Genomic DNA, 72,089 nt, shown 5'->3' with positions numbered 1-72,089 from the left:
CCTCTATCTGTCCTTCTCTCTGTGTCTGTCACTCTCAAATAAATAAATAAAATTTAAAAAAAAAAAAATTCTACATCCTAAAAGGCAGACCAAATGGTTGAACCTTCACCAGGCCCTTAGAGGGAATCCCTGAGTCACAAGGCCCTGAAGAGTGTAAAATGAAGATTGATCTCAATCTTCTTCCTCTCTCTTTCTCTCTCTCTCTCTCCTCTCTAACTTTTTTATGTTACTTATCTTTCTTTTCTATCTCTTCTTGGGTGCAGATCTGTAATTCCCAGTACCAGCAGGTGGCCATCATCCACAATGAGCTTTTGATCAGAGAGATCTACAGTGTTTCTGTCAGAGTACTTGATGACCTACCAAAGGTTACTGGTAAGACCCTACTGCTGAAGATACCATATGTGGTTGATACATAATATAGAGGGACATGGCTGGAAGCTGGAAGAGAATCAGTCTCCAGACAGTCAGCATGTCTAGTGCCAGAAGGTGCTATATGGGCGACTGGGAGAAAATGACCAAAATCTGTCCAAGCAATTCATGGTCTAATCTACTTAACAGCAAATAACCTGTTGTGATGCTCATACAAGTGTGATAGCGATGCACAGCCATGTTGGGAAACTAACTGCTCTTTATTTAGCTATCTTATCCCCTCGGTGTATTGGCACCCATAGCTGGAGCTAGGAAACAAGTCTGAACCATATCCAAACATGAGACCACTCTCCATTATCAAGCTACCACCAATCGTGGGCTACACCTATTAAGTTCTCTATAAAAAAATAGGGGTTATCCTGTTTGTCTGGTGCTAACTTTACCATTTTTTTCAGATAGACACACATCCTAAGGAGAGAACCACCCCATCATACCTCAAAAGGGCCCTAGCTGAAACTAAGAATAATTGGTGAAACAACAAAGTGTGCTGTTTGCCTCGTGGACCTGGTATCAGCACAAGGGTAAAGGAGATCAACACAGAGAACGATCAACTCCTACCAAATCAGATATCCAGAGACACAGAAGCTCCCAAAACCTCATCACTGAAGCAAACCTAAAATGAGCTCAACATGCCTCAGGGAAATTGGTGGAAGTGGGGGCAGATAAAATGTCAGAGCCACACGTTAGGTCATGATACACAGAGATATTTCCTCCTACCCATAACTGATGGCTAACCCCACAATGCATGATCCATATACCCCAACAAGGAGGAGACAGGTGGAGGAGGAGGTCAGAGAGGAGGCTAAGAATGGTCCCAACTTGACTGTATTCATTGAGTACAATTTTTTTTTCTACAAAATGAAAACAAATTCTGCTTGATATTATCTCTACTGAGGGAAAATATAAAATGTAATTACATTCAAAATGTTGTTTTTTCAATGATTTAATAAAACAATTTCAAGTATATAAAATCTATAGCATATATTGTATGCCTTTTTAGAGAATAGATTCATTTGAAAAAGTGAACTTTACTAAATTAAAAAAGTAAAACAAAGAGTAACACTTCTAATACCTAACTCTAACATCTAAAAGAAGAAAAATTGTGATCCTATTTCTCCCCAACTTTTAGAAACATTCTCCTGAAAATCCTTATAGTGAGAAAATTTAGATGAGGTGGCTTTTGGGGGGAAATATCTCCTATATTTCCTATGCTTAAACAATTTTATTAAGGAATTTCAAATTTTAACTTGGATTATTAAAATCTCATTAGGTTCTCTTTCTTCTGTCATTTCAGTGAATTGTGAAGAGCTGATTTTGATTTGTGCTATATAATAAATAGATAAGTCAGCAAAAAAAAGATAATTTAAAATGATGGAAGATTTTCTGACCAAAATTTGCCCAACATATAAAACAGTAAAATATTGATTAATATAGTTTTATTAATTTATGGATTATTTAATATACAAAATTCTGTACATGTAGATCATTTGTGCTTGTGTAGTTTTATTACTGTTTTAATACTGTTGTTTGTCTCAGCAGCAACAATAACAAAAATTTGTTTTGAGATAATTTATTTTATTTAAATTGTTTAATTATTTGCTTAAATAAAACAGTATTTAAGTTGTTTCAGTTTAAATATAAAAATTTGTATGTATGGTAGACATTGTGTGCTAACTGAATTGTTACCGCAACTATAACTGTTCATTCTAATTTATTTATGATTAGAGGATTTAAAATCTATTCTAAGAAATTTAATTTTTTTAATTAAAATGGATTTGGGTGTATGTAGGTTGCATGGTTTGTGTGTGTACGATATATGTGTGTGCTCATCTATGTACAGATGAGCACACTGTGGACACATGCACAGGTGCCCAAGGAATACATTGGATACCTTCACCTGAGCCCTTTCACCTATTTCCCTAAGAAAGAGTCTCTTTCTTTTTCTATCAGTCTCTCTCCTTTTCTCTCTCTCCCTAGAACTTTAGAACTTTCCATTTTGTTCAGTTATACTGGCTGATGAGTGAGCTCCAGAGATACTCTCCTCTCTGCTCCCCTGAGCTATTCAGCTATTGGCTTGATAAACCAACTAAGATTCTCATGTTTGCTCAGCCATCACTCTAAAACACTAAGAAACTGTCCAAGCTAACTCTCAGCAATTTTTTTAAGGACTCCAGATACCAGTATATATACTTGATATAGTCACCAGGCTATACTTGTATTACTGGCATCATTCTCTGACATAAACTATAGGCATCACTTTATAAGTAGATTATCATTCTATTTATTTGCCTATTTATTATTATGTTATAGATTCTTAGAGATACTGAAAATATTAACATCAAATTTGAATATTTATTTTTGCTTTTATTTATATTAAATTTAAATTTTCTGGTGTAAGGCTTAAAATATTTCAGCTATCCTAACATGAGCAGATACAACTCCTTCTGTTGTAACACAACACAGTAGGAAAATATAAAAATATGTAAAAAGCCTGTGTCCTGATTATCTCTCAGCAAAGATTTTGACTAGTATTGGAGAGGCCACTCTTCTATGAACAGATGGCTGCCTGTGAACTCATCCAACATAGGCAAACAGATGTCTGTCTTGAGGCCATCCTACCACAGATTAGAAGATGTGCAAACACTAATCCAGATCTGAGCTTCATAGCATATTTTATCAGAAAAATTGGATTGATTAAATAACCTAATTTTTGAAAGTCTGTTTTCAGGAAGGCACAGCTGTTTAACAATTAAAGTCTGGTCTGTCCAGTGCAACATGGCACTTCTAAAATCACTTTACAAGAAATGGGAGGAGTTTCCCTTTACATTACTAAATTCTAAATATTTATAGGAAATATGATTTGAAATAATATTTTCTTTGAATGTAACTACACAACTGCTAACATATCTGGAAATTATATTGTGCTGTGTGTGTGAGTGTTTGTGTGTGGGGATACATAAGTGTTTGTGTGTTCATGCAAAGGCCAGAAGACAACCATGAGCGTTTTCCTCATACAAGACATTCACTTCTTTGGAGACATACTCACCAATTAGACTAGATTAGCTGGCAAGCAAGCTCCAGAGAGTCACCTGTCTTTGCCTCGCAGCACTGTGAATACAGGTTTTTGTCACCATACTCATGAGAAAAGTAATTTACTGATAGCGCTCCTTAGACTCACGCAAAATTATTTTTGAGAGAATTGTTTTTTACTTGCTATATCATATTTACTTTAAACAATGTTTAAAATGAAGAACACATTCATATATTTTCTTATAATTTTGTCCCTTATTTTTCCTTATGTAGGAGCTGCAAAGATTCCATTGATTGGTTATCTCTGTATTTGAACTTTTGTAATTCTCAATAGAAAATATACTTCGACTTCCTCTAGCTATTTTAGTTTCAAAATGAATGCTCCACCATGGTAAAGTGTGGTGCATGGTAATTTTATCACAGCAGACTAATCATCTAGCCTAGCAGACATCCAATTATTCCCATATTCCCATGCTTTAAATTTTACATGGAATTATTAGTATTACACTTACACAGAAACAATGACAAAGATTTTGTAGAATTTTAGGTACAGAATGAATCTCTCAAAATGCTTTAATTTCCTTTCTTCTCTGCTAAAATTGTCTTGTTTTAGAGGTAAGATTTGAATTAAATGGTATTTTTTTCCAGTTTCTTGAACAAATGGGGCAGTCAATTGAATAAAATGTGCAAATTTTAGTAAATTATTTCTGCCATCTTCTATAAGAATTTTTCTATGTTATAAATGCTGATAGACACAATTTTGTCTAATGACTTATGAAACTGAATAATCTTGACAATAGGAGAAAATTCAAGGAAATATACCACTTTATTTCCATGCATATTTTGCAAGTTACACAGTATTATAATATTAATTATTCATATTGTTAGTTTAAAAACATTAAGATATATCTAACCTGCCTGCCTTATCCTCATTTTTTTACATGAATAGTTTTAGTAAAGTGCAGAATAATATTTGAAAAATAGTCTGTGCTGAACATATACAAAATCATTTTTCTATACATTATTTCTTCAACAAAACATCATACCCATTATTTCCATTGAATTTGCATCCTAGAAATATTATAAGTAATCTATAAATGGTTCAAAGTACATGACAAAAATCATATTGGTCATTTTGCTCCTGTCTGTTTTTCCAAACAGACTTGAGAATCCTCTGATTATTGACAAAGATTCTTGTCACAAGCTTCTGTATGGTAGAGAATAACTACTACATAATAATGCTCTCAAGAGTTGATAAAGCAGACTCAATGCAGCTTGTTAAATCACTAGCTTGAAACCTTAACTTAGAAAAGGATTGTTTTTACAGCAATTTCAGAACTATTTCAACAGTTATCACTGCTATCATAAAACAAAACATCTTTGCAAACGGCTTTTCAACATATTTCACATAGATTTGTTTTCTAAGAGAATAAAATTTATGGGAGATAGCTGAGATATATAATTTTGAGAGAACATGAAATTAGCCATTTACATACTGTTGTCTCGTTGCCTATATTTTTTACCATTCTACAATTTTTATTTATTTATTTATTTGAGAATGACAGACAGACAGAGAAAGAGGCAGATAGATTGATAGAGAATGGGCACTCCAGGGCTTCCAGCCACTGCAAATGAACTCCAGTTGTGTGCGCCCCTTTATGCATCTGGCTAATGTGGGTCCTGGGGAGTCTAGCCTCAAACTAGGGTCCTTAGGCTTCACAGGCAAGGGCTTAACCGCTAAGCCATCTCTCTAGCCCACCCATTCTACAATTTTAATTTATTTATAATACATTTCTAATACATATTTATTTATTTGCACATGTGTATATGATCATGCTATATAAATGTTAATGCCAGAGCCTTTTGCTTCTTCAAATTAACGCCACAATTGAGTCACTTTTCTCCATCCAACTTGTATATATGAATTTGTAATTAAACCTGGGCTGGCAGGCTGTGCAAACAAACACCTTTAACCACTGAAGTATCTTTCTGACTTCATTAATTTTTAAAACATTTTAATGGGTTAATTAAACATTAGTGAGTGAGTTATGTTAAAATGTGTCTACTGTATATTCTCAGCAATGCATCCTATTGTCGATAACAATAATGTTTTATGAAACTGTCAATTTGAAAGAGCTGAAATAAGGTATTACATAAAAAATAGTCCATTAAAAGAAATTTTGGTTTAAATATTTATAAAAGTGAATACTAAGGAAATTATCATAGGGGGAGGCCCCAGTTCTCCAAAATTGGTAAGAATTATGTCAGTGTCAAGAATACAATACAAATATTTAACTTGATAATTCGTGTGATTCCTTAGACTCTGTAAATGTAATATAATTTTCCTATTGTAGACATCTATCAAGTATGGCAAGGATTATATACTGGCAGATAGTGAGAGAGTATTCTCAATGTAGCCGCAGGCATCTTTGTTTCTAATGTAGCATTGGGAACACTAAATAAATTTGCAGACACACTGTTAATCTTTGACTATTAACTCATTTTTAATATATTTTTATTAAGTAGAAACTTTGTACAAATCCTGTGTAGATTAAAATATCAGGGTCTCAGAAAAGGGAATTGAGGGGCTGGAGAGATGGCTTAGCAGTTAAGCACTTGCTTGTGAAGCCTAAGGACCCTGGTTCAAGGCTTGATTCCCCAGAACCCATGTTAGCCAGATGCACAAGGGGGCACATACATCTGGAGTTCATTTGCAGTGGCTGGAGGCCCTGGCCCGCCCATTCTCTCTCTATATATATATATCTGCCTCTTTCTCTCTTTGTCACTCTCAAACAAATAAATAAAAGATAAGCAAAAAATAAATAAATAAATAAATAAAAGAAAGAGGAATTGAAACAGGTTAAAATAGAGAGGGAAATTAAAGAAGAAATGAAAAGGGAAAGGACCCTCATCTCTGCTGGCTAGAACAAAGGCAATCTCTCAATGAGATTATGAAAAATGATTATAGTTTAATAAATACCAATACTTTGTATGGATTAGGTACAGTGAGGAGCCCTTTGACTTTTGACCAGTGTTGTTTTTTTAATCTTATACTTCTATAAACTTATATAAGTCACCTCAGAAACTACCATATGATCTTAAAGATGAAACAGATATTCTTTGGATAAAACATGAGTGTATTAAACCATTTAACTTCATTATTGAACCCCTTGAGCACTGTAGCTTCGCAAGCCACAATAATCATTCATTGTTAGGACAATTCCTTGTGACACTCCCTGTAGAAGCTGGTGTCCATGCTAGGGCATATGCTAATGACTTCATTCACAGGGCTCTCTCCTATCTCTTAATGCCCATATTTATAAACATGCCTAAACATTTCCTTAATAAACTACCCTTTTTAAGGAAGTATCTGTATAACTATTTATATTTAAGCAATACTAATTTAATGATATTTCCAGTAAATATAATGGATTAAAAGATTAAAATGCCAGGCATCAACAATGATATGGAGGGAAATAAGGAGGAAAGGAGGAAGGGAGGAAGAGATGGAAAGAGAGTATGCCAAAATAATGAAAATGAAGGCAACAACTATAAACTGTTGGGTCTACACTTGTATGTTTTAGAAGGTAACCAGACTGACAAAGAGAAAAATACTTTACAAAACAGCTAAGAAATAGTGATTAATAAAACCAAGTAATATGTAATATTCTTATCATATTACTTTTGTTGAATAAAAGTATAAGAAAAAAATGAGACAGGCATGGTGGTGCATGCCTTTAATTCCAGCACTAGGGAGACAGAGGTAGGAGGACTACCATGAGTTCAAGTCCACCATGAGACTACATAGTGAATTCCAGGTCAGCCTGGACCAGATTGAGAACCTAAGTGAAAAAAAGAAAAAAAAGAAAAAAAAATTATGTCCTAGAACATAGGAAATAGTTACATTATGCAGGTGTGTATTAAATGGGTAAAATTTATTTTGTGTCTACTCATCTATTAACATCACAAAAATGAGGACTGCCTTGTAAAAATGAATATTCAAAAATACATACTTTTGTGCTATATTGGCTTATTGAAATCACCTAAATTAAGGTCAAAATGCACTTAGTAATTGTTCATGACATAATTCTAAAGCAGTACATAAGATAATAAACAATATGTTAATGTACCACAGTATTGACAGTATTGAATATGCTTACTTTTAAGCCCTAGTACATGTGTCATCAAAACAAAATATATCACAATGTTAAATATAAAAGAACAGTAAATATAGAGGAGGCTAATTTTTATTGCAAAGACTAAAAGTGATGAACTTATTATCTTCTTGAATCATGATATACATTTTTGTTGGAATAATTACTGCCAAAGTGATATTTGACACTTTTTGAAAATATATTTTCTATTAATTTAATTTCATGTTTCACTTTGAAACATTATCCTTGACATATTTTGTCTCCTTATTCTGTCATAGGTATGAAACATAATAGTCAATAAATCTTTTTTTTCTCTTTTTTTTATTTTTAAAAACTTTTTTTTAAATTTATTTATTGGAGAGCAACAGACACAGAGAGAAAGACAGATAGAGGGAGAGAGAGAGAATGGGCGCGCCAGGGCTTCCAGCCTCTGCAAACGAACTCCAGACACGTGCGCCCCCTTGTGCATCTGGCTAACGTGGGACCTGGGGAACTGAGCCTCGAACCGGGGTCCTTAGGCTTCACAGGCAAGCGCTTAACCGCTAAGCCATCTCTCCAGCCCAATAAATCTTAATTTAATAGAAGATTGCTTTAATTTGAAGGGGAAGACCATCAATGTGAATGGACACACAATTGTGCTGGATCATTTTACTGAATCACAAACTATAGAACTTGACTTTAGAGATTATCATGGTAGAAAATGTTAAATATGTTCATTTTAGAAACGAGAAACTTAAGCTCAAAATGTTAAAATTACTTACTTAAGATCACACACATACCTTCTATATATGAAAGCCTATAAAAGATTCAAATCAACTTTTTAATGTCTTTATTGTCAAAACATACTTGTTAAGGCATATTTCAAATGTGGCAATATTTGATGTACTTACAATGTGCTAGATCTACATGGGAAAAGATCTCAATGAACTCCAATACTTTGGATGATAGTAATAACATTTCATATGCCAAAACAAGTGTCCTAATTTCTGTTTTGTGTTCTTACTAGACCTGCTTAATTAAGTATAATTGTCAACATATAGATAGTATCTTAACCTACTTAGAAATATAATCCTCATCAATTGCATAAAAATATGCAAAATATGTATGTCTATACATGCATAGATTTATTTAAATATACAATCTTCCAGTTTAAATCAAATGTATTTCATAGGAATGCCAAACATTTTGCAAATTTCCTTTCCGTTACAATGCATTGAATTGTAGTTTATAGTTATAGATAAGAATGAGGTACATTCTCCACTACTGTCGAACTTTACTTTTAGGTAGTGGCTTTGACCCTGGAGGGAATCTGGCTTATTATTTCTACATGTCAGCGAGGAGCAGAAAAACAACACTCCTCTGGCAAACACACCGTGTTCTCAAGTAGAAAATGAACTGATTTAGTTCTCTCACCAGGGCTATTTGTGCCAGATATGGATAATGGTCACAGGTGGTCTGCTCTGATCTTTTCCTATTTTAGTTGAGAAATAGCTTTTCACACTTAGGACAATTCACTTCTATTTAGCTCTGAAAATTAGATGTCCTTGTATTTGTGACTGAATTGAAGTCACCTTCCTTTCATCTTGTTCAAACCTCCTCACAAATAGAACTTGCACAGATAGTTCATACTTAAAGAACCAACAATAAACTTTGTTACATAATGAGGAGAAAGTGAGGTGTTGTTGTATCACTTATCAAATTATTTTAACTCTACTTTCCAAATTCTATTTCCAACATGTAAAAAAATGCTTTAAAAGGTTTGTGCTAAATTTCATTGAAGTAAACTTCAATTAGCTTCATACACATAAAGAATGATTTTCATTTTACAATATTCAAGTAAATTATTAACTCAAATGTATTCCTGTTCTATGATCTGTAATGTTCCTGTAAAATAACATAATATTTCTAGCCAAAGTAATAAATAAAGTAAAATAAAGTAATAAATAAAGAAACAAGATTGTTTATCTGGAAACAATCATTACCTCAATCACTATATACATATTGTGGTGGTTTGATTCAGGTGTCCCCCATAAACCTAGGTGTTGTGAATGCTAGCACCCCAGCTGATGGATATTTGGGAATTAATGCCTCCTGGAGGGAGTATATTGTTGGGGGCGGGCTTAAGGGCTTTATAGCCAGTTTGCTCATGCCAGTGTTTGGCACACCCTCCTGTTGCTGTGGTCCACCTTCTGTTGGCCAGGGGGTAATGTCCACCCTCTGCTCATGCCATCATTTTTCCCTGCCATCGTGGAGCTTCCCCTCGAGCCTGTAAGCCAAAATAAATCTCTTTTTCCCAGAAGCTGCTTTTGGTTGGGTGATCTCTACCAGCAATGCGAACCGGACTGCAGCACATATAAAACATCATATATATATATATATATATATATATATATATAAATTTTTGTATATTAAAAAAATAAAGTTTGGAATTTAATCACATGCTATCATCTTTTGATTTCTGTGTATGAGTGCAGAGGGGGTGGGGTCCATCATTTCTTAATATTTTAAGAAGGATTACAACCCCATTAGAATTAGCAGTATATTTCTCTTTGACTTCAAAATCCATACAAATCACTCTTTTAAGCACTAAAAAATTATGTTTGTTTTCAACTAGACAATAGATAAAAGAATAATCTCTACTTATTTTATGATATTTTAATAAAATATTTAACTCAATTATTGAAATATATATTAATGTTGTTTCTATAAAGAATTTGCTCAGAGAAATTAGCAATTTTTCCAGACTGTGTATGCACATCATTTCCCAGGGTTCTATACTATATTATATTTTTAATATGTAACATTAATTTCATTAATAGAACTTGAAAAGAAATATAAATACCTTCTATAATGGCAGACAAACAGAACATTTATACACACACATATATTAATGTTTCCTGCTGCCACAGTGCAACACTCACTCATCTGATATACTGTTCAATGGCATATTATGTAGACTTCAACTAGCAGTATGTTCCAAACATTCCAATATATTGGTAACATGCTTTAATTGTCTTTTCTAAAGAATCTGTACTTTGTAATTCTATATATTCAACTTCAACTGATTGTAGCTAATCATGAAGTATAACTGATTTTATGATTTTGAAAAAATTTCATAAATTTTATGATATTTTATTAAACTCTATTAAGATCCTTATAGGATCATAAAATGAGAAATGAATTTTGCTTTTAAATAGGGATTTATTGCTCATTAATTTTCCCTCAGAAAGCATAAAGTAAACATTGATTTGTAAGTTCAAATACTTCTTGCTTCCTTTGTTCAATAATTGCAACAAAGCACTCTGTTTTCTTTGCTCTTCACTCTTCACATAAATTAAGTTTATTTTTAATTTATTACAATAATTATTCCAAAATGTGATTTTAAATATTAGATACTTATGCTAGGTGTGGTGGCAAATGCCTTTAATCCCAGGACTTGGTAGGCACAGGTAGGAGGATCACTGAGAATTCAAGGCAAATCCGAGACTACATAGTGAATTCAAGGATACCCTAAGCTAGAGTGAGACCCTACCTAGAAAAACCAAAATAATAATAATAATAATAATTAAATAATTGATATTTAACATGTGGTTGACTTTATGACCTGTTCTTTCAAAAATTGACTTGAAGAAGCTGATGAATTATGACTTATAATGCATTCAATAGGTTGAGATGGATGCACATTTTGCTATGTTTAATTGCAAATGGCCAAATATGCACATGGCCTCTCTTTAAAGTATTTGTATTTTTTAAAAGATAATTATAATCAGAATATTTTTGTATCAAAAAATTTAAACAAAGCTATGTGTTGAGGGTTTCACTTAAAAGTTCTATTCAGCAGTAAAGAAAAATGAAATTATGAAAGTTGAAGGGTAATTGATGGATCTGGAAAGGACTATACTAAGTAAGGTAACCCAGGTCCAGAAAGCCAAATGTAGCATGTTCTTTGTCATATGGGAATCCTAACTACAAATGTGTAGACTTCTGTGTGAGCTGGAACCAAAACTCAGTAACAGAGGCCAGTGAACCAGAAAAAGGCTGTAAGGGAGGGAGGAAATGGAAGGACTTAAGTGGTCAGTATTGTATATGTTTAAGTAAAGAACAGACTACAGGGAGGGGAAATGCTTAAGTGAGGCCAGGGAAAGAGACTGAGGAAAAGAAGGGTGGGGGGGGGTCAATCAAAATTCAAGATATTCTAAACAAGACATGGGAAAACCTATTTTTTGAATAATGGCACATCCAAAATCCATAGATTGTTACTAGAAATTTTTTATTGCTAGGGATGGATACCTTCCAATGAGTTGTTGGCCAGGGAGATCCCTGTTTCCTCCACAACATTACAGGCTATTGCCATGGCTGTTGGTTCCCTTGAGAAACAGATGGTAAGATCCTCTTGCTGAAGACTTCACATGCCTGAGTGGCAAGGTCACTGAAAAATCAGGCTGGTGCTGAGCAGAAAATCTTCTCCCTATAGACCAGCCAACTGAAAGCTGGAAAAAGCTCACTGCATACAGCCCCATGGGAGGCAGAAGTCATCAGTGGTGAAGACAGTGGACACTGGAAGCCTCAAGTTTGGCCAGACAGTCCAAATGACGGAAAGAGTGCAATAGGGGCATGTCTGCTCTGGGGGAAACAAACAGCTATCCAGTTGAACTGAAGGCCCCCTCTGTGGGAGGGAATACATGCCTGGTACTGCAAGCTTAATCAAAATCCTATGGCAGGGGTGGTCATGAGCCTTAGGGTTATAAAACCTGATCTTGTCTGGATAAATGCATATATTATTCTCACCAAACTGCCCTGAAAGCACTATACTTAATGTTCATATTCATATATTAATGCTACTCTCACTTCTGGCTAGAGAAGCTTCTCTTTTCAAATGGCAGTGACCACTGGGATGACCCAAAAGGGAACATAGTGCTGGGAAGAAGGGACAGAGGAGTGTCCACCAGGGAAATATCTGTCTCACACCCTCCAAGGCTCAGGGTCCATTGCGGAAGAGGTGGAGGAAAGAATGAAAGAGAAAAAGGAAGGATATCACTTCTTAAAATGCCTCTGTCCAGACAGAAATTGGCCTTGATATCCATGACCCTGCAGTTCCTAGCAAAAACTTCACAAGACCCTCATAATAGAAGGAAAAAGATGATGACATCAAAATAAAAGAGAGACCAATGGAGAGAGGATGGGGATTTGATGAAGAATGGAGTTGTGAAGGGGAAAGTGGGGAGGGGAAGGGAAATATTGTTTATTGTCTGTAAGTATAGAAGTTGTCAATAAAATAAAAATAGAGGAAAATAATAATAATACTATAGGATGGTGTAATAAACCATGGTGCAGACCAATCTCACTTCCTAGTGTGGAATACATGAATCATGATAACTCATTATCTAGATTTCACTTGATTATATAATGTACAACTGAGAATCAGTGTTTCAAATTGTCATTTAATTTTCCTCTTCATGTTTTTGACAAGAACTACATAGTAACTAATATTATCTCTTTTTCCCTCTTGAGAGAGAGAGGGTAATTAGTCCAGAACTCCTATATGCCACATAAGCATTCTACAACTTAAATATCTGCAGCTTCCCATTTTGTCAGTTTTTGATTTTGAGATACGTTATTGCTAAGTTGCCTAGGGTGTCCTTGAATTCAGTTTATAGCTGATTTAGACATTATGCCTGCTATCCCCTTGCTTCAGCCAAGAGTACTGGGATTATAATTGTGCTTGACCACTCCACATTCATTTTTCATGTCTTGATTAGGTTTACTTTTATTTTGGTTTCCAGTAACCACTGCCATAACTCAGGAGAGAATGAAGACAACAGAAGATAAACAAAAGCACTAAATTTTTATTTTTCATAAAATGGGAGCTAAGGAGCTTGCTCAGCAGGTAAAGGCTCTAGCTTACAAAGCCGGTAAGTCTGGGGTTCAATTACACTGTCACCCACATAAAGTCAAGTGGGCATTCATTTTCAAAACAAGATGTCTGAATTTAAACTATAGTCTTCAAAAATACATATATACTATGAAAATATATCTAATCTGTGGGCTACATGCTGCAAGAATGGCTATAAATGTGGCTCAAGACAAAAGTATAATCTTAACTAAAATTATGATATTAATTAACATTTTAAAAAGCTTGTTCACATAGCTATCAGGTATAAATTTTTTTCAATGAAAAAGTTATATTACAATATTTAAAGTCAAATACACAAAACAGAACTAAGTAGTTGTCAATTATGTGACTAATACCTTTATAGTATAATTTTTTAGGGTCAAAATTAAATGGTCATGTGTTAAGAAATATCTCTTAACTGTTTTATACATTGTTATGTTGAAAATGATTTTATTTGACCAACTTTTTATTTATATTTGAATGAATTTTAATAATGAGAAATGTAATAAAATATCCTTCCATAAATAATGGAGAACTAATGTAGGCCTCCTTCCAACTCACTCTAAGAGAGATTTGAAACTTTTCCATGTCTGGTTACTTATTACTGTTTCTCAGAGAAACATGCAAATATTACATCTGTAGTAATATGTTGAAAATGTTACACCCAATTCTGGAAATGTAAAATCCATACTCAAAAATATGAACATTCAATCCAGAGTAGTGTTCCCAACTCTGAAATTACACTAAATCTACCAATGCAAATGCTGAAGCCATAGTACATGAGATACAGAAACAGTGTGGGACAAAGCAGAAATGCTTACCACAAACTCTTGGACAATATTTTACATATACACTTTTCTAGGATCCTTTGTAAACCTTCAGGTCAGTTATTTAAAGTTTCTTGTATTATTGCAAATGCTTGATCTACCGTCATGAATGTGATGGCAATTTTAAGGCAAATTCCCTGAATGCTTTGTCACTATATATCCCACTGATATTTTAACAGACATTTTAATATTTCTTTGTAGTTCAGGAAGATGATGCATGTTATAACTCAATACCCCTTGCTGGGTCAAGCTAACCAGACACAGCTTATGGGAGGAAGGGGTTTATTTAATGCTTATAGCATCCAGAAGAACTCCATCAATAGCAGAAGAAGCTGTCTACTTCTAGATCCAAACAGAGAGACTTACTAGAGGAAGCAAACACCAACAGCAGCAAGCATGAACTGCCAGGGCTCCAACTTCTCTGAACACAGCTGGTAGGGCTGCACTCAGATGCACCCCAAAGACACCTCAAGGATGGATTCCAGTTTTCACCTTCAGTGACAAGCTCCCTCTAGCAAGGATCTGCCTGCTAGGGAATGAAGCTGCAAGGTTACTTTTTTCTCTAATTTTTATCTTATTTATTTACTTGAGAGAGAGAGAGAGAGAGAGAGAGAGAGAGAGAGAGAGAGAGAGAGCAAGCATTCCAGGGCCTCCAGCCACCGAAAACAAATTCCAGACAACTCCAAAAGCATGCCCCATGATGTGCATCTGGCTTATATGTGTTCTGAGGAATCAATCCTGAGTCCTTGGGCTTTGCAGGCAAGCACCTTAACCAGTAAACCATCTCTGAAGCCTGCACTGTCAATTTTAATAAAAAAATCCTGAGTCTCTGGGGCCACAATATTTATATCACACTCAAAGTTAACTTGCTCTTCATTTTAGCATGAAAATAGGTTTGAGATTGTAGGAGAAATGAAATCTATACTGTTTGCCATTTAATCAAATGGAAACAGGAATTACAAACTTCTTATGGAGCATACCTTTTAAAATGCCCATTGACTAGGTAAAGTTTATATTTGTTTTCATCATTACTTAGGGATCACTCTTGTTTATGGTCTCTTAAAATACCTTTTACTCCATTTCATTTCTTTTTCATATTGTACTGAATGCAAGGATATTGTCCCCTTGGATGGCAAGTCAGCTTCAGCTCCACTGGGTATAGCAAACTTACAAGGAACGTTGGCATCTAAATGATCTGCAGCTTCTGCAGTCACTCATTTTTTTTGTTACCATTTTCCATCCTTTAAACATGAAGACATTCTCAAGTGATTTCTTAAGAAATGCCCAGGCAAGCACTACTTGTGTGCAATAGGAAATGCAGTATCATGCCGAGTTCATTAGAGCTCCCTCTGACTAGAAACAAGCTGACTCAGTTGACCCTTCCCTTCTCTAAGAAGAAACATGTCAGTCTATGCTCATACACTACATTGTGATTTAGTGAGTAGCCATTTTAATTAGCCTAAAGTACTCTCTTCCTCTTTTTACTGGTTACATATCCTGTCTGACATTTCTCAGTGAGTGTATCTTCAAAAGAATGCAATGCACAGAACACTATAGAAACTGAGTTTACACACTGATCCTCTAAGCTGGCTCAAGATCATTGCCTATTTATAGCCTATGAAGTAAGGATGCTCTCTTAGAGTCTCAAAAAATTTTAAAAATAAGCAAAAGAAATCTGCAATGAAGAGTATGCATACAATTCAATGAAGAATACACTTTAACTGGAAAATCCTAAAATAACTACTCTTTGGTCTCGGCTCTAGAGAAACAGAGGAAAAAAATGCTGATATCTGATGTAGGAACTAAGAAGTCAAGCACAGATACAAAATGTTAGGCATGATCAATAAATTCAAAGAATAACTATAAGGTAGGGGAGCATAGTACAATGAAACAAGTAGGAAATGTCCAGAGCAGTGTCCCTATATGAAAAAGAGATGACCTAGATTAAGCCCATGAAATTTAATTTGTCAACTGTCATTCATTTGATATATTGACATTATAATGTTGAAAGTATAAATAAATTTTAGACTTTTTCATTAATAATATTTGAAAATTATTTTAATTATAATTGAGTAATATTATCCATTAAAAATATTTAAAATGTTTTTAGGAGTCATAAGTACTAAATGACTTCTTATACCCATTCTCCATTGTTTTATAACTCAAACAAGCTCTTGAGTATACAGCTCCTTTTTGTCAGCTATTTCCTAAAATCCTAAAGCCAATTGTGCATTTAAGCTGTAGAACAAACCTCAGGGCATGCCCATCTGTTTAAACAAATAAGCACATTTCCAACTGAGTTGTGAGGATAGATTTTTTTCTTAAGCTGATATGATGGATGTGGATGCTTAAGAAATTATGAATTATTGAAAAGTATACACTTTTCCTGCATTGTTTCTCATTCCTGAAATTATATTTTGGAGTGATATTATTGACTTTGGAACATTTGACTATTATTAACAAAATAACCTAACATTAAACTATTTTCAGATTAAAATAAATACAATCATGAAAGTCCCTAAAAAGCAATTAAACTTTGCAGAAATAAAAAAAAAAATCCACATAAATGGCTGAAGTAAAAGATAAGATTATTTTTAGTAAGAAAAAAATAAAGTTAAATATTTAAAGTGTGTTATTTTTTTTTTTTTCAAGGTAGGGTCTCACTGCAGCCTAGAATTATCTGGAATTAACTATGTAGTCTCAGGGTGGCCTTGAACTAATGGTGATCCTCCTACCTCTGCCTCCCAAGTGCTGGAATTAAAGATGTGTTCCATCACAACCAGCTTGTGAATTTTTTGATAACTAAAATTTATCAAAAACAGTATAACAAGATAGCTGTGCTATAACTGCAGATGACAATAAGTTGTGTTTGTTATGTTATGATTGTCTTGCTTTTTCTTTTGTTTTGTTTGCAACAGTGCTAGAAACCCAACTAAGAAATTCATGCATTCTAGGTCAGCACTCCACCCCAGAGCTGTACCTCCAGCCCCAAGCCGTTGATGTTCTCAGTGAAATATTAACCTCACTAGCAGCCCATGGTTCCAAAATACTTAGAATAAATGTGTCTATTTTTTTTAAATTTCATATAGTAGTGCAAAGTAACATAAATTATCATCTTTACAACTGAATTAATCAGAGTTTTCATAGTCTGACTAGCCCAACATTATTTCAGGGAAGGGGTAAAGAATATAGGAGACTTGAGTAGAGTTAAAAAGAAGTTAGGAAAATGTTTCCTTTTTTTTTTTTTTTATTTATTAGTTTTGTACTCACTGAATACAGTCATGTTGGTACCATTGTTAGCCTCCTCCATGTCCTATCCCCTCCCCCTGGTCCCTCATAGTTGAGGTACATGGGTCATACATTGTGGGGTTAGCCCACAGTTATGGGTAGGAGAAAATGTCCTTGAGTATCATGACCCAATGTGTGGCTCTGGCATTCTTTCCGTCCCCTCTTCAGCAAAATTTTCCTGAGCCATGTTGGGTTTGGGATCTGCTTCAGTGATGTGGTGTTGGGAGCCTCTGTGTCTCTGGATATTTGACTTGGTAGGAATTGATTTTTCTCTGTGTCGATCTCAATCATCTTTGTGCTGGTACCAGGTTCACCAAGAAAATGGCACCCTTGCTTGTTTTGCCAATTATTCTTAGTTTCAGCTGGGGCCCTTTTGAGGTATGATGGGGTGATTCTCTCCTTAGGATCTGTGTCTATCTGAAAAAGAGAAGCAGATTCTCCAATGGAGAGTAAAGTTAGCACCAGACAAATTGGATAACTTTTTTTTTTTTAATAGAGAATTTAATAGGTGTAGGCCCTTTTGTAGTCCACGATTGATGTTAGCTTGATAATGGAGAATGGGCTCATATTTGGATATGGTTCTGACTTGTTTCCCAGCTCCAGCTATTGGTCCCATTCCACTGGAAAGATCAGTTAGCCAAATCAAGACCAGTTGGTTTTCGATCATGGCTGTGCACCACTATTATACTTGTATGAGCATCACAACAGGTTATTTGCTGCTAAGTAGGTTAGACCATGAGTGGCTTGGACAGATATTGGTCATTTTTCCCCAGTCGCCCATATAGCACCTTCTGGCACTAGACACGCTGACTGTCTGGGTACTGACTCTCTTCCAGCTTCCAGCCATGTCACTCCATGTTACATGTCAACTGCATATGGTGTCTTCAGCAGTAGGGTCTTATCTCTAACCTTTCGTGGGTCATCAAGTACTCTGACAGAAATCTGTCACTCTTTTAGGAAACCTTGTAGGTCTCTCTGATCAAAATCTCTTTGTGGATGATAGCCACCTGCTGGTACTGGGAGTTACAGGTCAGTGACCAATAAGAGAAGGAAGAAAAATATAACTAATTTAAAAGAGTTAGAGAGAAGAGGGAGAGAGAGAGAGAAGCTGTAGAAGATTAAGGTCAGTCTTCATTGAACACTCTCCAGTGCCTTGTGACTCAGGGTATCCTTCTAATGGCCTGGTGAAGACTCAACCATTTGGTCTGTCTTGTAGGATGTAGAGTTTTATGATACTATTACCATTTGGGTCTAGCTTTGTGTTCCCCCACCCCTTCTCTCCCCCTCCCCTCCCACCCCACCCACCCTGTTGTCCAATTTACTTAAATCACCACTCACCCTGTTCTCTGGAGTAAAATTATAAGATTTCTGTATTCTTAATTTTCTTTTGAAATTCAAAGGTTAGAGTCTGAATATAAAAGAAAATGAAATTGCTAAAACAAACAACAACAGAAATACTTGTTTGCAAATTTCAAATCACTGGTCAAATTGAAAGGGGCCTTAATGTTGAGTTAGAACAGGGCCAAGACAAAAGTTCAGGGGGTATGGAAGTGAACATAAAGTGGCACATTTCTTTTATCCCAACACTCAGGAGGCAGAGGTAGGAGGATCACCGAGTTTGAGGCGACCCTGAGACTACATAGTTAATTCCAGGTCAGTTAAAGTGAGACCCAACCTCAAAAAACCAAAAAGAAACAAAAGAAAAAAGAAAAAGAAAACTAATAGCAGAGGAAGATGGGAAGCATCCATCTCTTCTCCCTAACCACAATCTTCATTGACCAAAACAAAGCATGCATAAGTAAACCACCAGTCTTCACACTTCAGAACAGGGGTACATAAATGACACATTAAGGCTTGTCCTGTTCCTAGCTGGATGGCATTAGAACATCCACTCTTTACCAGATCCTGGACCTGGGGAGGTGCTTTTGTCTTTCTTAATAAACTGGCTCTGTTTTCAACACCATATGTGTGACCCTGGTGCAATTCATTTCTGCACTTTGATCCACACATATAATGCTGCTAATGGGAAAGCAGAAATTGCTCCAAAACCTATAATATAACATATTCTTTCTTAGCCCTATCTGTTTACCAAATTAGTGGTAAATAATTTTGGATGTATATGGTGATATATGAAATTTTCAATGAGTTCCTATAGCATCAGGAAACTTAGCTATACTTCTAAGAATATTTCTGTCTTACAAGTGTAATTTTATGTACCAAAATCTCAATTATGATCTAAATTGTTCTCCAGAAAAATAAAGATATTTACATGTAACATATAACTTATATATCATATATATGAATTCTGTGTCCTAAATTATGAATATAAATATCTGCTCTTCGCTGTTTATTTTTTTAGCCTATTTTGCATATTTGGATTTCAGGTTGTCTACAGAATAAAGAATACAATGTCAAGTTGTTGACTTCTTAATTTTTAAAATATTGTATTTATATACTTATTTGCAAGAAGAGAGACTAAGAGAAAGTATGGGCACACCAAGACCTAGCTGCTGCAAATGGACTGCAGACACATGTAACATGTTATACATCTGGCTTTCTGTGGGTCCTGGGAATCAAACTTGGGTCATTAGGTTTTGCAGGCAAAAGTGCTTTAATTGCTGAGCCATATCTGCATTTCTACTACCTTCTTACTTTTATATACAACCAAATAACAGTAGTTATAGATCTGGTTTGTGAATTCAGTTTTTTACTTGAGGGATCTCTCCATAGCATGGATAGTGTTTTAAAGTACTTATAGTCATCTATTGTGCAAATAATTGCCAAAGAAATTTTAGGTATTATTAGGTATAGTTCCATTTTCTTTTCTGCTGTGGCCTCATTCACACAGAAGCACATACCCTTTCTTCTGGTGCACTTGTTTTCAGTAAAACTTTCCACCTGTTGATGCATAAAAATGGATTTGTATGGGCTGGAGAGATGGCTTGGTGATTAAGGTGCTTGCCTGTGAAGCCTGAGGACCCATGTTTGACTCTCCAGATCCCACATAATCCAGATGCACAAAGGTAAGGCAAGCACAATGTTGTGCATTCCTGCTAAGTGGTGCAAGAATCCGGAGTTTGGTTGCAGTGGTTGAGTCCTTGGCATGTCAATTCTTTCTCTCTCTCTCTCTCTCTCTCTTTTTCTCTTCCTCTTGCTCTCTCCAAAATATTTTTTTAATTAAAAAATTGGATCTGTGGGAAGTGTCTGTTGAAAATTTGTCCTCCATTACAAAATGACCTCATCGTCTTTTTACTTATTTGATGAGAGTGGACATTTCCACAATAAATTGCTTTCACTAAGAATCAAGAAGGTATATCTTCAACTTTGCATATTCAAACAAATTGAGATGTTTTGTTACTGTCAGTGCTTGCTATGCAATCTTTCACTTGCTCTGGAATAACATGGAACATCTACAGCTTTCTTAGTGTTTTGACAATTCATATTGAATATGTCATATATATATATACATTCTTTTCAGGTAGATCATTTCTTCATTTTCTCAGGCAAATTCCTAAAACTTTCATCCTTGGAAATTTTGCCAACCACCAAAAAGTATTTTCTTGGGCTGGAGAAATGACTTAGTGGTTAAGGTACTTGCCTGTAAAGCATAATGATCAAGGTTTAATTCCTCAGTACTCGTGTAAAGCCAGATTCACAAGGTGGTACATACATCTAGATTTCCTTTGTAGTGGCTAGAGGCCCTGGTATGGCCATGCTCACTTTCGCTCTGTCTCTTTCTCTGTATTCATCTACTTGCAAATAATTACATAATTTAAAAAACATTTTCTTGTGTCTTTTGACAATTTCTTCATTTTCTTAGTAGTCTCTATTTCAAAATACTGTTAGGTATATATAAAATCTCTTACATTCATCTACTTTTTTCAAGACTCACATTTTGTTTTTCCCTTCCAATGGTTTACTAATTCAATTTTCTAATACATTAAGTATTTATTTTGACACAGTTTTCATTTTCTCATATTCAAACTTTGTTTATATATATGTATATATAATATGTTCACACACATATTTTATATATATATATGTATATATTTCTGAATCCATTAATTACAGTTTAATGCTCTCTGTAATGTTAAGCTCTCTTATGGACTAAGTTTATTTTGGTTGAGATTTCAGCACTCATAATGAAATCTTTCCACAAATTTCACTGATATTTTATTCTCATTTAATTCAGAGTTCAGTTCTTAAAAGATGGCAACTTTGAGAAGGACAGATTTGCTTGTACAGTGAAGTAAAATATAGGATGATCAGAGCATGAGCAATATTTTATGCTATCCTCTCAAATGCAGATAGCCCTGGGTGTTCTCTTTGAGACTAGCATGTCCAGAGAGAAATCTTCTACTCAACAGGGAAATACTGCTGTAAGGATTTTTCTCTTCACTGAGCTGATTTTTATTTCCATTGCTTGCATTGTTTCTCAGAGTTAAATTTTGATGTTTACTTTGTGTCTACCTCCAACTTCCCAGGTTTGTGCGCCAGTACTCCAGTTTATGCAGTTGAGGCTGCTTATGGTAAATTGAGTACAAAATACAAATGGGTCTTAGATATAGTTTCCTGAGTGTCTCACTCTGCTTTGTCTGTGCTTTGGTCTAGATTAACCTCTTGTTTTTATAAACATGATCTCAAATATAGATCCCACACTATCTCTTGTCACTAGTCTGTATATATCAGGAGTCACTCATGGAGAACCTGCTGATTCTAATTCACTTTCCTTCACATGTAAATTACCCTTGGCTGGACTCACTTAGTTACCTACTAATGTTTGCTTATTAGGTTTGTACCTTAACATTATTATTTCAGGTCTTACTGATCATAGATTTTTTTTCTGTATTTTTCCTCTTTGTTTTAACATATCAAATCAAAGACATATTATTAATATTGCCACTATAAAATTATATAATTTTTGTAAACAGTGGTACATGATTGATAATTGCTGATATTTACAGTATTTAAATTTATTATTTTTTCAAATAGAGGATAGCATAAAAAATAATTTTTTTTCATATATATACATGAGTGAGAGTGAAAGAGAGTGAATGTAGGCATGCCAAGCCATCTCAGTACAAATGGACTCCAGACATATAAGCCACTGGCTTTACATGGGCACTGAGGGATCAAACTTATGCTGGCAGGCTGTCTGAGCAAATGGCTTTAATTGCTGAACTATTTCTCTAGTTCAAAATATTAGTTTTTATTTTATTTGAGCATGTATTAACTGTAAAAATTAATGGAGATGAACCCATTTCCTTAACCCTCTTCAAAACCTCTATTAATTACTATCCTTTGTGGACTTTGAAAATTTTAGTTTAAAGAATTTATATAACTTAATCTCTTTCATATATTTTTATTTATTTTAATATTTTTATTTTCCCTTTATGTATATATTGAGAGAGAAACAGACAATGGGTATGCCTGGTCCTCTAGCCACTCCAGACACATGCACTACCATGTGCATCTGGCTTATGTAGTTACTGGGGAATTATACCTGGGTACTTAGGCTAACAGGCAAATTTTTTGAACACTAAGCCATCTCTCTAGGCCTATTCATTTATTTTATGGTCAGACAGAGAAAGCAACAGATAGAAATAGTGGGTATGGACATGTCAGGGCATCCTGCTGTTGAAAATGAATTCCAGACACATGCACCACTTTGTGCATATCTGACCCATCCTACCTAGAGGCTGCATACACACGGATACTATGCAGTTTCAAATGTGTGCATCCCAGACATGCACATAGACTAACTTCCCACATGCACCTTGATCAAGGTTAACCACGCCACTCAACACAAGCTCCACAAAAGCTGCTATTGCTGCATTTGTCACAAGAAAAGATGATTATCTCAAGATGGGCAAACCCTCATACAAACAAGTAATGCAAGATGCTAAGGCAAGATATCCCCATAGTGGAAGCCTCAACTTGTGTTGTTTATATACTACATATGTCGATACCTAATAAAAAAAAAAAATTCGAGGAAGTTCCAAACATACAATCCTGATATGAAATTGTGATAAGCATAGTCAAGAAAATTACTAAGGCTATAAACAAATAGCTAAATGAAATGGAAGAGATTCATAAAAAAAAAAATCCCTCAGTATAAGGCTAAAAAAAATGGAAGAAAATTAAAAAAAGCACTCAATAGATAACTGAATCAAATAGTTGAGAATCAAAAAAAAAAATGAACTCAATGATAGAACTCATAGAAATAAACTCAATGATATGATGCAGGAATAAAGTGCAAGAAACAATAAGAAAGTCAAGCCAATAAATGAAAACGGAATTCAATAAAGATGGAGACACTGAAGAAAAACAGAATGGCTAACAAAAATGAATTAGTTTGATTAAAAGGCTACCAAGAAAGCATCACCAATGGAATATATCATGTGGAGGGCAGACTATCAGAGCTTGAAGAAAACACAGAGGAATAGACCAGGAGTCCAAAATCAATGACAAGTTCAAAAAAACAGGTGAACAGAGCATGAGGGATGTGTGGGACACCTTTAAAAGACTAGAAAACCTGCTGGATGGATGCCTTAACTCATACGACCTAACAAAACTAAACCTAAAAGACATAAAATACTTGAATAAGGATATGACATTTAATGAGAATAAAAAAAAGTAATTAAAAGACTCACCTCAAAAAAGTGCAGGTCCAGATGATTTCACTGTTAAATTCTACCGAACACTAAGTGAAAAAACTAAAATGGGATTAGGCTTTCGTGGTAGAGATATATTGCCTTGGCCTCTTGCACTATTTGTTTTGTGTTGGGGTTTGCCCATCTCAAGATAGTTCTCTTCTCTTGCTAATGATGCTGCAATATCATCTCTTTTGGAACCTGTGTTGAGTGGTATAGTCAGTCTTGATAGAGATGTGTGTGGGATGTCAGTTCACTTGCAGGTATGGGCTGGGTACACTGGGATCTGATCAGGCTCTTTTAATGTGCATCCTCCAGTGGGTTTGGGCTAGACACTGAAGTCTGCCATACTCAGTTTCTAAGCTACAGAGTGTAATCAGCTAGGGAGTCCCTACTCAGGGTGATGCAGAAAGGCAGGTCAGGCAAGGGAGTGGAGTGGTGGCGGGGGTAGCGGGTGGACTTGTGAGAGGGTAGGGGGAAATTCTCCTGGGTCCTGGCCAGGACTTTGGGGTGACATCAGTTCCAGGGTACTCTACTGCTGGTGGCAGTGGCAGAAGCTGCGGGAGGGTCGGGTTTACTGGGAGTAAAATGGCTAATACATGGTCCGTGGGTATCTACATGGGGTGAGGGAGATGACCACCTGATACCCAGTCACCCAGTGTTGATTGCTGCTTCCGGCTTGGGAGTAAGATCAGCTCTGAAGACCCTACTGATTCTGGCACACCCTCCAGGGGGAAAGGTTCAGGCCATAGTGACCCGAAGTCTAGCTCCTGTGAGGGGGAGACAGCACACCCTCGTGGAGGTAGGGAGAAGGTCATCTGGGCCCTGATCACCAAGGGCTTTTTACTGTCCCTGGGCTTCTTTACTGTTTCTTTTCAAAATCCTTCAGTGCAATCAGGTAGATAACATTTCATTAGGAATGGTATTATTTAAAAAGTCAAAATTCCTTCTCACACAGAAGCCAAGTCATCTGTAGCTAGGATCCACATATGAGAGAGAACATGCGGACAAACTAAAATTAAATAAGCATAAAAACTTATATCAGAAATTTAAATATATTTCACATAATTCTACATCAGTACATAATAAATTTCAGAGACGATTTTTATGCAGTTAGTGATTCAGGGCACTCAGTAGTTCTTAGATATTTCTTTTATTTCAAGGTTTTAACTGAAAAAAAAAATATTGCTATCAGGGCATTTTCTATGTGAGACATTTAAGATGATCATATAGTTATAGAAGTAAATTTTTTGTTGTAAAATATTTTCATATCAAAATACAAGTAATTTATAAACCTACATTTAGGCAATATTTAAAATATCAGTCTTCCGTAAGAACAGATTTTCAATACAGACGTAATAATTTAGTTTAAAGAATTAAGAAAATCTGTCAGCATGATGAAAGAAAGTAATATACAGACAGACACTGCATATTTGATGATGTGTAAATTCCATTTAGTTAAAGTATGAGAGCTACAACTAAAATATATTATTTTTATATATTAGCAGTAGTATCTTATTACAGGTGCAAACATTTTAAAATTTGTATCAAATGCAAGTTTTTGTAGTACAATTATTGGGAGAATTAAAAAAAAATAGTTAACAACAAAAATGCTGACACATCTGTAGCTAGACTTTCACAACCAGGATTTGCTATAATAAAGTAGTTTTATTAAGTACTTAATTAATTACAACATTAAAATGATAGGGGCCCAACTCATAAAAATGACTGATGAGAATGCAGGCAACTTTTGCTGTGTTAACTGAAAATGCAAGCTGTACATACCATTTAATTAAGAAAAATACAACCAAACACTAGATTATGTGGGTGTGTGGTTTGGAAGCAAAGTCACAGGTGTGAAAGGAGATAAAATGGAGACTCTGTGACAATGCTAGTTGAGAGTACAGTACAATAAGAAAGACGAATATACTATAGGTTCACATAAATAGCAAACTAAAATCATTCAAAGTACTCAGATACTTGGTGGTACAAATTTTACTGATTTTAAGTCTTCAATTTAGAGTTTTCTATGATAAATGCACATAATAATCCTAAATACAGAGTTATTTGAGACAATTTGCTCAGATAAATTAACAGCAAGAAATATTTAATTTCATTTCATATTATAGATATTGTTTTGGATTTTTTTCATTGGCTGATTGTTATTTCTTTAAACAAGACTTTTTTTTCCATCTTTATTCCAATTTTATAAACAAAGGTTTAGAAACATTCGAATATCTTCTCTGAAGCTATGGAACATATAAAAGTTCCTGTGTTTATTTAAAATATTTTTAAAATTTATTTGCAAGCAGAAAGCGACAGAGAGAGAAACAGAGAGTTTGGTTGGGGGAAGAGCACACACGACAGAGCCTCTAGCTACTGCAAAAGCACTCCAGGTGCATGTGCCACTTTTCTCATGTGGTTTTATGTGGGAACTGGAGAATTGAACCAGGGTAGTTAGGCATTTCAGGCAAGCACCTTAACTACTGAGCAATCTCCCAAGCCTGTCTTTTCTTTTTCTTAATATTATGCTTCCCATCCCTGTTTCTGTTAAAGTTGATTTGTATGATAGTGTCTTACAATGTGTCTTGGTTAGCCACATTTAACTATTCCCTTTATTCTTCAAAGTGCTAGAATTGCAGACAAGTAACACCATGCTCAAATTTATCACTGCTTTTACTTAAATGAAATGTTTAAAAGAATACTCATTTCAAGATCTATGTTAAAAGCCTATGTCCAAAATCTTGTGTAGAAATCATACACACTACTATAAATTGTCTTCCAGAAAATATCAAACAAAGAAAAACAACAGACAAAAAGAATGCATTGAGGGCTGGAGAGATGGTTAGCGGTTAAGCGCTTGCCTGTGAAGCCTAAGGACCCCGGTTCGAGGCTCGGTTCCCCAGGACCCACGTTAGCCAGATGCACAAGGGGGCGCACGCGTCTGGAGTTCGTTTGCAGAGGCTAGAAGCCCTGGCGCGCCCATTCTCTCTCTCTCCCTCTATCTGTCTTTCTCTCTGTGTCTGTCGCTCTCAAATAAATAAATAAAAAAAAAAATTAAAAAAAAAAAAAAAGAATGCATTGAGTCAGAGGTTCCAGGCTGTACTCAAGAGTTAATAGGAAGTGCATTTTCCTACAGTGGTAAATATAAACACAAATAACATTATTCTTCTCCAGAATTTGCTGCTAATCCTCAAAACTTATTATTCTTCTTGTAAAAATTCTAGATATTGTTGTTCGTCTCTACCATGCCATTGTGACTCAGGTACAGACACCATGCTTGGATCTGCTTGAGTCATCTTTCTTATCGCTCTCCACCTGTGCTCACCATCTGCCACTGTGTCATGTGGGAATTCACAGGCTACAGATAGGCTCAAATTCTCGCACCTTCTCTCCACCCATAGGCACTATATGACTAACACTTGTAATACTTAGGGAGAGGTTTTATGTCAGTGTCACCTCCCTCCTGTTTATGCCCTTACCCTACTCTGTTCCAATACTACTCACCATTGAGATCTCCAAGGAATTAGGACTGGTCTAAATCATCGTGCCTCTATCCTGATGGTATGCAAACCACTGTCTGTTGCCATCCAGACCAGAACAAATTTTCTTACTTTCATACTAGTAGGACACACACATCATAACATTGAGATTACATCAAGCATTCAAATTCTCACACTCAAACTTTCATGGGAATCCTCTTAACTCCATCACATGGGTGCCGGTGACTAGTCATTGGAGCTATGCATTGTGCTAAGCTTCAGCACTGAAATTTCCTTTCCATACAACCCACGCCACTATCTCCTACTTGGGTTGGGACCCAAGTATAAGATCAAGCATAGTTGGGCTGGAGAGATGGCTTAGCGGTTAAACGCTTGCCTGTGAAGCCTAAGGACCCCGGTTCGAGGCTCAATTCCCCAGGTCCCACGTTAGCCAGATGCACAAGGGGGCGCACGCATCTGGAGTTCGTTTGCAGAGGCTGGAAGCCCTGGCGTGCCCATTCTCTCTCTCTCCCTCTATCTGTCTTTCTCTCTGTGTCTGTCGCTCTTAAATAAATAAATAAAAAATTAAACAAAAAAAAAAGATCAAGCATAGCAACAACTAGGTTGAGTCCACCACAACCTCCAACAAAGCAGTACCAAGTACTTTCAAGACTGAACTCCATGTAGCACAAAGCAAATCAAAGACCAGAGAACACAAAAAGACAACAAACACTGCCCCAAGTACTCATCATAGTTTTGCCATAAAGATCTTGCCAACACACTGTCCTCAGATAGGTATCAATGCACCATGAAAAGCCAAATCACTAACAATCCCATAGAAGATGACCACCACGAGAGTCATGTAGATGAAATGCCAGACAAAGATCCCAAAAGAATTCTATACAACTATGTACAGAGAACTTGAAGACACAGATAACATGAATGAAATCACAAATAATTTTAAAGAGGACATAAATAAACCAGAAGATGAAGCGAGAAAATGAAAAATATATCAAACTAAATGAAAAGCTCTACAAAAAGCTTCGCCATTAGAATATCAGGCCTTTAACACACAGAAAAAGTATGGGAACAAGTTTTCAAAACCACTGAGAATTCAACATATAGTAATGTAACAGGAGAGAATTGTGAAACCTTGAAAAGAACAAATGTCTGAGTTATGGGCATACAAGGAGAACAACTTGAGGCAAATGACATAGAAACCATTTTTAAGAAAAGAAGAAAATTTCCCCAATCAGGGGAAATTGATGTCCATTCTGGTTTAAGAACATGAACAACAATAACTAGATAGGACCAGAAAAAAGAAAAACCTTATGTTAAATTAAAGCCAAAACATTAAATACACAGAATAAAGAAAGCACTATAAGCTATAAGAGAGTACTTTCTCATCTCACATAATGACATGCCCATTAGAATAACAGCTTTACAATGAAAACACAGAAAGCCTCAAGTGTTGGGATGATGTATTCAACATACAAAAAGACCACAGCTGCCAACCCAAACCTCTATACTTAATCAAAATTATCACTATTAATTAAAGAAAGAAATGTTTTATGGCAAAATCAAGCTAATCATGAGCAGAAAGCCAGCCCTAAAAAATGATACTGGATGTTATTTTTCATACTGAAGAGAATAAACATATTAAAGAAACTAAGGCAGGAAACAATAATTAAAGTCAGAAAAGTTACTAAGTAAATGAAGACCATGAAACCAATAGACTTCACAAAATCAAAACAAAGCAAGAATTAACACACACTGCTCAATAAGAAGCATCAATATTAGTATTCTCAACTTCCTGATCCAAATACTAAACACCAACAGCTTGGTTGAGAAAACTGGAGCCTTCCTTTAGATGTCTTCAAGATACACATCTTAATCTGAAAGACAAATACCACCTCAACATGAAAGGATGAAAAAAGTTATGCCAAACAAATGAAATTAGGAAAGAAGAGCCTATGTGTATTCTAATGTCTGACAAAATAGACTTCAAACAATATTACTCAGAAAATATAATGAAGGTTACTTTAAAAAAAATATTTTTTTATATGATCGAGATTGAGAGTGAAGGAGACAGAGAGAGAGAAAGAGAGGGACAGAGAGAGAGAGATAGAGAGAATAGGCACGCCAGAGCTTCTAACCACTGCAAATGAACTCCAGATGCATGTGCCCCCTTGTGCATCTGGCTAATGTGAGTCCTGGGGAATTGAGCCTCGAACCGGGGTCCTTAGGCTTTACAGGCAAGTCTTAACTGCTAAGCCATCTCTGCAGCCCAGAAGGTTACTTTTTACTGATCAAAGCAGCTAATACACTAACCGTATGAAGGACAGTACAATTCTATACTTACACAAAACAAATGCAAATGTGCATAAGTTTATAAAACAAATAAAGTCAAATACAATAATACCAGAGGGACACTTTAGGAACCTACTATCACCAATAGGTCACCTGGACAGAAAATATACAGAGCAACAATGGAGTTAAATGGCACCATATATCAAATGGACCTAACAGACATTTACAAAACATACCATCCAAAAATTACACAGTACACATTCTTAGCATTCTATGGAAATTTTTCTAAAAAAAAGGTAACATATTTGCATACAAAGGAAGTCTCAATAAATTTAGAAAAAAATGTATATATTTCTAGTGATTAAATAAGGATAACTTATTAAAGAAATTAAGAAAGGAAATTAAAAAATCATAGAATGAAAGAAATTGAAAATACAACATACCAAAAACTATCAGACACCAAATAAAGCAGTTTCAACAAAGAAGTTTATAATTCTAAATTCTTTCATTACAAAAACAGAGAGATAGCAAATAAATAACTAAATGATATATCTGACGGACTTGGAAAAAAAGACTAACTTTTAAATTATTTTATTTCATTTATTTGAGACAGACAGAGAGAGAGGGAGAGAGAGAGAGGATGGAAATGCCAGGACCATCAGCCACCAAAAACGAACTCCAGATGCTTGTGCTACCTTGTGCAACTGGCTTACTTGGGTACTTTGGCTTTGCAGGCAAGCTCCTTAACCACTTAGCCATCTCTCCAGCCCAAGACTAACTTTAAAACTACCAGATGTAAAATAATAGATCAGTCCAGAAGTCAATGGAATAAGGAATTACAGCTAAAAGAATTGATTGAAAAATAAAGAGCCGATTTCTTTTTGAAAACATGAAAATGATTGGCAAACCATTGGCCGAAATAATCAAAAGAAAGAGAATGGACCTTAGTCAGTAGAGATTAACAAAATGAGATATCACATATTGCATCCATGAAATTAAGAAAATCATAAGGATATGCCTCAAAAATCTATATACCAAAAAATTGGAAAATTTTAAAGACAGGGATGACTTTTTCAATGTGCATGACTGACAAAAGTTTAGCCAAGATGACATAAATAAGTTTAAGATATATAACAATGAGATTAATATTGTAACAAGAGTTTTAAAAAGCCAGATGCATGTAGTTTCACTGCAGAATTCTATGTGATCTTTATAGAAAAAAAAAAAATGAAACCACTTTTTTTTTTAACTTTCATAAAAGAAGAAAGAAGAGGAATGCTCCCTCTTTGAGGCATTTGGAGTTGAATTTTGTGCACTGTGCAAAGTATACTCTAAATTAATTGTTCTCCAAGCAGATATCAAGTTTTCTGTGCACTATTCAGTATTAGTCTTGAAACCATGAAATGATTAGAGGGAAAAGTATGGAGACTACTTCAAAAATATGCCTAGTAAGGAGCTTTCTGAATAAGACCCCCAAAGCCCATTATGTAAGGCAAACTATAAATATATAGGAACCTGTGAAACTAAAATGTTATGATTGTACTGTAAATATAGTCAAGGAAAACCTACCAAAATGGAGAAAATGTTTACCAAGTATATATCTTACAGAACACTAATATCTAAAATATATAAAGAACTCAAAAACTTTCAGAAAGCCCAACAAACTCAATAAAAATAAACAAATAAATGGGAGATGTGGGCTGGCAAGATGGCCTAGCAGTTAAGGAGTCTGCCTGCAAAACCAAAGGACCCAGGTTTGATTTCCAGGAGCCACTTAAGCCACACCACATGGATTTGTTGGCATTTGCAGTGGCTAATGGCCCTGGCACACCCATTTTCTCTCTCTCTCTCTCTCTCTTACAAATAAATAAATATATATTTTCTTAAATGGGCAGTGGAACTTGTGGTGGTTTGATCCAGGTGTCCCCATAAACTTAGGTGTTCTGACTGCTAGGTTCTCAGCTGATGGAGATTTGGGAATTAATACCTCTATGAGGCAGTGTATTGTTGGGGGTGGGCTTATGGGTGTTATAGCCAGCTCCCCCTTGCCAATATTTGGCACACTCTGCTGTTGCTATTGTCCATATTATGTTGGCCAGTGGTGATGTCCACCCTCTGCTCATACCATCATTTCCCCCCTGCCATTCTGGAGCTTCCCCTAGAGTCTGTAACCAATATAAAACCACTCTTCTCAAAAGCTGCTTTTGGTCAGGTGATTTCTGCCAGCAATGCAAACCTGACTGCAACAGTGATGTTGGCATCAGGAGTGGGATCATTTGCTGCTACAAGCCTGACTGTGTGGCTTTGGCCTTTTGGAGCTAATTTTCAAGAGGAATATGGAAGATTTTAAATTCTGGCCTAAGAGAAACCTTGCAGTGCTGTAAATACAACTTGATGGACTATTCTGGTCAGAGAGGAAAGATCTGAATAACAATAAGAACTATGGACTGTGAGGTTTGACTTGTGAGGGTGGGAAAGAGCTTTGCCTGGACTGAGTTAGAAACAGTTTGTGTGAAAGGCTTGCTGTTATGCCCGTGTCCTAAGAATTTGTGCATTATGCATTTCAGAATGCATTTCATGGATTGGTGTGAACAGGTTATGACACAGAAAGATATTTTTAGGCTGAAACTATTGCCTGTTCAGCTGAAATTATATGAGATTACAACCACTGAGATTAGGCCAGCTGACCAGCACTGGGGCAACAGGAAGAATGCAGACTCTTTTGAAGGGGCCTTGGTGCTCAAAGAGTGTCCTATTCTTCAAAGTCTTCTTATCCCCCCCCACCACCACCTGGATTAAGAAATTGGTACTATAACTGGTATTATGGAGGACAAGACATGCAGAAAAGAGAGGGTCATTGAGATTACAACATTATCTTGTGTTTTGGAAATGGCCATGGGCAGTATATAGCAGGTTTGCTGGATGCCTGTGTGGAAACCGGATGGAGCCATGAGGATGAATTGTGGCTTGCAGTGGAGACCAGTGGAGATGCTGGGGCCACAAGATGGCTGCCAAGGAGAAATTTTCCAGGACTGTGTAGCCTAGCTAGAGGGGCAGAATTGGAAATCCAGAGCCTCGCTGGTTAGAATTATTGGACATGGAGACTTGTTATTGACTAGAGTTGTTGGACTTTGAGATAGAATTTGATGTTTTCCCTGTTTAAATTTTATATTTTTTTTGCTATGCCCAATGCCATCATTTGCAGTTTGAATGTTTATTCTGTACCATTATGGAGTTTTGTTTTGTTTTTTTTTGCGGGGGGGGGGTGGCATTATGGCTCAGTTAAAACACCTTGGATTATAAAAATGTTTGAACATCATTAGGATTGATAAAAAACTATGGGGATATTTAAAGTTGGACTGAATAAATTATATTTTATATCATGTATGATTATCAGTTTATGGGGCCCAAGGGTGGAATGCTGTGGTTTGATTCAGTTGACCCCTATACACTTAGATGTTCTGAATGCTAGGTTCCCAACTGATAGAGATTTGAGGATTAATACCTCCTGGAGGCTGTGTATTGTTGGGAGTGGGCTTATGGGTATGATAGTCAGTTTCCCCATGCCAGTGTTTGGCACACTCTCCTGTTGCTATTGTCCACCTTATGTTAGCCAGGGGCTGATGTCCACCCTCTGCTCATGCCATTGTTTCCCCTGCTATTATGGAGCTTCCCCTCTAGTCTGTAAACCAAAATAAACCTTTTTTTTTTTTTTTTTTTTCCCCAAAGCTGCTCTTGGTCAGATGATTGCTCCCAGCAATGCAAACTTGACTGCTACAGACCTGAACAGATTGCAAAAGAAGAAACACAAAATGCCAATTAATAATTTAAAAAATTTTTATTCTCTTTAGTCACTACTGAATTGCTAATTAAAACTATATCAGCAATCCCACTGAGGAGGGCCCTCAGCAGAATGGGAGTAGGGAGGAGGGAAAAGATGGTACCAGCACATGATCTGTCCATACAAAGTTTCTACTTATGGGCTGGAGAGATGGCTTAGCTGTTAAGCTCTTGCCTGTGAAGCCTAAGGACCCCGGTTCGAGGCTCGGTTCCCCAGGTCCCACGTTAGCCAGATACACAAGGGGGCGCACGCATCTGGAGTTCGTTTACAGAGGCTGGAAGCCCTGGCACACCCATTCTCTCTCTCTCCCTCTATCTGTCTTTCTCTCTGTGTCTGTCGCTCTTAAATAAATAAATAAATAAATAAATAAATAAATAAATAAATAAATAAAAATAAAACAGTTTCTACTTATTTAAGATAAAAAATAAAATTTAATAAATTTTCTTAATAAGACTTAAAAGAAAAAAACTATTTTGAGAATCCATCTCACACTGACAATATGACTATCATCAAAAAATCAAATGAAAACAAATTCTTGTGAAAGTGGAATATTCAGTGTTTGTGGCAGTTTACACTGGTATGGAAATCAGTGTATATTTAGAGGGCAATTTGGTTGGTGTAATACATCCAACTAGACAAACAACATTCAAAATTCCGCCGACCCAGCGCTTATGACCTTACCAGCCACAGAAGTTTTTGACTAGGTTCTCAATATCAGACATGAGTTCCCTCCCACAGAGTGGGCCTTAAATCCAGAACGCTGAGTGCATCACAGACATGCCACCATTGTATTAGTCGTCACCTTTCTCTCACACATATTTATGATAAAAGTTTCATATACAGATCAAATAAAATGTGAAAAGTTGTAACTGTCATTTTTTTTTCTTCAAATATCATGATCACTGGAAAGTTAATATTCCAATGCTTAACATATGCCTGTTCCATTCAAATAAATAATGTTTGGTATCTTAAATATCATCATTTAAAATAACTGAACAATAAAATATTTTATATAGCAATATTATAGGATTTTTGTAAAATTCTGATGTTACACGTTTGAAACATAGTGAAAAACAACTTAAATATCACAGAATATGAGCACAAAAAATTTAAAAAAACAAAAAATATTTTAATAAGATTTAAAATTTATACTTTAATATCATAGAATAAAAGTCTAACAAGTTCATTTTACTGATTTCCAATGAAATTTGAATAACATAACTGGATCACTGGAAAATTGATGTTTGGTTTTGAGTTTGTTATAAATGATAACAAGTGAAAAATTTGTATTTTTTCAGTGTTTTTCTCTAAATATTCAATTCATTTGCATTTCATTTGCATCCAAAATCTTTAAAAAAAATACAGACACTTTCTTCTTTAATGATTCATTCCATTTTTTAAAAGTGTTTCTTAACCTATCACTGCATAATTCTGACTTATGATTAGCAGATGTTTTCTGCCAGATAATAAGCATTGGATGCAGATATGACCTGTGTAGATGGTAAATAGTGAGGATTTCTGAGTCATATAAGATTTCTCTTACACTTATTTATTTATTTATTTTTTGCTTTCCCCTTCCATACTGTCTTTATTCCTTCTTTTTAGCTTGACAGAATTCTTTACTTTTGCCAGTGTATCTAATTCTTTTCTTTTATTTGTACAAGATTAAAAAAAAAAAAAATCTCCCTAGCTCAAAACACCAAGTAGACAAAATTACACTTGTCATGTTTCACCCAGAACATGTGTTTTATCACTGCTGGTCTATAAAAATGCCATCTTTACTTTTTTGTTGTTGTTTATTTTTATTTATTTATTTGAAAGTGACAGACAGAGAAAGAGTGAGAGAGCGAGAGAGAGAGAGAATGGTTGCACCAGGGCCTCCAGCCACTGCAAAGGAACTCCAGATGCATGTGCCACCTTGTGCATCTGGCTTATGTGGGTTCTGGGGAATTGGCCCTCGAACCAGGGCCCTTAGGCTTCACAGGCAAATGTTTAGCCACTAAGCCATATCTCATGACCCAGAAACACCATCTTTTAAAAGGGAAGGATAGGCTTTATGAATTATAGAATTGTGCTTTCTTATTTAAATTCTTTTATCAGAGTTTAACACAGCATTTAAAGTAATGAATAAAAATATTTTAAGTTTGTAGGCCATATTTTATCTATAATAATTACTTAATTTGACTATGTCTCCCCAATTTCCTCTTTTTATACTACCACAGAAAAGTGTTTCACCAAACTAGGGACAAAAAGTGTTTTGAAAAACAGAATGTTACCTTTATTACAAACCTACAATATTGAATAAAATAACACTCTGTACTGCATTTGATTAGACAGATCTATAACATAAAATAAACCATAGGAAATTAGTAGATCAATTCTTGGTTATTTCTCAATAAAACTTTATTTATGAAAAGGTGACTGATGTTTAGATAAAAATCACAGTATATATGTTTATAGGAGCTTGATAAAAACAGGACAACATCTCTACATTTTTATGACTTTATTCATAGGTAAATGAACAAGCTCCTTCACATAAAAGAACCAATATTAAATATATCTCATTGCATCTCAAGGCAATTGGGTTTAAGAGAGATTAATTTGAAATAATACATATTGTGTGATTAAATTTCTATAAGATTATTCCATAACACAAGTATGGAGATTACATATAACTGTGTAAAGAGCAGTTGAAGCTCTGGCTGGTTGAGTTTTCTGGGTGGTGGTGTCCATGTCTGCTAGGATATATGCAGTGAGCCAGCTTCTTCCACTGTGATGGAAATTCCCCTGGATTCTCTAAGCCTCACATAAACCCTTGACTCCCATAAGGTGCTTCTGCTCAGGTATTTGCTAGCTACAAAATGTAACTGCAGCAGTCTGTAACTTTTTTAATTTTGCAAATTTGTATATAGTTTTAATGAACATTTTTACATATAAGACATATTAACTAACATCATGAAATATGTAATGTCTGTGTTATGATAAAATATGGAAGGAGCATAAGATTCTTTACCTTCAATAATAAGATCTGAGAAGCCCCAGGTATGATTGATTGACTAGATATCTATATCCAAATTAGATTCATAAATTTAAGGCAGAGCTTTTTGAAGTATCTGTCATATCTACTTCCTCCTAGTGTTATCCTAATTACAAGTATTTGAAAAGAAGATATTGTATGATGTGATTCATTTCCCCATTGGAAATGTTAATTTCCTCCTTCATGATTGTGACATATGTGCTATATAGTTTAGAAAAATTCTGATGAAATGTCAAAAAATGTGTAAGTTGTAAGTCACATTAACCCTCTTTAAAGTAATACAACTGAAACATAGCAATGCCTCAATGCCTCATAGCAAATGAGAGTCCATGGAGCCTTTTGCAGTACTCTGCATCTTACAAGCAGCAGCACTCAGCACGTCATCAAAGTGGCCTGGTTAACCGTGATGCTTAAACGATATAGACAGGTGCAGCTTAACATTTTTGGTAAGTGCAGCCAGGCTTGATGGCACAGCACTCTAATCACAGCTATCCAGGAAGCTAAAGCCTCACCTAGAGTTTAAGTATAAGTCTAGCAGAGACAGCGTACTGATGTGCTATGTTCAAGTGAAAGGGAAAATAAATTTGTTGGGTACTGGTGTTTTTTGAGAGATGTTTCAACAAGTGAAATGCTCTCCAGGAGTGAGGATAAGAGTTATATTTTACCCCCCTATAAATGCTGAGAAGGCTTGGGAGCCTGCCTATAATCCCACCACTCTGTTGAAGTGAAAGCTTCTACCTTAGTGAAATGTTGTAGAGAAATATCCAGGTGAGAAATCTGCCCTCAAACTATGAACTCCACATATATGCATACACAGGTGAACACACAAAAATACATCCAAACATTTGTGCACACACATACACAGCATACAAATGGCCACTCTCAAAATGAGAACCTGAATATATAGCTCCATGACAGATCTCTTGTCCAGCATGCTCAAGAAGCCCTAGTGGAAAGTATGGTATTATATTTGCTAAAGATATCAGGAAACTTTTTTTTGTTTGTTTGTTTTTTGAGGTAGGGTCTCACTCTAGCTCAGGTTGATGTGGAATTCACTGTGTAGTCTCACGGCAGTCTTGAACTCATGGTAATCCTCCTACTTCTGCCTCCCAATCTCTGGGATTAAAGACATGTGCCATCACACCTGGCTAGGAAACAATTTTGAAAGCAGAATTTCTTTTTTATTAGCCATTCTGATGATTTTCATGTGTTCTAAGGTATTTCTTTCATTATAATCCGTCACCTACTATCCCAATCAATGTACCTGAAACACTGTATAATCATAGACCTAATAGAAGAAATTAAAAGTAACATTTCTCTATGTTGTAAAATAAAAGTGGCAGGGATGTGATCAGTGGGTGAAACATTGGCTGTACAAATGTGGGTGTCTGATGTACAGTAAATTCTTCCTAATTGAAATACTCCTTGGAAAGAGGAGATATTCAAGAGATCAAGAAGTCTGGGAGAACTAAAACTGAAAAGATTCTTCCTTATGATTATAAAAAGTTAAACAACTAATTTTAGAGAGATTCTCCAAGCTGCCCCACTAAGCAGCCTGCAGGATGTCCCTGTACTTAGAAGATACAACTTCTATGACTCTTCACCTCCACTGGAATGGGCTGTTCAGTGGTGTAATTGCCTTTGAGTCACAATGCTCCTGCAAGCAACTGCTTTTTAAGTAACCCCAATAAAACCATTGGTTCACTAAGATTGTTTTTGGTTCAATCACACTTTGGTCTGTTTTCTGAGCCATAACTGGGGTGAAGACATGAGTTCACATCTTTCCAGGGAATTTCTTTCCCTTGATGGTACGTGAATTTGGATACCTTCACCATGCATCAAAACCAGTCCAGATGCTGCGGCAGGTGACTATATTCCTAGTACACCCGTGGCAAGAATGGCAGTAAAGTCAGGAGTCTTTTACAAAAGACCTAGGGGCAGCTATCCTGGTGAGTTCAGTGGAAAATAAAATAAAAGAGTTTTTCTCAAACAGTGTGAAAGGAGAGACTCTTGAAGGTCTTCCCTAACTTTGAAAGATAAAGCATAGCACACATGCCTACAGTCACAAACAGCAACATGTATATGTAAACACTTCACACCATACACACACACATCTCACACACATTGCACATGCATGCACACATACATACACACATACATACATACATACACATATCACTCACACAAATCACACATACATCACATTCACAAAGACCAAGGGGAAAAAACACTTTGGAAAAAATAATATTAATATCCAATGAAAATTTGAGTTAAAATAGTTATATTATAATTTAGGCCAAAGTTTGCTTGACTGAAATATTTAGTCAAAATATTCATATACAGAAAACCAATTATAGCATGATCCAGTACCATAGAAATTTTCCTCCTGAATAGCAATCAAAAGATATAACCATTAATTAGGAGGTGGCGGGGAGATCACCTGGGAAAAAGGATTCTACAGTGGATAAAGAGCTTAATTGTAAAACCATGAGCACTGACAGGCAAATCCCAGTACAAAAACTGTGTTATCCCCACCCCATGCCCACAGTGAGTTGTTATTTGGGGAGATACATAAGTCCTCAAAGCAATGCAAATAATTGAAAAACCACTTGTTCAAACACCAGAGACACCACAAGCCATCAACAAAGAATATTGACAAGACCACCTGGAACCTAGAAGCAAAACAACTCCCTGATGGTCAGTCCTCATAGTGCTGGAAAGTGCTAGGCAAGTTGCTGGGAGATAATGGCCACCAAAAACGTGAATAAGCATGGACAAAATCAACCAGGTGGACATGATGTACACACCTACACAACACTGACACACAGCCTTTGAGAATAAGCAATGGCTCTCTGATTGGTTAAGAGGCCTGTTTAGTGGAAGAGACTCATACCTGGTACTAAGAACCAAGTCAGATTCCCATGTATAGGACAGGCATAGACTCCAGAGAGAAGCTCCCAATGGTCTTTGGTGAAGAACAGGGATACACCCATCAAAAATTTCATAAACAACCAGGATTATCCCGACTAATTCATGCTTCTCTTACTTTTGTCTGGTAAATCTATCTATCATCTATCCATCTTTATCTATCTACTTATATGCAATGAAAACCTAGGAGAACCAAGATCCATCAATAGGACAAGAAAGCTGACTGCCTACCAACGGATGACTTACCTCCACACATCTGCCAGGAGCCCACTAGACATTACAGAGAAAGTGGATGTTAAAACATGGGAATGAGTGGGCTAGAGAGATTCCTCAGTGGTTAACACACTTGTCTGCAAAGCCCAAGGGCCCAGGTTTGATTCCACAGTATCCACATAAAACCAAGTGCACAAGGTGACCCATGTGTCTGGAGTTTCTCTACAGAGGCTGGAGGCCCTAACATACCCATTTTCTCTATTTCTATGTGCATCTTGCTCTCTCACATTCTTTGAAATAAATAATAAATAAATAATCTTTAAACATGATATATCACTGCTAGCATCACAACTATCTTGAGGGAGATATCCTTAGACACTGAGGATATTCTAAACACTTCAAAGCAATAATTTAGAGATTGCAGAGAATTTTCCACCAAAATAGTCTTATAAAAGACCGTTCAAGGCTCAGGAGACATTGTGAAAGAGGGGGCAAAAGATTTTAAGAGCCACAGGGTAGGAAGGAGTATCCTGAAGCATTATTTCCCCAAAGACTATGCATTCATCACCTCACAATGAACATCAATAACACCCCATTGAAGACAGCCCTCACTTGAATAGGGGTGGTGGGCAGAGGATATAAGGCTGTAACCTGATGGGAATATGACCAATGCCCCATAAATTCATATAATCAAATTAATAATCAATAAAAATTAGTACAGGGACTAGTTGGAAGGAGTAAGGGTGACGTGGAAGGACTATGAGTGGATTGGGAAAAGACAAAGGGAGTCAAATGAGATCATGATTAAAATACTCTTTTTTTTTCTTTTCAAGGTAGAGTCTCTAACCCAGGCTGACCTGGAATTCACTATGAACTCTCAGGGTGGCCTCAAACTCATGGTGAACCCCCCACCTCTGCCTCTTGAGTTCTGGATTTAAAGACGTGTGCCACCTCACTTGGATCAAAATGCATTTTATATATAAATAAAATCGTCATTAAACAGTTTTAAAATGTTATATTTTAAAGTTCACTTTAAAATATAGATAGATAGATAGACAGACAGACAGATAGATAAATAGATACGAGAGAGTGAGAGAGTGAGAGAGAGAATGGGCACACCAGGGCCTCGAACCTCTGCAAACGAATTCCAGATGCATATGCCACCTTGTGCATCTGGCTTAAATGGGTCCTGGGGAATCAACTGTGGCCCTTTGGCTTTGCAGTCAAGTGCCTTAACTGCTAAGCTATCTCTACAGCCCTTTAAAGTTCACTTTTATATGATAGGCAATGCATACATAACATAACAAGGTCTTTTATTCATCTTATTTTATTTTTTTCTGAATTTAATTTTTTTAAGAGGTTAGAGACTTTTTTTTTAATTTAATTTATTAGTTTTCTTTTCAGTAAATACAGGCAGTTTGGTACCATTATTTAGGCTCATCTGTGATCTACCCCTTCCCATTAGACCCTCCTTGTTAATGAAAATGGGTCGTGCATTGTGGAGTGGAAAGAAAAACAACATCATTATGTCAGAAATCTCTTCTTATTTAAGCTTGAGCTCCTATTTTCCTATTCTTGTGCTAGCCACAAACTAGCAGCTAGCTGTTTAATTCATGAATTCATTTGTTTATTTATTCACAGCACAGAAGAAACATCTGTTCTATTGCAGACACTGAGTTTTAGTAGTTAAGCCACCTTTTATCAATCAAAGGAAAAGGAAGGTACAGGCACTTACTGGCTTCCTTGGTTTTCTCCAGCTTCCTCTCCTGTGAACCCTTCTGATACCATGTCAATCATAAATAAAGGGAAAAGCTATGGAATTATAAGGCTTATAGGACATAAAGACCCAATCAGAATATTGCTTATGGTATATTTCAAATCTTCAAAACAAAAGTTTACATATCCTCATTACAAAATTAATAATGTTATGTGGTGAAGTGTATGTTAATTAGACTTATTTAATCTTGATAAAATTATTATTATATGCAAATGTTTAATGTTATTTCATAATTGTATAATTACATAATTATTTATAAATTAAACATGTACTAAAATGGAGTCAAAACCAGTAAAGCCAGATAATGACTAGCAATCATCTCCTAAACTAAATATAGCGTAGATCTCGCCAAGATAATAAATTCTGATTTCTACTTATAGTCTGTTCCATTGAATATGAAAAAATTGACAAGATAAACTACAAAATTCCTTATCTTAGAAAGATGTTTAACAGGAGCAGAGAACACTAAGAGAAACATATTGAGGTCCCAACCAAAAAAAAAAAAAAAAAAAAAAAAAAAAAAAAAAAAACCTTAACGTATTAGATCACAAGTCATTTTTACTTCTTTAGAAACAAATTTGAGCTGGGCATGGTGGTGCACACCTTTAATCCCAGCACTTGGGAGACAGAGGTAGGAGGACTGCTGTGAGTTTGAGGCCACCCTGAAACTCCGTAGTGAATTCCAGGACAGTCTGGGCTAGAGTGAGACCCTACCTCGAAAAACCAAAATAAATAAATAAATAAATAAAAGCAGAAACAAATTGATTTGAAGAAAAGGTAATTGTTTCTAATATCGAAAAGGATGAAGATGATCTTTGCAGACAAACTAAGACAAAACTGAAGGACAGGATGATGTGGATGCTTCATTAACATTTTGACCCATATTGATACAATATCATTTTTATAATTATGTCTTCATTATGAAACATTTTATCCCCAGAAATAATAAACAGCCATACCTTTAAAAGCTGTGTATTTAAGAGCTGTCTGAGAAAATAATTACCTTTCAGAAATACAGATTTTAAAAAACTAACTCTGAGGAAAACAAAATCCACTGGAATATGAACTCTAACAGGGGTAGAGTTACTATCAGAACTTCATATTAATCTTCCCACCTCAGCATATGTTTTGAATGCAGGAAATAATATTTATGGCCACAATCAGATTAGTTCTGTTTAAGTTAATTTCCTAAAGAAGTTGTGAGTAAAATTGAAGGTTTGCATATTTCATTTAAGTAAAAATTGATTGATACCTAATAGGTTTATTCATAGATTTCTAAGAATACTGTTATACTAAAGTCCTTTAAAAGTCTGTTCTTCTAAACTGTTTATTTATACTGCAGGTGACAAAATTGTAGTTTTGTAATTTTTATATTAATGTCTTAAAATTAATAAATGTTTTCCATAACAGATTTTGAATAAAAAGTTAGTATTGGTTTCTCCCTGAGTTAAGCTTTTATTCAGGTTGTGAGTTGTAGCTATGAAATTAGTAGAAATGTGGTAAGAGATTCAAAAGAAAGTAGAGCAAAGGACTCTCTATGGAAGCATTATATGGTCAGCAGCTAAGACAGCATGAAAGTGGTACCCTGTGTCCCACCATTAAAAGTAATTTGAACACATTAAAATTAGTGAACCCATGTGATTTCCCATAAGGAAGTAACCTTTATGAACAAATAAAGGTATTTAAGTAATAATAATTATTAAAAGTAAACATATTATTATTATTAGAAATAACTTTATTATTATCATATACTAAACATATGATTTGAATAGGGACCTGGAGAGATGGTTCAGTTGTTAAAAGTGCATATTTACAAAGCCTGCTCTGCTGGGTTCACATCTCTCATGTAAGTGTCTGGTGTTCATTTGCAGTGAAAAGTGATGTGGAAGTACATGTGTGAGTGCATCCATGCATGAGGGCACCGGCAGGTGTCCACACAGGCACCCGTGTATATAAATTAAAATATTTTAAAATTATTTGAAGTAATACCCCAAACCTAAACATTGAATTGAAACTGTAAAGACCCTAAGAGAATATGAAGACTATATTTTTCATGAGTTGGAAGGAATAATTATTTTTAGGACTGAAAAAACATATAGTGTAGTAGTTACCTTTGGGCTGCTGGGACAAAACACTCAAACAAAAGCAGCTGGTAGGATGAAGGATTAATTTTGGTTTACAATCTGAAGAGGAAGCCTCATCATGAGAGGGAGAGAAATATGGTAGAAACTGAGTATCACATCTTGCCACAGCATCTGGCAGGAAGCAGCAAGAGTTATATAGCTAAGCACTGTCAAGGTGGATAGTAAAACTCAAGGTCCACCCCCAGCTACATATCTCCTCTAGCAAGGGTGGACCTCCCAAATTACTACCAACCGAGGACCAAGTATTGGAAACATATGAGGCTAGTGAAGAAAGCTTATTAAAACTACAACATATAGACTAGTTTGGTTTGACCAAAGTTAAAAAAAAAAAAAATAACATTAAAAAATCATTAGTGAATTGGCTGTGGCTCAGTGGATAAGCACACTTTGTGCATAAGCATGAGGGCATGAAAGTGCCTGACTTGCCCTGAGTTTCATGTCCCACTATGTATGTAAACATTTGAGATGGCCACACATATCTTTTATCCCTAATTCAGTGGGAAACAGAGATGAGAGAATCTCTGGGCTTCACTTGTTAGCCAGTCTGACATCAGAAAGACAGTTCCAGTTTCAGTGAGAGATTTCATCTCAAGGAAGCATAAAGATCGGCGGAAAGAGAACATGAGCATTGTCCTCTGAGTGTGCATGCACACATCATCATATTCATGTATATAAAACATGCATATACATATCACACATATCACTCCCACTATAAATAAAACTTCAAGTTATATTAAGGAAATAATGACATTAATAGAAACAATGGAAAGAACTACTAGCTGTACGTATTTTGTTAAAGAACTGAAACCTAAGTTAAAAATGAGGGCTTGAGAGAAAGAGGGAGTCACTCAAAAAAACACAAAGTAGAAATAGTTCATGGAGTGTATTAGTCAGGGTTCACTAGAGGAATAGAACTGATAGCATGAATTGTATAAAAAGGAAATTTACTGGATTAGGTTATGGCAGTCCATCAATACCAATTTTCAGGCCTGAGAGTCAAGGAAACCAGTAGCTGCTCAGTCCATGAGGCTGGAGGCCTCAGCTGTCCCAACTGGGCACAGAAGGCGTAGAGGTGTCCTGGAGAGCTGCTGCTCTTCAGTCCACACTGGTCCTCAGTCCACACTGGCAAACAGCACCAGAACCTGCAGCCAGGTAGGAGGAGGGGTTGCTTTCCTTCCCAGAGCTTCCTTAGATAAATCCTCCCCTCCAAGAGGGGCTGCCCACTCTGGGGGAAGAGGAGCATCCTGGGAGAAGGGCTTCTTCATTAGTTAACCTTTCCTGGAAGCAACCTCAGAGACCCACTTATGAGGAGTGTTTGTGGATTCCTAAACAGATCAAATTGACACAAAACTTAACCATCACATGGAGCAAATACATGGATGATCAAGAAAAAAAACAAAACAGAAAAATGTACTTGCTAATGATTAGAAAAAATGTATATAAAAACTACAAGATGATATCCACATCCAGACGACTATGGTTTTCAGTAAATGTAGTAATACCAAAAACTGGTAAAGACAGAAGTTTGTGAATCAACTAACATTATATATTGATGTGAGACTGCTAAACAGTAGAGCATTAGGGAGAGGATTGTTAGTTCTAAATTAAATCAATATATACCTTTAATGGATAATCATTACTCTCTCTGTGCATTTACCTGCAGAGGAGCCATCTGTCTACAAAATAGATTTATATGTGATGTACTTATATTATGCAAAACTCAATTCAGTCTAAGTGTGTATCAAAGAAAGATTAACAGACTGTAGCATATGCATAAATGAGTTCATCATTCAGAGGTAAAAAGAAATAAATTTTTATAAACATAATAGTAGAAGAACATCATAAACAACATGCTGATTGAAAGAGGTCTTGTACAACAAAAAGCATACTTTGTAGTTTATATGTCTACCAAGATCTAGAACAAGCTAATAAAATCTATTGTAGAATAATAGAGAGCAATATTTTCTTCCAGTATATGAACATGATTTTTACTATAAATGTAAGAGGTAGCATTCCAGTGAGTTAGAAATTTTCTATTAGCTAAATTATTGCAGTTGATAAAATCAAGGATTTTACCTTTAATGATTAATTAGATGCATGTGAATTCACTTTAAAAGCAAATGAAACAAAATGTAATTTGATTAAAAACAGATGAAACTGGGCATGGTAGTGTACACCTTTAATTCCAGCACTCAGGAGGCAGAGGCAGGAGGATCATCATGAGTTCAAGGCCAGCCTAAGACTACATAGTGACTTCCTGGTCAGCGTGGGCTAGAGTAAAACTCTACCTCAAAAAAAAAAAAAAAAAAAAGAAATAAAGAAAACAAAAAAGTAATTATAACAAATGATTATTTGTATCCAAAATGCTATGTTTAGTAGAAACTGTACCATATAGACTGTACAATAAATTAGTAGTAATATATATATATATGTAAAGTTAATGGTAAAATCTTGTTTCTAGTCAATAAAATATTTTCAAATTTTCCTTATATTTTAAATAGTGCAATAAATATAAAAATATTGTAATATAATTTGAACTTAATTCAAAATGGATAGTTTTTCAGAAATTGGAATTGATACAAAGCAAGCATATTTAGAAAAAAAGTATTTTATTCTTCAGATAAAACTTTAAAACTTTAATAGAAACTTTCTGCTGTATATCACTTTATTTACATCAAAAGTCTTTTTCACCCACATTGTGGTCAATAATGAGATGTCAGAAAATGCATCGGCTTAGTTTTGAATGTTCTCTCTGCCATAATTAGTTCACATTCTTGGTTTCGTGCAGGTACTGTGTGACTTCTATCACTATCGTTTTATAGTAGCATTTTAAATAAGGCATGATGACACCTCAAACATTCTTCTTTTTGCTTAGGAGTGCTTTTACTATTTGAGTCTTTTGTGCTTCTATGTGGCTCTTAGGATTAATTTTCTTTTTTGAAAACATTGTTATTGATAGCTATTGGTAATTTGGCCATTTTGAAAATACTAAGGCTGCTGATCTAAGAACAGGGGAGGAATTTCTTCAGTTATTTATCAAGCATTTGATAATTTTCTTTTTTCATTAATTACTTTTACTATTTATTATTAAATATTTTGAAGGATTGTGTTTGTTTTCTAGATATATTTTCAATGAGTTCATTATAGACTTCATATGTTTATTTGGAATGTAGCTCCTTAGCAGAATAAAAATAAAAGAATTTGTGTAATAGAAACTTAGGATTTTTTTTGTTTGTTTATTTGTTTTTGTTTTTTGAGGTAGGGTCTCACTCTAGCCCAGGCTGACCTGGAATTATAGTCTCAGGGTGGCCTCGAACTCACAGTGATCCACCTACCTCTGCCTTCCGAGTGCTGGGATTAAAGGCATGCATCACCATGTCCAGCTGAAATTTAGGATGTTTTTAAGTGTAGGATTATGTCAGCTGCAAATAGGATTGATTTGACTTCTTTTCTTATCTGCATCAATTTTATTTGTTTTTCTTCGCTTATTACTTTGGCTATTATTTCAAATACCCTATACAAATGGTGAGGAAGGACATTGTTTCTTTTCTTGAATTTAGAATACATGTTTTTCTCATTCATAATATACTTAGCCGGGCATGGTGGTGCATGCCTTTAATCCCAGCACTCGGAGGCAGAGGTAGGAGGATCACCATGAGTTCAAGGCCATCCTGAGACTACATAGTGAATTCCAGGTCAGTCTGGGCTAGAGTGAGACCCTATCTCAATATAAATTATATAAATTATATAAAATATAAATATAACTATAAATAAATATAAATTTATATATATATGCACTTAGTTACAAATTATTCATATGTATCATTTATTATGTTGAATACTGATTCTTGTGCTTAAAGTTTGCTCAGGGTTTCTATCATGAAGACAGGCTAACTTTTGTTAAATGCCTTTGTTTGCCTCTAGTATATTCAAGTAGTCTGAACTCTCCAATTAAAAGATGCAGCTGGGTTGATTAGATGAGAAAATATAATCCAACTCTTTGATATATCATTTCAATGTATCATTGAAATGTAATCATTATATGTGATCCTATTTGCAACCTTTATTATTAGTTCATAAGGTGTGTTTTCTTCTCATTGAGCTGAATGCATTAAATTCCAATAATTTTATAGAGAATTTTGCATCCATTTTATAAAATAAATTAGTAGTATTTTCTTTATTATGTCATGTCCTTAATCATGTTTTGTGACCTTAGTAGAACAGGCTTTTTGAATAATCTTTCCTGCCCCTCCTTACTTCAGGAGACAATTCCTCTTTATTAACATTCTGTCTGTGCATATTATTGTCAGTGAAATTATACAGCAAAGGGTTGGATTGTATTTTTTCATTTAATCAACCAATATGCATCATAATTGGGAGTCCAGACAATTTGAATGTACTAGAGAAACCATATGGATCATACAGAAAGTAACCTGCTTCATAGAATTCTAATAGGTTAAGAAATTATATCAAGACTTTTTACATGGGACTGCATCCAAATACGAAGCTTCCCCATAACAAGGGTAAAGCATAGTGAAAAGATAGCTGGCATAATACAAACCCTATTTAAAAACCATTCATCTCACAGAGGGTTAATATTGAAGATGTGTAAAGAACGAAAAGAAATAAACACTGAAAGAGCATTCAATAAATGGACAAATGAAATTAACAGATGCTTTCCCACTGAAGAAGTACAAATGGGTAATAAATGCATGAGAAATATTTCAGCATTTTTAGCCATGAGGGAAGTAAAACTAAAAACCACATAATGATACCATCTTATCCCACTTGAAATGATTATTGTCAAGGAAACAAATTCTTATAGGATTGTGGAAAAAATGAATTGTAATATAATTTTGCTGGGAATATAAAATTAGTACAGCTACTACAGGAATCATAATTACTGTGTATGTTTTACACAAAAAATAAAAACAGGAACACCAGTGATCTACTGATACCTATCCTGGATGTACAGTCAAAGGAATCAAAATCAGTATTTGTAGCAGATAGGTTCAGGTTGGCTGAGATGAACTTCCAGAACAGGCACAGTTCTGGAGGAAGGGATTTACTGAAGTTTACGGATCCTGGGGAAGTTCCATAATGGCTGAAGAAGCTGGTCTGCTTTCATAGGACCAAGCAGAAAGAGAGAAGCACAAGTCAAAAAGCCACACTGCACATCACACTTCAGGAGCTCCAGCTAGGCACACTTTGCATATCTTTAGATTGAAATTTCAAACCCACCACCACACCTTAAGATCTACCCAGTGACATTGCCTCCAGCCAGGTGACTACAGACGCAAACTACAAACTAATAAAACACTTAATATTTTGGAGGCTATCTATTCAAACTACCAAAGTATACAATGGAGATCATTGTGTCTCCATGTACATTACAGCACTGTGCATATCACCAAGTCACCAAATCAGCTTAGGCATTCACAAGCAGATGAATGGATAAGAAAAATAATGAATACACACATTATTATGTATATTAAGGTAGATAGAGCTTGTGACCATCATGTTATAGGCCACATTCAGTAAAGGTAAAGCATATTTCTTTTTTTAAAAATATATTTCATTTATTTATGTATTTGAGAGAGATAGAGAGGAAAAGGCAGAGAGAAAGAGAGAATGGGCACTCCAGTTCCTCCAGCCACTGCAAACGAACTCCAGACACACATGGCCCCTGGTGCAGCTGGCTAACATGGGTTCTGGGGAATCAAACCAGAGTCCTTAGGCTTTGCAGGCATTAACCGCTAAGCCATTTCCCCATCCCTAAAGCATATTTCTTATACGCATAGCTGAAAATAATAATGACATATAAATAGGAGGAACATTGCAAAGGAAGAGAAAGGATATCAGGTAGAGAAGAATACAGTATAAGAGAAAGTAATGAGATATGGTTATGATCAAAGTTCCTTAAGTTCATACATTAAAATTTCATTATGTAAACTATTGCATCACACAAGTGTTGTATGTTCAAGCCTCATAGGAAGTGGTCAATTATGTTTAATAATTAATACATAGTTCTCATGCATATAAGTAATGGCTCAGATAAAATGTGAATACAGTCTACCTCTACCCACTTATGTAGAAAATATGTCTGTAAACCTTTGGTTTATTATAACATGCTTCTGTGTTGTCAATCTAAAAAAAAAGAGCCTCTCAATAGGGCTGTCAAGTCAGAGAAATATACTTAGAGAAGGCAAAGCTTAATGAAACATAGTAGAAATTAGCAATTTTAACAAGGACAAAATGTTTTGAATGGAACAGATACATAAAGGCTTAATGACAGGAGAAAACTTTGATTTGGGTAATTTTAAAACCTTCAAAATTGGGGCTGGAGAGAAAATTCAGCAGTTAGTAGCATTTGTTGCTTAAGCATGAGGGCACTTGGGTGACAGACAACCAAATTTAGATTTCTAAAATCCAAATAAAATCCTGTGTATGACTATAGCCATCTATAAAACACAGTCTATATGGGGCCAAGACTGAAAAATTACTGAGGTTCACTTACCACACACAGCAGCTTGGGGCTAAGGAAGACACTCCATCTTACACAGACGAGTAATCAGAGAAGGACAACCATATGTGCAGAATGGCCAGTTCCTTAATCACAGCACTGAGCAGGAGGAACAAAGTGATTTTGAGGTCAGTTTAGAGCTACAGTATGAGTCAACCTGGGTTAGAGTGAGACCATGCCTCAAAAAGGGGGAGAAAGTAGAATGGGAGAGAGAACAGGGGGAGTGTGGTGGTTTGATTCAGGTGTCCCCCATAAACTTAGGTGTTATGAATGCTAGCTCCCCAGCTGATGGATATTTGGGAATTAATGCCTCTTGGAGGGAGTGTATTGTTGGGGGCGGGCTTATGGGCTTTATAGCCAGTTTCCCCATGCCAGTGTTTGGCATACCTTCCTTTTGCTGTGGTCCACCTTATGTTGGCCAGGGGGTGATGTCCACCCTCTGCTCATGCCATTGTTTTCCCCTGCCATCGTGGAGCTTCCCTTTGAGCCTGTAAGCCAAAATAAATCTCTTTTTCCCAGAAGCTGCTCTTGTTTGGGTGATTTCTATCAGCAATGAGAACCGGACTGCAATAGTAAAGTGGTACCGAGGTGTGGAATTGTTGCTAGACACCTGACTGTGTGGCTTTGGCCTTTTGGTTGCTGATTTTCAAGAGGAGTGTGTGATGATTTGAAACCTTGGCCTAAGAAATACCTTATAATGCTGTAAGTATAGCTTGATGGACTGTTCTGGTCTGAGCTGCATGACCTGAATGCAGTAAAAACTATGGACTGTGAGATTTGCCTTATGAGGGTGAGAAAGAGCTGTGCCTGGACTGGGCTAGCAGTTTGTGTGAGAAGCTTGCTCCTATGCCCATGTCCTGAGAAGTTGTGCAGGGTTGCTTTGTGTAGAAATGAACTGGTATGAGCAGAGGGATATGGCACAGAAAGAAAAGTCTTTGGGTGAACTGTTGCCTGTTCAGCTGCAACTGAGAGATTACAACCTTTCAGACTGAGCTAGCTGACCTGAACTGGGGCAACAAGAAGAAAGTAGACTCTTTTGAAAGGGCCTGAGTGCTCAAGGAGTGTCCTGTTCTTCAAAGTTTGCTTTATCCCCCCCCCTGGATTAACAAATTGGCACCCTACCTGGTATCGTGGAGTATAAGAAATGCTGGAAAGAGGGTCATTGAGTTTGCACCACGGTCTTGTGTTTTGGAAATGTCCATGGGCAGTGTGAAGTGGGTTTGCTGGTTGCCTGCATAGAGACCCCATGGGGCCATGAGAATGAACCGTGGATTGCAGTGGAGACCCAGTGGAGATACTGGGACCATGAGATGGCTGCCAAGGAGCTGCCTGCCCGGTGAAGTTTTCCAGGATTTTGAGTAGCCTAGCTGGAGGGGCGGAATTGGAATGCCAGAGACTCGTTGCTGGTTAGAATTATTGGGCTTGAAGATTTGTCACTGGCTAGAGTTGCTGGACCTGAAGCTACAGAGTTTGATGTTTGCCCTGGTTGTTTTAAATCTTGTATTGGTTGAATGTTTTTTTGTTATGCCCAAGGCCATCTTTTGCAGTGTGAACATTTATTCTGTGCCATTATGGGTTTTTTGAGGTTATTTTTTGGTATTATGGCTCAGTTAAAAGATCTTGGACTATGGGGATGTATGAACATCATTGGAATTGATTAAAAACTATGGGGACTTTTAAAGTTAGAAGAATGTATTGCATTTTACATCATGTATGGTTATCAGTTTATGGGGGCCAGGGGCAGAATGTGGTGGTTTGATTCAGGTGTCCCCCATAAACTTAGGTGTTATGAATGGTAGCTCCCCAGCTGATGGATATTTGGGAATTAATGCCTCCTCGAGGGAGTGTATTGTTGTGGCGGGCTTATGGGCTTTATAGCCAGTTTCCCCATGCCAGTGTTTGGCATACCCTCCTGTTGCTGTGGTCCACCTTATGTTGGCCAAGGGGTGATGTCCACCCTCTGCTCATGCCATCATTTTCCCCTGCCATCATGGAGCTTCCCTTTGAGCCTGTAAGCCAAAATAAATCTCTTTTTCCCAGAAGCTGCTCTTGTTTGGGTGATTTCTATCAGCAATGCGAACTGGACTGCAACAGGGAGATATAAAGGATACCTATATTTTCTCTTGTTTGCACATGACAGTGCATGGGGGAAGTACATGTGCACACATGCACATCACACAAACCACCCCACATATGCCTCGTCACAAATCTCTCTCTCTCCCTCTCTCTCTCTCTCTCTCATGCACACCCATATACATCTATGCTTAAGAATCCTTGAAAATTAAGATATGAAAAATTAGAAGCATTCTGGATCATGAATTCCAAATATTTCAAAGGAAATCTGAGAATGAGTAGGAAGCAATGACATATTTTCAATTATCCTTTAAATATATATTCATTAGTAGGTAGTTCTTTAAGGTTCAGGAGTGACCAAGGACCACTGAGAGCACTCTGAGGCAAAGATGGAAGTTTTGTTCAGGCAAAACACGAGCTGCCAGGACTGTTTCTCAAGAGGGGAGCAGTTAGTCTGGGGTTAGACAGTGGGATTTATAGCCATCCTTCCTTCCTTTTCATTTTTGTTTTGTTTTGTTTTTCAAGGTAGGATATCACTCTAACTCAGGCTGACCTGGAATTCACTCTGTAGTCTCAGGCTGGCCTTGAACTCACAGTGATCCCCCTACCTCTGCCTCCTGAGTGCTGGCATCTTTCTTGAGGAATGTGGGTAAACCATTTCTTATATCTCCTTGTAGGTATCCTGTTTTTCTTTTGGTGACTCCCTTTTTGGGAAGCCCATTTTGACCTAAAAATTTCTAAAAATGAGTTCTCAGACATTGAAGTGAGGCGATGGCTCACCTATAAGAGGCCTATATTTCCTAGCACCCGTATAAACAGCAAAGAAACCTTACATGCCTGTAATGCTCATCCTATGGTGAGGAGAGATTGAGAATCTTTGCTGTTCAGCCAACCTGAATAAAAGAGTCAGCTGTGGATTCAGTAAGACTCTGTCTCAAGAAAGCTGTGGCCAAGCAGTAGAGCATACACTGAACATTGTCTTCTGACTTCCACACTTGTGCACATGGGAAGTCCATATCCATACATGATGTGTGAACATGTGCACACACACAAACACACACACACTACACACACACACACACACACACATGCAACATACAACCATTGCCCCCCAAAGTGTTACCACATTACTAATTATGAGTCTGTAAAGCTGTCCCTGATTAGGTGGGCAGATCCTCTCCCTGATTGTGAACACTGGGTTAAAGTTAGGTTTTCATGAAAGCTCAGCTGAAAAAGGATCTTATCTCAAGAATACTTTCATGATTATATAAGAAAATAGCTCCATTTTGATTTCTGGACTGAGGTATCCAATTCCTACCTGGCTGTGGCCAGAGTGTGTTCTCAGTTCTCTGCCATGCCAGCCTCCCTGAGAGTGTCACTTCCTACAATGAAACCTTCAGTTAGAGTCTGATAGCAAGATGCAGTCTGTACACTCTATATGACAGTAATGGAAGGGAAATCTGCCTCGAGTTCACATATTCTAAGTAAGATATGCAAAGGAATGGGATTATGAAACAGAATTGCAGAAGTTAGAATCTGGAGAGTGGACATCCTCAAAGTTATCCAGTAAACTATATGCCCAACAAACATGAATATTCTTTCCACAGTTGGCTATAAATGAGGTGGTACACAGAGCATATCAAAAAAACTTGTTATAAATAAATAAGTGTTTGGATGGAGTAATATGTAATATGTCAAATTTGTGTTTTGTGTATTAGGTAAAGAATTTTTTTTTTTTCAGGGCTGCAGAAATGGCTTAGAGGTTAAGCGCTTGCCTGTGAAGCCTAAGGACCCCTGCTCGAGGCTCGATTCCCCAGGATCCACGTTAACCAGATGTACAAGTGGGTGCACGCATCTGGAGTTCATTTTCAGTGGCTGGAGGCCCTGGTGCACCCATTCACTCTCTCTATCTATCTGCCTCTTTCTCTCTCGGTGTGTCACTCTCAAATAAATAAAATAAACAAAAAAAATTTTTAAAAAAAGATTTTTTTTTCAAATAAAGCAGTATTTGAAATTTCTAGGAGTTAAGTATAGGTATAATTTCTTGGTGAGCCACTATTTAGCAACTAAATGCTTCTAAAAGAAGTAAACTGAATAAAAGATATATGTGTGTATTTCAAATCAAAGTAATTATATATGTGCATCTATAAAATTATGATTTTGACTTGATAAGATTATCTTTGTTTCCAATATTTATTTCTATATATAGTTTCATCTTTGTGGTTTGCTTTTTCTTGTAAATTCCTTCTTTTATTTATTTTTTTCTTTATGACTCTGCAACAAATTATATTGTAAAAGCTTTGCTAATGTAGGGAATGAAGAATACAGGAAAAGTTGGGAAAAAAATTATAGAAAAGCAGTTGCCCTGTCCTCGGGAGCTAATGATGGGGGAATCATCCATGAGAACAATCCTCATGGGGAAAAAGGAAAACATAGAATGCAACAATATTGGTCTATGCTCAAGACAAGTTGAAATGTTTAACTAGCATAGCCATTCAATAGTGACATCTCCAACTTAACTAACATACACATGAACAATGTGCATCAGGAAACTGGGATCATCAGAGAAAATCAAAACCAGAAAGACAGCACTGGAAATATGGCAATATGGCAATATGGAAATATAGTGGTTAAGCACTTGCCTGTGAAACTTATGGACCCCAGTTCAAGGCTCGACTTCTCTGAACCTACCTTAGCCAGATGTACAAGGGGACACAAACAACTGGAGTTCGTTTGCAGTGACTGGAAGCCCTGGAGCGCGCCCATTCTCTCTCTCTGTCTCTTTCTCTGCCTCTTTCTCTCTCTGTTGCTCTCAAATAAATGAACAAAAAATGAACAACATTTAAAAAAAAAAAAAAAACAGAAAGACAGATTCTAAACAGACAAAAACAGCTCATGAACCCCTCTTCTGGAAAAGGGAATATTAAGTTAATTGAACACTAGATGTCTGAAGTCCCAAGGAGGAAACAAACCAGAAATATAAACTAATGTCTAAAGTACAGATAAAAGAAAGAATGTCTCACTAAGAAATGAGAATAAACATAAAGTACAGCACTATTGGCCCAGGGAGGAGGGAATAACATAGTTGAGATTTTACATGTGGCTGTTTATTGTTTCCCTAGCAAAAGACAGGCTCTTTGACTCAAGGATAGTCAGGGCTGAGAATAAAATGCAGCTGTCAATCATTGTTATAGGAAGCAACACATGAGGTCATGGTATAGCTTCCTGTGATTCATTGTATATTTTAAAAAATGAGATTTTTTTCAGCTAAGATAAACACAAAGTGCACAAAGTCTTTAATCTGATGCTTACATTTTCTTTCCATATGGCTATCAATCAAGTCAGAATATAGAGAATAATGAGATTTTCGTATCATAATTTAAATTGACATAAAATAACTTAAGACAAACCCAACATGGCTCAAGGAATTTCACAGAAGAGGGGCAGAAAGATTGTTAGAACCATAAGTGGGACAATTTTGCACAGAGGCATTGCGTTTTCCTCATAACTGGTAGATGTCCCTAATATGCATGACCCCCAATCCTCACGGGGATGACAGCATCTGCAAAGAGGAAGATCCCTTTGGGGGGAAGGGATGAGGGTAAGGATGGTACCAAAAAGTGTTGTTTACATGCTGAATATGTCAATAACTAATACAATAAATAAATACATTAATTAATTAATTAATAAGGATATGGGCATGAAGCAAATTCACCAAATATTAGCCATTTTATTTGTTTTATAAACTAGGGTAAATATAGTTAAATAATATAAAAAATCCTGTCATAGAGGGTTATAATAAAGATATGAAAACTAGTTTTCATATTTTAATCATATGAAGTTAGTTGTAACTACTGTTAAGAGACTAAAAGTTTTTGAAGCACACTGATCAGCCTTTGTATAACCCCTGCAATTAACTATTTAATTTTGTTAAAAAAAGCATAATAGTCTAAGGGGCTGGAGTGATCCCACATTGGTGAAAGGCAGTTACTTGCAAAATATTGGCCCAGATTTAAGTTCCAAGCTATCTACATCATGCTAGACAGGCATTCTTTTGTAGCAGAAAGAGACCCACACAAAAATATGCAAGTAAATGGATAAAAATTTAAATAATTCATCTAGTCAGAGACTTGGGGGGATGGCTTAGTGGGTCGATTGCTTGCTGTGCTAGTATGGAAACCTGAGTTTGGATTCCCAGAACCCATGCAATAATGAAAGATGTAGTGCCATGTACCCGTGCAAGAGATGTGGAAACAAGTAGATCTCTGTGGCTTACTGTGTAAGTAGTCTAACAGAATGGGAAATCTCTAGGTTGAGTAACAGATCCTATCATACAAACACGCGCGCACACACACACACACACACACACACACACACACACACAGAGTAAAATAAGGTGGAGAGCAACTGAGGAACAGCCCCTTAGTACTCCTCTGGCCTCCATGTGCACATGAATGAAAATGAACATGCCTTGAACACACATGTACACTGCACATACATGAATACCATAGATAAATGTACACACACACCCACACACACAAGCAAAAATAACATTTAGGGCTGGAGAGATGGCTTAGCTATTAAGCCCTTACCTGTGAATCCTTAGGACCCTGGTTTGAGGCTCAGTTCCCAAGGACCCACGTTAGCCAGATGCACAAGGGGGCACAAGCATCTGGAGTTCATTTGCAGTGGCTGGAGGCCCTGGTGCATCCATTCTCTCTCTCTCTCTCTCTCTCTCTCTCTCTCTCTCTCTCTCTCTCTCTATCTGCTTCTTTCTCTGTCTGTCTGTCGCTCTCAAATAAATAAATAAAAGTAACAAAAAAATTAAAAAAAATTTAGCCAAGTTATAAGTTGAAATGTCAAAGTTTTCAGGATTGTTGACATTTACTTTCTTATGAAATAGATGAAAAATGTGGGTGAAGAATACAGATGAAAAAAATGAAGAAAGAAAATGGAAATGAGTAAAGATAGAGCTGAATCAAAGAACAGTTAAGAGTAATAAAAGTATTATTTAGCATGAGAATCAACTGGTATAAAGCAACGGTATCATACATATGACCATATTTTGAAAGGGATATTTCCTTCCTAGGTTTTGACAAAGTAAAACTAAGATTCAAATACTTGGAAAAAATTCATTAAATTACTATAAACCTCTTGTTTCATAGCACAGTCAAATATATTTTTAATTCAAATTTGTTAATCTTGGTGATAGGAGACAGAAATTGGTTAGACTGTCAGGGCAACAGAACCCCAGTGTTAATTTATTTTCTTTGAAATAAACAGGGTATATCACTAAGACTACACAGAAAACACTGAAATTTTCCCTTACCTCTTTTTTCCCTTGAAAGTTACACCCTCAAGGAAATATTTCTAGAGTAAATTTGCACCCTTTCTAGATAACAGAAACTCTGATCCCTACCTAAGATTTTTGCAAGTATTGCCCATATTAGAGAAATGTGGTCCTTTCCCCAAGACACAGTAAAATCCAGTCCTTGTCACATAGTAACTTGGGAATTTGGTCCTGGGCACATCACAATCTGTGCCATGTTCCATTAAAACCCTAACCAAAGTTGCCCAATGAGTTCTCCTGTTCCTCAGAGAACCCATCATGCTTGTACAGACAGACGTATTTCCCTTCTTTAAAACCCTTATAAACTTCTTCTAAAATATATATTTCAGACTCTTGTAGTCTGGGATATTATTCATTGAAATTTTAAGACAAGAACCTGAGAAGGCCACTGGCTCCATGCAAGGCAGTGTAACTTTGAGTTCCAGCTCCATAGCTCCTGAGTCACAGCACACCTAAGCTGAGCTAAGGCTCACTTGCAAGCAAGCTCACTTACATTCTGCCTCCCTCAATGTGGGAGCTCTCTGTACTTCCTCCTCTTTCCTTCAGTTAATCTAATAGATTCTCCCTAACCTTCCTTCTGGTCTAGATTTTAACACTTTAAATTCATAAGACAAGAGTCCTGGGTACCCTAAACATATTGGTACATTAGTATGTATTGGCATATTGACAAAGTAGCTCCAAATCCCACTTTCATTGGGATCATTATAAGAGGTAATATTAGATATTGGCAATTTAGGGTTAGGCAGATGGTTCAGTGGTTAAGGTGCTTGACTACAAATCCTGATGACCCAGTTTGATTCACCAGTGCCCACAGAAAGCCAGATGCACCCAGTGGTACCTGCACTTGGAGTTCCTTTGAAACATCTGGAGGCCCTAGAATTCCCACTCTTTCTGTCTCCCTCTCTTCTATCTCCTTATTTTCTTGTAAATAAATAAATAAAAATATTTTAGCAGGGTGTGATGGAGCACACCTTTAGACCAAGAACTTAGGAAGCAGAGGTAAGAGTACTACTGTGAGTTCAAGGCCAGCTTGAGACTACATATTGAATTCCAGGTCAGCCTGGGCCAGAGTGAGACCCTACTTTAAAAAAAAGAAAAAGAAAAAGAAAAAGAAAAAGAAAAAGAAAAAGAAAAAGAAAAAGAAAAAGAAAAAGAAAAAGAAAAAGAAAAAGAAAAAGAAAAAGAAAAAGAAAAAGAAAAAGAAAAGAAGTTGGCAATTTTAAACATATAAAAATCCCCAGAAGTGGAGGGGGTATTTAATTTGGAGGAGAAAGTTTTATTGTATAAGGGGGAAAACAACTGAGAAAATAGAACATGCTATCATGGAGGTGCTTTAAAAATCTATCATTTAGCTGTATCTTTGTGTAGCAGAGAACTTGGCGTTTCTGGGTGGTTGGTCTGCCTTCTCCATTTCTCTTCTGGTCTCTTCTGCCCGTGCCTCGCCGCTAGCCGCTCGCAGGGGCCACGCAGTACCAGGTCTGGGAGGAGCTCGGCCGCGCGGCGGAGAAGCTTTACCTCGCCGACCCGATGAAGGTGCGTGTAGTTCTGAAATACAGGCCTGTTGATGGTAATTTGTATCAAAGTAACAGATACTTGGCCTGTTTGGTGTATAAAACAGACCAAGCTCACGATGTGAAGAAGATTGAGAAGTTCCACAGCCAACTGATGCGATTTATGGTGTCCAAGGAATCCCTCAACGTCATCATGGAGTCAGAATGAACAGTTCGAAGTAAAGATTGTGTGGGAGGAAATACCTTTTGAATTTGGAAAAGTGCTGAGAAGAAAATCCTTTATGTACCTACATGAGCTACTCAGAAGATGAGAGATTAATCTTTTTTTGTACTTTCTTTTCATTGTTTGCTTTAGAGATCTAGGGATGTAAATGCTTTCTATTAGAAAACCGTTATTTTTAGAAGTCAGACAAAAAAAATACACTATCTTAGAAACTTCATGCAAACTATTTTGAGGTTGGGAGAATATGTTACTATCTCTGATAATTTCATAGAAGTGATTTGAAAAGGAAATAACAAGAAAATCTAGCTCTTCCTTAGATTTAGTTCATCTGTTTATATAAGGAAATTTAGTGTAACAATTTTTCTGGGTTTTATATTTCTTTTGGGGCACAAAATTTGTGCTGTTATTAACTAATAAATTATAGTAGCTGAAAAATAAAAATAATAAAAAATCTATCATTTAAAAATGCAGATTATGCATCATATCATTTCTGTTATTGCTATGAAAACTCACAGTGAAGATCATTTTTGATGAAGGGTGCATTGGAGACAATAATTAGACATCTCTGCATTCTAAAGCCCTCTGGAAAAAGAAGAAAAGTACTTTCTCTTAAGGCAAGATGGTTGAGACAATTTGAAGACCAAAGCGTAGTAAAAGTTTAGTATGCTAATTAAAATTTCTCAAATTAGCCTGATATGCAAGGACATAGAAGCTAAGGTCTAAATATCAAAACTATAAAGGGTTCTATGAAAACTCTATATAGTGGGTAAATATGAAGATTAATTATAGGAATTTTGTGCCCAGCTGAGAATTTGTGTTCAGAGTGTGAATGAAGGATGAACTCCCCCTTTAGATTTAATAGGGGCACCCACAGAAAATTTTGGCATTGTTCAAAAGGGAGTTGAAAAGAGATATCTACTACCAAAAGGGCAATGGATGACAAATCATTGCATTATTTGTTAACCTAATGAGAATTTGAGATACTTCAAAAGGAGTGGGCCCTTCAATAGTAAGAGGGCTATTTGGTGTTCTCAACAGTGGATAGAAACGTCCAAAGGAAAAATTATTAACAGGTACATTCTATTGTTTTGTTTCTTTTTTTTAAATATCTTATTTATTTGTTTGAGAGCAACAGAGACAGAGAGAAAGAGAGATAGAGGGAGAGAGAGAGAGAATGGGCGCGCCAGGGCTTCCAGCTTCTGCAAACGAACTCCAGACGCGTGCGCCCCCTTGTGCATCTGGCTAACGTGGGACCTGGGGAACCGAGCCTCGAACCGGGGTCCTTAGGCTTCACAGGCGAGCGCTTAACCGCTAAGCCATCTCTCCAGCCCGACAGGTACATTCTAAATAAAAATAATACTAAATATAAAACACCACAATGTTATCAGTTCAGCAACATTCTTTGCCATTTCTTTAATTTTTGTATTTGTATGTGTGTGTGAACCTTCATGATTATTTATGCAATTTTTTCTGACACTAAAGTTAATGATATAGAGCAGGAAAAATAAAAACAAGGATAAAATAAAATAGCATTATATTAACCACACTTTGACAAATTAATGACAGTTTTGCAGTTATCTTAGGGCTACTATTATTGAATAATGCTGTGAAGCTTAATGCAACAGATTTTTATTTGTAACCATTCTAGAGGCTAGAACATCCCACAAGGAGCAGCCAGCACAATGGACCAGCAAAGGCCTGTTTCCTCATTCCTTACATGGTCTAAAAGGCAAAGGAACATTCAAGCCCATATCTCTTTTATAAGGGCATTAATTCCATTTACGATGATTCAGCCACCAACAAACCAATCAACTCCAAGAACCCCATCTATATTACTACATTGTGTACTAACTTTCAACTGTAAATTTTGAAGTTGTATTCATTTAGACTATAGCACCTGTTATAAATGAGGTAACATTTTATTTTTAAATATTTTATTTATTTATTTATTTAATTGACAGAGAAAGGTGGGGAAAGAAAGAGAGAATGGGCATGCTAGGGCCTCTAGTCACCACAAATGAACTCCAGACACACGTACCCCTTGTGCATCTGGCTAAAATGGGTCATGCGGAATCAAACCTGGGTACTTTGGCCTTGTAGACAAACACCTTAACCCCAAAGCCATCCCTGCATCCATTTTATTTTTAAATTGAACCTGATTTTTATCTTAATGGAGTCTTATTGCTGTTACTACCATAAATGCAAAGCTTTTAGAAAACACAAACATTTGACACTTCTGTAGTGAAAATTAGATGGATCAGTGGATTATAACTAAGACAATGAAAATTCTGGCAAGATCTTGTTTCTATCTGCGGGTTCTAAGGCTCTAAGGAGAATCCATGTTTTTACATTTTCAGCTACTGGGACCCATATACATGTATTTTCTTGTTTGGCTTTCAAGGGCATCAATGTCCATTTCCCTGATCATGTTTTAGCAGTTAAGCGCTTGCCTGTGAAACCTAAGGACCGTGGTTGGAGATTCAATTCCCCAGGACCCACGTTACCCAGATGCACAAAGGGAAGCATGCGTCTGGAGTTCGTTTGCGGTGGCTGGAAGCCTTGGCACGCCCATTCTCTCTCTCTCTCTCTCTGCCTTCTCTCTGTCACTCTCAAATAAATAAATGAAATAAGATAAAAAAAATAAAATCTCACATGGTAAAAATAATCCAGAGTAGTTCCCATGTCTCCAAGACCCTCATTTTATCACATTTGTAAATTTTTGGCATGTATGTTATTATAAGTATCTGCATTAGAACATTTGCATTTTTTAAAAAGACATTTAATGACTTATTGCATTGTGTAAGAGAAAAAAAAGTCTTTGTAATTTTTTTTTTTTTTTGATTTGTTTGTTTTTTGGTTTTTCGAAGTAGGGTTTCGCTCTAGCCCAGGCTGACCTGGAATTCACTACATAGTCTCAGGGTGGCCTTGAACTCACAGCAATCCTCCTACCTCTACCTCCCCAGTGCTGGGATTAAAGGCGTATGCCAAGTCTTTGTAATTTTTTAACTTCAGACACTAAAATGCACTCTGAATAAATGTCATGAACTTATCTTTATAATGCATGATACTCATATTTTGCAGTTTTATAGAAGATTAATTTATTTCAATCATCTTTTGTTCTGTATTTTTTTAACTTGGTACTGGAAGGAGTGTGCATGTGGTTCAGTGTTGTGAGGGACTTAGCTTGGCAGGACAAATGCTTCAGAAATTTGAGATTAAAGGGTTTATGAAAGATTGCCAGTTAACAGAAAATTTGGGGTAAAACTAAAACTTCCAGAAAACCAAGGTGTGAGAGGATGCAGAACTGTGTGAAAATGCTGGAACAAGGAATAAAGGGCAAGGGATGATGGTTAAAGAGATGCAAGTTTCAGGATGCAGCAAAATGGTGACTGAAAGAAACTGAAAATGGAGCTGGAAGTCGGTGACTGTATATGATATCTACAGATATCTTGCAAGATTGTTTCATCAGAACTCAAATATGTGGAGAGCTGGCCCAATAATAAAAAGATGATTGTTTTTCTCTGCTCCCCATTTATGTGATAGTGTTAAGAATACACACTCACATTGAACAACTGCCTAATATGTTACTAGAAATTAACTATGGTGTTCCCTGATGTAGTCCTGACTATTGGCATAATAAACAGTTTAAACATTACAAGTAAAAACTTATAAAATAAAAAAGGTTGATAGTTTATTAAGGTATTAGATTAATGAATGATGTTAATGTAAACTTTGACACTAAACTAATATTTTGAGTATGAAAACCTCATAAGCATTCACATTGTAATGAAAGATCTAGTTTACTTTCACACATTTCTAAGATCAAATCTCTGATTGCTATTTACATCTACATCCACAGTTTCCTAATTTAGAACCATCCCATGATTTTATTCAGTGGCTCATGACAGGAAGCATATTTCCCTCTCCTTCTTACAGAATGGTAATACAAAATTGATGGGTTCTCACAATTTCTACTCATAGACACTGGTAATCATTAGCTCTGCAGGAAAAATTAAACTTTAACTTTAATGTCGTTGTAAAAGTCCAAGAACAGCTTCTGCATGGTAAGATGTCATAAAGGTTTAAGGTATGTTTTTTAAGTTAGCCACCTGTTCAGTTGTTGAAAATTTACACTGCTTCTTTAAATTTACATGTGCCCATCCTCTGTGTTGATATATTGTATAATAGTCACTATATTACTGTGACTTGAGATGACTCCTCTTTAGAAAGTCTAGTGAATATAACCTTTAAACTGCAAATATGAATCTTTCAAATACATTATATATTTTATATGACACCATCTGATACTTTCTGAAATGTGCCTCATGTAATTAAGACTTTATGGAAGTAACCTAAAATTAAGAAAACCTAAATATAAAACATTATGTAAATTATAGACACAATTATCATTAACATATAAAACAACAGCAGAAGAAGCACATTGTCAATTGAGGGCATGTCTCATAATAAACTGTTGAAGTGATATTCTATGAATTTGCTTTACTCAATGCTATATATAATGAAAATATGGCTAAATACATAGTTAAGGTAGTGCTTTAAACAACTTTTTTTAATAAAAGCACTCATACTTTGTAATAATAATCTCATTTTATCTTGCCAAATTTCTTGATTTATTATTTAAACATTTTTCTGAATTCAGTTGCATCAGAAGAAATACCTGTGATGTTATCAGTACATTAATTTGGATATGAGAATATATAATTGCCAATAAAGCTGTACTTGTAAGATAGACATATTTCTAATGAAATACCTGTAGTATTTAAGGAGCGTAAAAATTAACTATATGTAAAATATTCATAGAGGACCTATGGGACAATGCAAAGTAAACTGAAAACAAGTCCTTTGCTCTCAAGTGTCTTATATTTTGGATGCTCTATATAAAAGTAATTCAGCAACATTTTTTTTAATCAAACCCGCTGCAAAAGTGATTGTCATTTCCCGGAGAATGAGCCTCCTTTATAAATGCTTTAGAGAGTTTGATGATACAGCAGAAGAAAATCCCCTGGGATTATGAAGAGGTTAACAGAAGGATAAAGTTTTTGTGGTAGATTTGAACATTAATTAATGATTTGATTGAGCAAATATTTATTGAACATTTCTCAGTGAATAAGGTCACTATTCACACTGAAGAGATACCTGTGAACAAGACAGGCATAGGGTGTCCTCTTCCTGAAAAGAGATCAATGAAGTGTCTTAACTGATCCAAGCTCAATGCCCTGTGAGGTCACTTTACCTGGGAATTTCCCAAGTCTGACTGTAATGGAATCTTTTAATAAATAGAATAGTACAGACTAACATAGGGCCACAGAGCTTTTATCAATTAAAATTTCTAAAGCATCTATATCATTTGAGTGATTTTTGTATGCAATTTGTAAGTATCAACCCACTTAACCCTCACAACACTACAAGGCAGGTATTGCTAGACCATGATTTTGCTGAGAAGGGAATTTTGTACTTAACCTTCACAGTGTTGCAACAAAACACATGATAAGAAGCAGATTATGGGAAGAATGTTTTTGTTTTTTCTTACAGTCTGGAAGAGAAGCTCCATCATGGCCGGGGAAAGGTATTAGAACAGAGATTGGGCTTCACCTCCTTGCCAACAACACTAAGCCTGCCTCAACAACACACCTCCTCCAGCAAGGCTCCACCTCCGGAACAGTCATCAGTAGGGGACCATGCATTCAAAATACATGAGTTTATTTGGGACACCTAACTCTAAACACTATATTCTGCTCCTAGCCCCCATAAATTCATGATAAACCATGATGTAAAATGCCATGTCCTCAGTTTAACTTTAAAATAACCCATAATTTTTATCAATCCCAACACTATTCAAATAAATCCATAGTCCAAGGTCTCCAAACCATCTATATAACCAAAATATAATAAGAGCATACAGTAAACATTCACACTGTAACAGAAAACAAAGAAATAAAAGATTTAGCCAAGGCAAGATCTAAAACGAAGAGCAAGTTTGATAGCTTCAGGGCTTACATCTATAACCAGTGTTGAACTCTTTGGGGTTTGTTCCAGTTCTACCCCTGAAGCTGGGCTTCTCAAATAGCCCAAGGCATACTCTATTCTGAGCCAGTAGAATAGGCAGCCACAGTCCTGGTATTTTTGAAGTACTGAGTCTAAAATGGAAACCATGGTTTGCCCATGTGAAGGCTCAATGAGGTCTCCATACAGAGAGTTCAAAGAGTTCAACAATACATTCCCACATTGCCCAGTGACTATTTCCACACACACAAAAAAAAAAAAAAAACATGTTCTAGTTACTTTAATACTGTTTTCACAAAATATCTAACCCAAAGCATCTGATGAGAAGAATGTTTATATTATGGCTTAAAGTCTTGAGGGGAAGCTTCATGTTGGCAGGAAAAAGATGGTAAAGTAGAAGCAGGACATAATCTCCTTGCCAACATCAGCCAGAACCCAACAGTAGGAGAATGAGCCAAACTCTATCAAAGGGAAACCACTATAATATTCCAAAGCCTATTGCAATGACTCACCCTCTCCAGCATGCCTCCACCTCCAAAATTGCCATCAACCAGGAACCATACATTCAAAACACATGAATTTATGGAGTTCACCTACTTCAAACCACCACAGGAAAGAAATGTGTTAAGTCTGTTATGAAGATCTCATGACAATCAGTGGTATCATCAAGGCTCAAGTTCAAACAATCTCTTTCTCTAGACCCCATGCACTTAACCATCTCATTAAATGCAAATTTCCCCAAAAGGTACTCATCTTTCACTGGAATGGTAGATGATCATGTAAGTTCATGTCATGCCACATGTTACAAGCTTGATTCATTTTCATTATTTGCTTGTATAGCTAAACCTGTAGTCCTTATAGTAGATAAAAAACAAACTTGTTCATATTATTTGTTTATTTATTTGAGAGACTGAGAAAAGAGACAGACAGAGAGAGAGAGAGAGAGAGAAAGAGAGAGAGAGAGAGAGAGAGAGAGGGAGGGAGAATATGAAGATAGGCCCAGCAGGGTCTCCTGCAATTGCAAACAAACTCCAGACACATGTAGTACTTTGTGTAACTGGCATTATGTGGGGTACTGAGCTATCAAACACAGTTCATTAGGCTTTCAGGCAAGCACCTTAAGTGATGAGCAAGGCATAAATTCGAATAAATTATTACACTGCATTTATCTCAGATTAAAAGAAATATTGTAAGTGATCTATATAACTGTATTCTTTATATGGTATATGTATTTTTACACATTGTATTGTAACTGATTTTTTTAAATTTATTTATTTGAGAGTGACAGACACAGAAAGACAGGTAGAGGGAGAGAGAGAGAATGGGCGCGCCAGGGCTTCCAGCCTCTGCAAACGAACTCCAGACGCGTGCGCCCCCTTGTGCATCTGGCTAACGTGGGACCTGGGGAACCGAGCCTCGAACCAGGGTCCTTAGGCTTCACAGGCAAGGGCTTAACCGCTAAACCATCTCTCCAGCCCAACTGATTTTGTTTTAAACATTTTCCTTTAAATATTTGCTAAGTCATTTGACAAAGCAAATATATATAGTTTAATTTAAGTTTGGGAAATTAGAAGATATTCATTTTGGAGTAATAGAGATAGTTCAGTGGGTAAAGTGTTTTCCCTGAAAGCATGAGTTTGGATCTTCAGAGCCCATGTAAAGTTCTAGGCATAATGGTGTGTGCCTATAAATTTTGTACAGGGAGGGGGCAAGACAGAGAATACCTAGAAATCAGTAGCTAGATAATTTCACTGATTTAGTGATGGCTAGGGTCAAAAAGAGATCCTGTCACAAAAACTAAGGTAGAAAATGACTGAGGAAGACACACATTCACAAAGATGTGCGCCTACACAGATGTAGATAAATACAAACACATGCACACCACAAATGCACATGTGTGCCTACACACAGAGACATGCCCACAAATATGCATGTATACCATACAAATTCATGAGTGCCTACATACATGAACATGCCCACAAGCATACATATGCACTGTAAATACACAGTATTAATATATACATAAACATGACCACAAACACATGGATAAACCACATGTATGTGTGTTTCCAAACATGAACATTCACACAAACATATGCACACCATGCATGCACATGTGTGCCTATACATATGAACATACAGTGAAATACACATGGATATTCATACAAACACATGTACAATACATACATACATGTGTTCCTACATACATAACAAAGCACACAAATACACGTGCATACCACGCATATACAGAAGAGGAATGTGTTTATTCCAAGGAACTGCACCGTGTGAGGAATAGGCAGAGAGATGCAGGAGCAGTAAGGAACAATAGCGAGAAAACAGGAGATGAAGGCTTAACATTCTGTCCTAAAGCATACTTATTTGTTTTAAGTTATTTTACAATGTTTAATGTTAAATATTGTGATATCTGAAATATTTTCTTATTGAAAATGCATTAGGAATGCATATTTTTTCCATGCAGTTTAATCCACCCAAATTTTCTCATATTTCTTCCACTTCTCTAAATTATTTCAACATTTTTAATTGTAAATTGATGATGCCATTCTGCGCTGATTATATTTGTTCATGTGTCAATGAAATAATTGTATTTAAAAGGAATTGCACTTATAGGAAACTAAATGTTTGAAGGAAAGGAATAGTAATGATTATATTTGTTTTAACAATTATTTATAACCATATATGCAATGGCAATTTCAAGAAACAGCCATTGTTCCCAGCAGGTTATCATGAATATTTCATAACCTATTGGAAATTCAATTTTCCATGACCTCACAGTTGGTTTGGAAAACCCACATAATTTGTTAGGACTTATATTGGAGTTGCAGCTCAGTCACTGTTAAAGTCTGCTTCTTTACATGTTAATCCAGTGGCTGTATGTGGAACACAGAGTTTGCATGCTCATTTAATGCTGCTTATGTGCCTATCAACTCTCATTATAATAACTGTAACTCATTGTATAATGTTTTCATATAGATCCAACTTGTCTTTGTCATGAACTATAAGGGTAATTGATAGATTGTTTGAGGTATAATTTACTTTCTTTACTGCTAGAGGTTTTCATAAGGGTTACCAAAAATTCTTAAAAAGATATTGTTATGTTTAAATATAAATACAAAAACATGCAAAAATAGAATAAGTGGAACTATCACATTTCAGGTACAAGTGGTTTTTAAGTCTTATTAGTGGCAAGCACTGTCATAGATATAGAATGGACAGAGGAATGCTATTCTATACCACCCACCTTTTAAAATTTTTTTTGTTCACTTTTATTTCTTTATTCGAGAGTGACAGACAGAGAGAGAAAGGGGCAGAGTGAGACAAAGAGAGAGAGAATGGGCTTGCCAGGGCCTCCAGCCACTGCAAATGAACTCCAGATACATGTGCCACCTTGTGCATCCTGGCTTATTTGGGTTCTGCAGAATGGAGTCTCGAATCAGGGTCCTTAGGCTTTACAGGCAAGCACCTAACCGCTAATCCATCTCTTCACCCCAATACCACTCATCTTTTATGAAACTTTATTTCTAGTAGGGAGATAAAGGGAAAGAACCAACTACTGCATGGCAAACTCTGTAATTTACACGCAAGAGTTTTCCTGTTTATTACTCTATTTGAGGCACTGTTTCAGCATTGCCCATTTAAACTTATAGAACCTCGAGTTAGGAGGTCCTGTATTTACACTAATTTTATGCACTGTATAGAATTGGAGCAGAAGTAGCATTTTTTAGCTATTTCAATACTGAGTAATCTAAGACTCAGAATAAAGGCTTACATCCAAGTACTTACCCCTTAACTATCATACAACATGATAGACTTTGTCCAAGTATGTTGTTCAAAAGCAGTCATTTATTTCTCATAAAAATGTTACATTCTCATAACAAATTATAATAGTCAGGCTTTATCATAGCAAAGGACTGAGATATAAAACATTCATAACATGGTAAGCTATCACAAATAATAGATTATTAGATCAAGATCCAACCTACCCATGACTATAATGGACTATATCACCCAGTGTTAAATACTCTTAAGAAAATTGATCAAAATAATATCTCACTAATTAAACCAAGCAGAAAAGTGTAAATTTTACTAAAGTCACCAATTCTGAAATTTATCCAATTCAGTTATAGCTGACCTCACTATACTTTTACTACAAAACAATTTTATGCTTTAGATAGCTGTCACATTTTTCTAAAAATTGTCAAGCAGATGTGATAATCATTATGCATATATTATCACAAAATTAGAAGGAGGAGAACAAAAGGTTAGATAATTCAAAAATAATAGTTAAATGAAAATTACCTGAAATTAATATGAATTGTATCCTCTTAAGTGTACTCATAATTAGAAAGGTGTTAGCAATATAACTATCAAAGTTCTAAGAAATTTTAGCTCTCATTATTTTTCTTACAATGTAATTTTGATTTTGAAGACATTATTCAAATTATTCAAAGAAAATGCTATCATTTTTACTTTGTCATTCATCCAAAATATAAAGTTCATCACATGGTTATTAAATGGTTCTGATGTATAGCTGTTACTCTCTGCATTTTGTAACCAATGGTATAGGACATAATTCAAAGTACACCAAGAAAATGTCACTATAGATTTTGTTTAGAGTTCAGAGCTAAAGATTCTTTCCCAATCCATTTAAGATATTATCAAACTGTATCTTGCATTTGGAATAAAAAGAGTAGAATTTTTAAAATTGTTTTCATCCAAATTTTTCCAGTGATATGACAATAACATTCAAAAATAAATATAAATATTCCTGCTCCTGAAATTCTTATTATTTTATGATATCAATCATTGACAATGCTGCCTGTTCCCAGAAAAAAACTAAGGTTACCTACCAACCCTATTTTATACTTTACTGTGAAAATGAAAACATATGGAGCAATGATAATATAAAATAATCTTTGAGCCAAATCATACTGAATATTTGAAATAGGCAACAATAATGATATAGAAATCACATTATTAAAGTTTGGATAAGTACCATCCAAAAGATGTACTTATTTTAAAATCTAATTACTAGGAACTGGGGACTGTGAAGAGGGCTCGTCAGTTTAAAGATGCTTGCTTGCAAAGCCTGCCAGCCTGGGCTCAATGCCCCAGCACCCACATACAGCCAGATACAAAAAGTCAAGCAATCATATAACATTTATTTGCAAGAGCAAGAGACCATGACATCCACCCCCAGGGGAACAAATAAATAAATACGAATATTGTAAAATCTGAAGAATGTTCATGTTCAATAAATGCAAGTGTAATGTAGCCACAGTTATTTGGTATCACTAAACATTGAGCCAACATTTACATTTCTCTACCTATCTCATAGATGAACTTGAACTATTTAGTTTTTCTATTGATAGCAAGCGACTATCATTCATGACTATTTCCAGGTGCTATAAATGTCTTTTGTAATCTATATTCTTAGTAGTACTGGTGAAATAGCAAGTACACCTGCCCAGTGAATTTCACACGTGGTACTCTTGACTGTAACTCAGTGGGAGAGTACTCACTGCCTGGAATACACAGGCCTTGGGTTCAATCCTTAGTCCAGGGGTGGGGGTGCTAAGCAAATGTTAGAGACTGGAGAGATGGCTTACCAGTTAAGCCACATGCCTGCGTAGCCAAAGCGCCTTGGTTCAATTCTCCAGGACTCACGTTAGCCAGATGCACAAGGCGGCGCATGCTTCTAGAGTTTGTTTGGAGTGGCTGGAGGTGTTGGTATGCCCATTTTCTCCCCTTTCTCTCTCTCTCTCTCTCTCTCTCTCTCTCTCTCTCTCTTTCTCTCTCTCTCTCTCTCTCTTTCTCTCTCTCTCTCTCTCTCTCCCTCCCTCCCTCCTTCTTTCTCTCAATAAATAAATAAAATAAAAATATTTTTTAAAAAGCAAATGCTTGGGGCTGGAGAGATGGCTTAGTGGTTGTTTGCCTGCAAAGCCAAAGGATCTCGGTTTGATTCCCCAGGACCCACATTAGCCAGATGCACAAGGGGGCACATGCATCTGGAGTTCCTTTGGAATGGCTGGAGGCCCTGGTGCACCCATTGTCTCTCTCTCTCTCTCTCTCTCTCTCTTTCTCTCTCTCTCTCTCTCTCTTTCTGCTCTCCTTCTCTCTCTAATTTCCTTCTTTCTCTGTCTTAGATAAATAAAAATATTTCTTAAAAGGAGATGCCCCTTCACAGCTCAGGGAATTTTGCAGAAAAGGGGGTGGAAATATTGTAAGAGCCACAGGTTGGAATGTCATACCAAAAGGCATTGCCCCCTTCTCAACAATAACTGACTTCTGCTCTCGCAGTGCATAACACATAATCCCACACATAACACATAGAGTGTTTTCTTATTTTAAATCATTTCAC

The 72,089-nt window shown here is 36.1% G+C and overlaps 1 protein-coding gene across 1 annotated transcript; it reads left to right on the top strand.

Moving 5' to 3' along the window:
• Nucleotides 1-13,473: 13,473 nt before the first annotated feature.
• On the top strand, nt 13,474-59,671 carry LOC101607488 (signal recognition particle 9 kDa protein-like). The gene is made up of 3 exons (XM_045146034.1): nt 13,474-13,525; nt 27,502-27,539; nt 59,402-59,671. The coding sequence occupies exons 1-3, from the start codon at nt 13,474-13,476 to the stop codon at nt 59,669-59,671; spliced, it is 360 nt and encodes a 119-aa protein (XP_045001969.1).
• The last annotated feature ends 12,418 nt before the right edge of the window (nt 59,672-72,089 follow it).

This window comes from Jaculus jaculus, chromosome 3, assembly GCF_020740685.1.
Source record: "Jaculus jaculus isolate mJacJac1 chromosome 3, mJacJac1.mat.Y.cur, whole genome shotgun sequence".
Classification (NCBI taxonomy): domain Eukaryota; kingdom Metazoa; phylum Chordata; class Mammalia; order Rodentia; family Dipodidae; genus Jaculus; species Jaculus jaculus.
Note: the sequence above shows the minus strand (reverse complement) of the source record. Positions and strands in the feature narration are given on the sequence as shown.

Coding starts and splice junctions, on each gene's coding strand:
- LOC101607488 (XM_045146034.1), top strand. CDS start 13,474: ATGGGAGCTAAGGAGCTTGCTCAGCAGGTAAAGGCTCTAGCTTACAAA. Junction 13,526..27,501: donor GGCTCTAGCTTACAAAGCCG/GTAAGTCTGGGG, acceptor TAAAAATTCTAG/ATATTGTTGTTCGTCTCTAC. Junction 27,540..59,401: donor ACCATGCCATTGTGACTCAG/GTACAGACACCA, acceptor CCTCGCCGCTAG/CCGCTCGCAGGGGCCACGCA.